The sequence below is a fragment of the Eptesicus fuscus genome, chromosome 3, assembly GCF_027574615.1.
Source record: "Eptesicus fuscus isolate TK198812 chromosome 3, DD_ASM_mEF_20220401, whole genome shotgun sequence".
Classification (NCBI taxonomy): domain Eukaryota; kingdom Metazoa; phylum Chordata; class Mammalia; order Chiroptera; family Vespertilionidae; genus Eptesicus; species Eptesicus fuscus.
In genome coordinates, this window is record NC_072475.1 from 78,382,970 (window position 1) to 78,455,058 (window position 72,089).

The 72,089-nt window shown below is 42.4% G+C and overlaps 1 protein-coding gene across 1 annotated transcript; it reads right to left on the reverse strand.

The window, feature by feature from the left end:
- Positions 1 to 15,777: 15,777 nt before the first annotated feature.
- NXPE3 (neurexophilin and PC-esterase domain family member 3) lies at positions 15,778 to 60,356 on the reverse strand. The gene is made up of 5 exons (XM_008160675.3): positions 60,069 to 60,356; positions 35,953 to 36,707; positions 31,436 to 31,509; positions 19,381 to 19,587; positions 15,778 to 17,174 (listed from the first exon to the last, which is right to left on the reverse strand). The coding sequence occupies exons 1-5, from the start codon at positions 60,159 to 60,161 to the stop codon at positions 16,624 to 16,626; spliced, it is 1,680 nt and encodes a 559-aa protein (XP_008158897.2). The 5' UTR covers positions 60,162 to 60,356; the 3' UTR covers positions 15,778 to 16,623.
- Positions 60,357 to 72,089: the final 11,733 nt, after the last annotated feature.

Sequence of the window (72,089 nt, forward strand, 5' to 3'; positions counted from 1 at the left end):
ATATGGACTGCGGGATCTATACAGATACAATGAGATGGGAATCTCTAAGACAGGTATTGTAACAGCAAAAGAAACATGACAGAAATCAAGGACTTTGAAAATAACCTTCTATGAAAATTACCAAAAAAAAAGTATATGCAAACAGATAATCTGATAAGAGTAACCAGACTGCTGAAATGCCTGGCTTTTTAAAGAAAGTCATACTTACTTTCTCATAAAGAAATGCTGTTGCAGAGAAGGGACTGGGGTGATCTTGATTTCAGGAAAGCACAATTGAAGGGAAAATAAATAGAAACAAAACTGAGTTTTTAGGTTGTATATTTCAAGATTCTCAAGTATATATGTCTGTGTGTTCATTTATTTAAGTTATTTGTTGAAGAACAACATTTGATTTTAAGAAAAGATAAAAAGGCAATATCCAGCAATCATCAATTAAATTCTATTGATCATAAAAATTAAACTAATCATAGATTCATTCAGCAAATATTGATTGAGCAGCTACAATGTTCTGCACTCTATCCCAGGTATTGGGTAAGACAGGCATCCCCCGAACAAAAAGGCAGGCTGTGTCCTTGTGAAGCTTATATTCTACTGGGAAAGATAGTCATTAATCAAATAGCTATGATATAATTTCAAGTGGTGATAATATGCTATGAAGAAAAACAAAGCAAGGCAAAGGGAGAGAGCCCAGATGCTATTTTAGCTAGAGAAGTCCTGGAAAACCTCCATACTATCTTCCAAAATTTATGTGACAGCAATGCCATTTGAGCCCTGAGAATTCCTGCTTCCTATCTTATTTGAACTCTGAGCAAGCTTTCCCAGTCCCACAGGTACAACCCTGACCCATATAGCGACTCCTGATTCCTATCTACTGCTCTGACCTTGTTTCTGAGTTCTAATTCCATGGTGCCAAGAGGATAACCTACAGGTTGAAAACCAAACTTGCCATATTCTCCCTTTGCTCCTCTACCCCCACCAACACACAATCTTCATTTTTCTAGAAATTTCTAGAGGACTTAAAGATTTGACTCTTCCTGCTCCTTTATTCCACTGTACAAAAGTCCTAAAAGTTCCTTCTCCAAAATGCTTCCCACCTTCCCCATAGCCCTCATTCCCATTACCATCGCAAGAGCAGCTGGAAGTTTCAGAGAGCCATGACATTCATCTTTTCTCTTGCTTGACCACAACTGGACCCTCCGACCTCCCACATCAAAGTTAAATTCTCATGTCTGCTTTTCACATCCTCTAAAATACGTCTGCATCAAATCTCACTGTTAGCCCCTGAACTGTGACCCTCCCACAAAGTTCCTAAGTTAAAACCCTAACTCCCAGTACCTCAGAATGTGTCTGCATTTGGAGACAGGGCCTTTACAGAGGTAAGTAAATTAAAACGAGGCCATTAGGATGTGCCGCAATGCAATCTGACTGGTGTCCTTACAAGAGAGACACCGGGGATGCACGTGCAGAGAAAAGGCCGTACGTGGACATGGGAGAAGGCAGCCATCTGCAAGCCAAGGAGAGAGGCTTCAGGAGAAACCAGCCCTGCTGGCATTTTGATCTTGGACTTCCAACCTCCAGAGCTGTGAGGAAATAAACTTCTGTTACTTAAGCCACCCACTCTGTGTTGTTGTGTTATGGCAGCCCTACCAAATGAATGCCCTATCAGATCATACTTCTACCTCCTACTCAACATGAAGTCCTCATGAATTCTGGAAAACAGCACACTAATTCTTGTCCCAAACATTTATCCAAGATGGAATTATTGCCTGTAATACATATATAGTCTTCATCCTTTGCATAAAAGCATAGGGCTTTGAAGTCAAACAAACCCAGCTCCATTCATTTAATAGCCATGTGACTTTAATTAACTTCTCTAAGACTGTTTTCTCACCCATAAAATGGGTGCATGAACTCATTCAGTGAGAATGTGGGTTAAGCCCGGCCAGCGTGGCTCAGTGGTCGAGCATTGACCTATGAACCAGGAGGTCATGGTTCAGTTACGGTTCAATCCTGGTCAGGGCACATGCCTGGGCTGTGGGCTCAATCCCCAGTGTAGGATGTGCAGGAGGCAGCCGATCAATGATTCTCTCTCATCATTAATGTTTCTATCTCTCTATCCCTCTCCCTGTGGGTTAAATGATATTCCTAGAATAACTCCTGGTACACAGTATACACTCAATGATGGTAGTTATAATTATTATCCATTTATCAAAGTGCCCTTTGATATTTGATTGCTAAGCATTCTAGCCTCTTTGGACCACCAGCCCAACTTGAAGAGGATGCAGAGGAAGGGTAGTGTCATGTTGATGCCACCTGAGAATAAGCCATGGGAATCCATTCAGGGTTTTTGAACTGAGTAAAGGCATGAACAAAACCTTGCTTTAGGAAGGAAAGTGGCAGCTGTGTGTAGGTGATCTGCAATAGTCAAGATGACAGGTCATGAGGACTGAACTAGAGCAGGGTCTTATGGGAATAGAAAGGGGGAAGTGTTTAGAGAAATGTTACAAATATACCCTGTATAATCCATAGGATTGGCAACAGACTGAACACAGAAAGAGAGAAGAGTGTAACTGCAAGGCCTTCAGATCCATAGCGTGGTAGCACCATGGGCAGAAATATAAAAGCCAGCTGACGGAGACGGGGAGGCACTGTGATTGGTTTTAACCTTCACATTCCATTCGCCATGCTGCTCTTGCCACAGCACGGCACCCCATTATCTGCAGGCTGACCAGGGCAGCCTCTGGTAAAACCTCAAGAAGGCATTTCAAAACTAATTCGCATCGAGACACAAACAGTAACCTTTCCCAAAGGCTTGCAATTTAAGAGAGGCCCCCCAAGATGAACCACCGTGAAATCTGGGTAGCTGACAAACAGGTGGAGAGAGCCTGTCCTTTAACGTTATCACCGCACATTCCACCTCCTGTCTGTTGCAAACATTTCATCTGGCTACAATCTGGCACCATCCCCAGATTTTAACATTAGTGCTGTGTTTAAGAACCTCTTCCCATCCTAACGCTCGGTGCTGTTCCACACCACAGATAAACAAACAAAACCCGTTTTCACTGGCTGTTTAAAATATGTTAACACATCAGCAGAGGACAGCAGGGCTGAGAAGGTCCATGAAATATCAGCAAGTGCCATCCTTCAGAACGTCCCAGTTCCTCTCTGATGCCACTAGAGATGCCAAGGGTAAATGCAGCCCTGTCTTCTACTCCTGATTAAACCCACCTCCTTTACCCTTGACAGAGGTATAACACAGAAAGGTCTTACAGTCTTCACAATAGTTTTTCACAGATTAGAAAATAAATAATTCTTTCACCTTCTTCCCCCTTCTTGGTTACCTCGGTTATTTGTTCAACCAAAACTCCCCTAGTGACCAGGTGCTTCCACTGCAGAGGCGAGGAAGACGTGGAGGGAAGGAAGAGAAGGGTGACCATCTGAACTCAGACAGCTCTACTCAAGGTGTTCTCGGCTCAGTTCGTCTTCATTCACATCTGTGGACCACCTGTGTGGCTCTGACCCTTTTAAACCTCCGGCAAGCCTCTCTAGGTTTCTTTTAACTGTGGGATTGCATGGCAAGCGGTCCACATTTTCAAAAGGACCTGATCCATATATTCTATCTTCATTACCTCCGTGATCCTCAAAGGACTTATTCCCAGCCATGCACTTGTTTATAAGTGTGCACTCTATAGTATGTGGACACATGAGGGAGGGAGGGGTGTCTCCAGGAGATTAACTTGTTTTAATAGTCATGGCGCTGAATCATTCCGCCGACTGTTTACTTCAGATCACTTTCTGTCATATTTTCATGGTGTACACACTTTTTCACTGCAATCTGTGAAACACTCTACAAAATGAGTTAATAAATCATGGTGCAGCTGCCATAGAAAATGATATGGAAGTTCCTGAAAATACTAAACATAGAATTACTATCTGATCCAGCAGTTCCACTCCCAGGTATACACCTAAAAGAACTGGAAGCAGGGACTCAAACAGATACTGTACACCCATGTCAATAGCAGCGCTACTCAGAATAGCCAAAAGGTGAAAGCAATCCAAATGTCCATCAAGGGATTAAAGGATAAACAAAATGGGGGGTGTCCATAGACAATGGGATATTATTCAGCCTTAAAAAGGAAGAAATTTCCGTCACATGCGTCTGCAAGGATGGACCTTGAGGATGTTATATGAGTGAAATAAACCAGTCACAAAAGGACAAATATGGTATGATTCCACGTATATGAAGTACCTAGAATCATCAGATTCATAGAGATAGAAAGTAGAAGGTGATTGCTCAGGGCAGGGGGAGGGAGGAGTGGGGGATGACTGTTTCATGGGTATGGAGTTTCAGTTTGAGAAGATGAAAAAATGTCTGCAGATGACTAGTAGTAACAGTCGCATAACAATGTGGATGTACTTCATGCCACTGAACTGTACACTTAAAAATGATTTAGATGACACATTTTTATATGCATATTTTATCACAATTTCTTAAAATATTCAACACATAGGAGAAAATGTTTCTGAAAAAATACATGAAAAAAAATCATCCCTCTTTTGGAAGCAAGTATTTTAAAAATCCATGACAACAATGGAGACATAAAGCAAGACACTAAGACACAGGCCAGAGAAAAAGCTTTTCGGCCTCAACCGAATAAGTTATGTGTGGAGCACTTACAGCTGTGTCTCAACCTGGCTCTCGTCCCACCCACAAAGGAGACTTTCAGACATTTTTTCCCCCAATTCCGCCCTGATGAAATTTTAAAAACACAGATACCCTATATGTGTTAATGCACTGTAGTCCTTCAGGCAGCCACAAACCATTGTAATATCTAAGATATTTCCCCCCAAGAACCAATGTTACCCTCAGGGACAACAGCACCCTCTTGGACAAGGCATGATTTACAGGATTATCCACTCTGGTACCACGACAAATAGTAAATTTGGCTGAGATAATCAGAGGACTGGGGATGCACACATACTGGTAATAATCAATGATAAAATGTGTCCAAAAGTCTTATACCAATATTAAAAATATCTACACACTGCTAAACATCTAAGCAAAAAGTGAGAAATTTATTTTTAATGTCTTCAAATATCTGGAAACTGCCATTGTATGAATATAACATTTACATGATTAACAACATTTTTGGAAGTTTTTGGTGTCGTGTATCATAGCATTACCATTACTGTTTAACATAACCTTAACAGAATTTATTTTCCTATATCAACGATTTTTTAAACATTTTCTTTTTTTGTTAATCCTTACCCAATGATATTTTTCCATTGATTTTTAGAGATAGTGGAAAGGAGGGGGAGAGACAGAGAGAGAAACATCTATGTGAGAGAGACACACCAATTGGTTGCCTCCTGCACGCTCCCCAACCAGGGCTGGGGATCCAACCTGCAACTGAGGTACATGCCCTTGACCAGAATCAAACCCAGGACCCTTCAGTCCACAAACCAGCGCTCTACCCACTGAGCCAAATCAGCTCATAGCACTTTTCAACGGCAATTTTTGACCTTTTTCATCTCACGGCACACGTAAACTGATTACTAAAATCCTAGGGCACACCAAAAAATATGTTTTGCTGATCTGACCAAAACAAGGTACAATCTTTATTCATTTACACGAGATAACTATTGTTGTGTTGGCTACTGTCATTTTTTTTTTAATTTGACAATCTAAGGGAAAAGAGGTCAGTGCCCTGACTAAATAGTCAGGTATTGCATGTTTTAAAATTTTTTGCAGCCATACCAGTGTGGTTCAGTGGTTAAAGTGGTGGCCCGTGCAACAAACTGTCTCAGGTTAGATTCCAGGTCAAGGAATCCGGGTTGCAGGTTTGATCCCTGGTCCGGGTCAGGGGTGCATGGTCGGCAACCAATCAATGTGTGTCTCTCACGTTGATGTTTCTCTCTCTCTCTCTCTCCCCCCCCTTCTTTCCCTGGCCTTTCAACTCTCTCTAAAAAAAAAAAAAAAATCAATGGAGCCCTAGTTGGTTTGTCTCAGTGGATAGAGAATAAGCCTGGGGACTGAAGGGTCCCGAGTTTGATTCCTGTCAAGAGCGCATGCCCGGGTTGCAGGCTTGATCCCCAGGAGGGGGCATGCAGGAGGCAGCCGATCAATGATTCTCTCTCATCATTAATGTTTCTATCTCTCCCTCTCCCTTCCTCTCTGAAGTCAATAAAAATATATATTTCAAAAAATCAATGGAAAAAAATATACTAGGGTGAGGATTAACAAAAAATTTTCGCAATACACCAGTTGAAAATCACTACCTTACATGGTCAAATGACATGCAGATTTCATAGAAAAAGTACATAATTTTCTTACTAACTAGAACTTAAGAAGCCTTATAATTTTGCAATTCAAAGGGTGGATCTTAGGTCAACATCAACATCACGTGGGAATCTGCTGACAGTGCAGAATTACAAGCTCCACCCCAGACCTACTGAAACATCTGTAGTTCAACAAGATCTGCAGGTAATTCTGATGCACATTTAAGTTTGAGAAGCACGGCCTTAAAAAAACAAATATCTAAGTTATTCCTTAATTCTTCAGAGAATTTTATTTTTTAATCATCCAAGTAGATTTATTGCTCTACTAATGGGCCTATGGAAAAGGCAAACTAGAAAAGAATGGTGTAAAATAAAACCTTTTTTAAAAACACCAGATATAAAACACACAAATTTCTATGGGGGGTGGGGTGGGAAGGACTACCTCTGAAAGAAGTTAATTCATATAATTAACTCACTCTGCAATAGCAGGGAGGATAGAGCAGCGAATGGTTTGCCAAGTGCTCACAGCTCCTCTCTTCAGAAGCAGCAACAGGGCCCTTCACAGAGGTGAGGCTAGGAATGCTCTTCCAAGCCTTAGCCTTCCAGCACAGAAGGAAATGTTCTGAGAGGGAGCAAGGTGAACAAGCAGTAGGGTTCCCCTTTATTTATAATCCCAGCTACTGTGTCCAAAACTGGCTTAATAAGAGGCTGCGTCTCCCCAAACATTAGCCCAACCACTCCCATCAATTCCACCATATAGCCTCTTTTTGGGGAATGAAAATTTTCCTGCAGTCTTCTTAAAATACAAAGGTTTATGTGGGTATCACCTAAAACTTTATCGATTACATCTGAACAGGGAGTAGGTGGTAACCAGGTGAGAGCTAGGGAAAGGGAGACCCTAGGGCAGTGGTCGGCAAACTCATTAGTCAACAGAGCCAAATATCAACAGTACAACGACTGAAATTTCTTTTTAGAGCCAAATTTTTTAAACTTAAACTTCTTCTAACACCACTTCAAAATAGACTCGCCCAGGCCATGGTATTTTGTGGAAGAGCCACACTCAAGGGGCCAAAGAGCCTCAGTTTGCGGACTATGGCCCTAGGGCAAATGCGCGGGCTGCATGCCTAAGGAGTTTAGAGCCCTGGATAAAGGCTGAGCTCTCCTCATTGCACCTCTGCTAACATCCCAGTGTCCTGGTGGCGAGGGCACTGGCTTCGGAGACAAGCCCTCTCATTCAAATTCAAGCTCTGCCACTTACTATCTGGGGGACCTTGAACCAACTGACCAATCCCTCTAAGCCTCCAATTCCTCACCTATACTAGTAAAATAAGGCTAATTATGTCTACTTCAGATGCTATTACGAGGGCTAAATGAGATCTTGCTGGTCAACTCCCAAAATAAGTGTTTAATAAATGTAAATTCCCCATCCACTAACTTCCCCAATGAGCATAAAATATTTTCATCCACTAAGTCTGGAAGGAAACTGTTTTACCTCACAGATGGTCCCAAATTAAAGGAACAGGAAGTGCTTTCATCAGAAACCACACACGCTAGCTTTAATGGCACCTTCACAAAAACTGTAGGGGTCATGAGGCTCTCTGAGTCCTTTCAAGATTACATAACCCTGAAACTGTCAGTCAGCAGAGAGTTGAATTCCCCTCTAAGATATATTTTTCATGTGTCCTCTCATGGAAAGTAGTGGAAATTCAAATTGGTTTAAAATATACTAAATCACCAAAAAAAAAAAAAAAATCGTAGTTCACAAGAAATCACAGTAAAATGCCTAGAAGTGATTGAGAAGCTCTAAGAATCATAGAAATTTTATAACCATCCCACTGCCCATTTTGACATGACTATATCAGCCAAGGCCCAGGTAACATCTGGAAATATCTACCTTACCCTTGAGAGTTCAGCATTAGGCCAAGAAAGCCAAAAGGTGACGTTCTGCCTCCTGATCTTCCTGTTAACCTGGGGGAGTAGGGGTGGGGGGAGGGGGGGTCAAAGACAGATGGATCAGTATCAGCTATGAGCCAAAAGGAACTGGTTTTCTCAGGAGCAATTCATTGTGGATCTCAGAACAATTCTAAAATCTTTCCCCTTGGTAGCTCTCCGTGGCTCTTTAACCTCTGAGAGGGTTTCTTTTATGTTCTGAGAGCAGGATGGATTTCAGGACAAAGTAGAACGAGAGAGGTTTGCCGCCATGTCCTCAGAAAAAGTCTGTATCTGGCCAACTAAATTATGCTGCCCATGGTCATCACTTCCACCAGATGTTTAACATAACGTGTGCCGTGCTCTGATTTCTTATGCTTAACGCACCGCAGGCGGACTCTTCTATTGGCTCAGGGCTCCTCGCCTGAACCCTGCCCACCTGTGTCTTTAGTCTACACAAGATGTTATAATGGAGAGAGATGGTGGATCGTTCACTGTACTCTGAAGCCACATAAAAAGATGTCAGTGTTTTCAGCGTATTTAGATGATCTGTGTGGCCAATCCACTACTCTATCAGGGATTATTGAGGGCAGTGAATAAACTTTGGGAAAAGTTCTCTCCTTTTATTGTCTAAAAATGTACCATCCAAGAGAAGAAGAAAAAAAAATTCCACCTGACTCGATAATGTATTTCTTCAGATGCCAGATTTAAATTGGGGGAATATATATTACCAAGAGCTTAAAATTTACATATTAAATGTCATCCTCTTTGGGGCACCCCCACCCCACAACAGCCAGTTTCTTAATCCATCCCACCTAAAAATGTGCTTTTATGTGCATAAAATCCCTTAACATACTTTATACATATTTTTATAAATCTGGGGGCCCACCAAGTCATTAAGTTTCAGATCTTCCTCGTTCTCAATGAGGTCTTGTAATATTTGTCTTTAATTTTACCGAAGTAATATAAGAATTAATGAAAACACGATATAAAACATTTCCATCTAGCCCAGCCGGTGTGGCTCAGTGGTTGAGCATCGAACTTGAACCAGGAGGTCACAGTTCGATTCCCATTTTTGGGCTCGATCCCCAGTATGGGGTGTGCAGGAGGCAGCCAATCAATGACTTTGTCTCATCATTGATGTTTCTATCTCTCTCCTCTCTCTCCCTTCCTCTCTGAAATCAATAAAAATATTTTAAAAATAAAACATTTCCACCTACTCAGGTATATTTTCCCAGAAAGAAATAATGTTATGCCTACCCTTGGTGAGAAAGTATATCTCTAAACCCACACTCAAACTTGGGAGACTCCTGCCTTGGGGTATCACTGTTCTTTCTCACTGACTAGATAAACTGTTACATCAGATTTATGCTACTTTCATCACTCTCCCATCCATCTCCTCCATCAGCATCTCAGTCCTTCCCGAGCCTTCAAGGCAAACAGAAATGATTCATAACCATTAGCAAATTATAAACACATCCCAGATTTTCTCTCCCCCAAAACACTGCCCCCCAATATTTTCCCCCAAAACAAAGATGATTATCCAAATATCAGAAAGTGATTCCAAAGGAAAGACTGAATATGGGAAAAGGAAAAAAAAAAAAAAAAAAGGCTTAGCATTTAAGATTCTTTTCATACTAAATATCAAATAATAAAAATATACCTTTGAAGAGTCAAGCCATACAAATACGTAAAGGCAAATCAATTGTTTCCAGCTGTAATCAGCGATAATAACCCAAGTACGTGAGAGCATGAGAAAGACGACCAGTTAGTTTCCTTTTGAGGTTACATGATAAGCAGCAGCAGTTAAGCAGCCTTTTTCTCTAAGAACTGGGCTTCCGACCTCATGGCAGGAGGCCAGTCCCTCTCCTGGTCCCCTTTATAGGGCTCTAGAGAGGGGTAGGGGTCGTGTGGGAGGTGGGGGCGGGGGTGGAGGCGGGGAAGCTCAGGAGCTGTTCTCTAAAACACAGAATACGGTCAAACCCTCCTTTGAAAGGAGCTGCGTGGGCACGGAGGAGGGGCGAGGGGGCGGGGAGGGGGCAGCGGGCTGGGGTGGTGGATTTTTTCTGCAAACTGGAAATTCCCACCCCGAAAAGGCACCGGCTCCCGTCCCGGACATTCCCCTCGAGGGCGGGCTCCAAGACCTGGACTGGAACCACGCAGAGGAATCAGAAACAAATCTATCAAAACGTTTTTCTGGGGGACGCCTTTTAAAAATACCTCAATGAATTCACTGTCAGGCATCAGCGTTGCCTCATTAGATTCGCCTTCTCTTATTCCAATTTTTCTGTATGGCCCCCTGAGTGTGTGTGTGTGTGTGTGTGTGTGTGTGTGTGTGTGTGTGTGTTGGGGGGGGGGGCGGTAACTTTCTACAACACAGCTTTTTAAACATGGCAATCAAAAAGTATGGCTATCATGTGCCTTCACTGACAAATTGAAGGACAAGGAATCTGCGACAAGTAAAGCGGTGGTCCTGTAACATGAACATCACGTTATTTTTTGGGGGGCGGGGGGGGGGGGCAGCAGAGTGGGTGAATTTAAAGAGAATGAACCACAGCACAAAACTGAAAGGATTTCTTCTATGACATTTGGTTTCACTGTGGCTTCTTTTCCTCCTGGGACACTTTCTACTGTAATCTCTGTGCAGCTTTCTCCCCAGCTCCCATCCCCACCTGCTCCCCCACCCCCACCCCCACTGTGGCACAATCCAGCTGTATAATTAGACAGGAAATACCTGGTCCTTCTTAAAAGAAGCCTAACTTTCTCTCATTTAAGGCAGAATACCTAAAAGCAAAATATAATGCACTTAAGCTCACACTTTTTTAAAGTTAATTTGTAAGTGGACTTTGAAGAAAAGGTTAGACTGAAGTTGGTGAGGTGCATCTGGTGCTTCTACCTTCTGTATCCTATAAAGTTCTGTCCTCAAAACCATCTTTTTGTCCACCCCCTGCCCCACTGCCCCAGGATTCCTAGGTGCCCCTGGCACTCAGGGACTATGGTCTCATTTCCAAAGAGAAAAAGAGCACCTTGGAGGGCTTACGTATTGCACACTGAGGGTCAGGCATTCTAAGTGCACTGAGAGGGTACTAAGAAGGTACTGCAGACATAACCACTTGGAGAATAATGCTTAACACGAGAATAAATGTAGTTAAAGTGGCATAAGTAACTAATGTCAAAAAGCTGAATCTACCAAGACCCACAAAGATAATGTTGAGCACCTGTGTTCTTTATTAGGGGGGAGGGAGGAGCCTGTTTTTGTTGTTTGCTTTGGATGTTTATTTCCCTGTACCTCTCTCAGTAATAGCTATTTCCTTCAATAGGGCCCAGAAACAGACTAATCTCGGGCATATAATATATGAATACGTAAAGGCTCACTAGATGTACTCTTGTCAAGAACCCAAATGTATCAATCTGAATTTTGATACAGTACCTGAAGGCAGGAACTGTCAGTCAATTGGTTTTTAATAAGATGATGGTTGTTTAGAATGGTAAAATGGATCATATTGGAACACCAAAGGTCTTTTTTTATATTTGCTAAAGAAGCGTTACTCTTAACCTTTTGCACTCGGATGTCGAGTGTGACTCGACATGGTTAGCATTAGAATAAAGGAATCGAGAAAAAAGCAAGCGAGTGCAAAGGGTTAATAGGATGACATCTTTAAAATATAATTTGCATAGAAGGGTCTTATGGATTTTCCCTTTCACAAGTAGCACCAAGTCAATCATCTGAATTCTAGAATATGAGGAGATCCACTAAATGATAGTCATGCTGTTTGGTTCCAAAATAAAAATCCATATTTTAACTCAATTAAATTGTAATAAACCACTGTTTTAATATTTTATTAGAAGCCTCAATGTCCAATCATAATGGCCAACTTATATAAATAATAACATCATTAGCTGAACTTTTGGTAAGACTTTTATAATTAAATTATGAAGATTATTTAACATAGAAAAATATTTGTATGTTAAAAAAAACAAAAATTACATATTCTGTGATTACTGCTATGTGGTTAAAAAAAAACCTGTAAGAAAATATACCTGAGTGCGGGGAGGGGGTGGGCGCAATGGGGGAATAAAGACACATTTAATACCTGAATCAATAAACAAACAAAAAAATTTCACCCTCCCAAAAAAAGAAAATATACCAAAATGGTAATGGTCATTGCATTCAGACCATAGAATTATGGGTTCTATCTGTAGATTTTCTTCTAGATTTTAAAAATTATGATGAAAACAGTCATGGGATATAAAGTACACCATAGGGAATATAGCCAGTAATAGTGTAACAACTATATGTGGTGTCAGATGGGTACTGGACTTATTGAAATGATCACTTTGTGAATTATATAAATGTCTCATCACTATGTTGTATACCCGAAACTAATATAATACTGTATGTCAACTGTAATTGAAAAACAAAAAATTAATTTTTAAAAAAGATGTTTCCCTTTATAATGGAAAATATGTATTTAAAACCAACTATATTATTTGGCTGGCATGTTAATATTCACAACTATGTGGTACTGGCCTAAAAAAGCTTTTCAGAAGAAATTAAAATATATGTAATTTGTTCTGAAAAAGATTTAGATAATATTTCAAATTCTACACTTACACATTTTTTTAAACTTCCACACCAAAGACTAGAAAGACAAATTAGAAGAGGGACTGAGAATACTTCAAAACTGTGTCATCAAATCTTTAGGACTTTATGTCAATAAGTAAAAAATAACAGAAACTGGACAAGATCACAAGAAATCATTTGCACAACAAGTAGCATCACTCCAAAGCCCTAGAGAGACTGTGTCCTCTCTCTCCTTGAAATTCTCCTAGGAAGATGATGACTTAGCCATCTCTAGCAATCCTTGAGAAAATGCTCAAAACTTCTTTCATGAAAAAGAAAACTTCTCTTTACCAAAGTCCAACAAGTTGTAGTTGAAAAGGGTTATGGACTCTCACATGCCTTAGTTCAAATCCCAAATTCCAGTTCCTCATCTCTAAAATTAAGTTAATACTTCCCACACTATTAGATCATGATCAGAATTGTTATGGGGAAAGCCCCTTAAACAATAGATAAGGAACATTATTTCCTTGTTCTATCTTCCCTCTTCCCTCTTCCCTCAGTCAGTGTTTCTCAAAGTGTAGCATACCACCACTGCATCGGAATCACTGGGCACTTGTCACCAAGGTCGATTCCATAATTCCCAGGAGACATAGCCTCTAATTCTACATTTTTATCAAGTATTCCATGTGATCCTTAGACATTCTAAAACTTAAATACCATTAAAATTAAGCTACCCTATACCGTGGCTCTACGCGGCGAGGTCTGGGGTCCCGCAGGCGCGGCGGATCTGGGTCTCAAACAATTTCATGCGCTGGGCCTCTAGTTTTAATATATTTAACTACTTGGTCCTCTTCAAACTCAGAAAATAATTTTAAAAGTCTTTTCCATAGATATGTATTTTATAAACTTGAAGGTGGCCCTCATGGCTAGGAAAGGAAGATCTTAGACTTTATGTTTTAAGTGTTAAAAAATTAATTTGACCCAATCTTCTAAGAGTACTTTTTTCCATGCTTTATGCACCTGTCTTCAGCTCTAAAGCCTCTGCAGTTTTTTCCCATGTCCATTTAGGACAACTAGAACTGAACTATAATCTGTTGTGGCTCAGAAAGAGAAGAGTATTTACTAAATGGCCCCAAATTAACTTAAACTCATTTAAATTTAGTCAAGTAACATTTACTTAAAGATAGCCAGTAAAAATAGCAGCTTTTGACTTCCAAGCATACGAGAATTATATATATCTTATGCCCAAATCAAGAAAAACCTGTCATAGGATTCAATATCTAACCTTAATTTCTAATTAGATTTTCATTTCTAATTTTGGCATCCAATTGAAAATTATATAGTAGGCAGTTAAGACAGGCATGAGCAGAGCTGGTCAGGTATAGAAGGTTACCAGGGCAGAAAGCCTGGGTACCCAGCAATGGGCAAAACTGGGAGGACTAATATTATAGGGTGGGATTTTGTCCCCAAAGTTACCTTTCCTACCCTTGCATATGGCTGGTCATGGGGTGTAGACCCCCTGACCTTTCATATTTCTGGCCATGTGGTTCAGACCCTCCCCAATCTCTCCTTCCTGGCACATGGCTAGTCATGTGGTAGACACCTTAGAGGAGGAACAAGGCAGGGCCAGAGAACAGCCTCATAGGCCTCCCGTACAAACCCTTGCACGACTACTTCCTGAAGCATTAGGCCCTCAAGACAATGAGGTTCTGACCTGCATCAAATAATCTTAGGACAAGGCCTTGGGTTTGTTGACCACAGAGACAGAGTTTCTGTGAAACTAGATATAACATGTAGGCCTCAGTTGAGTTTCAGCTCCAGGCCCAGAAAAGCAGCAAAGCCAGGCAGGGGTGACACCATGGCTGACATCAGGACCAGCTGCAATGACTAATGACCCCCCTGCACTGGCGCCAACCATACTTGAAAGGACACATCTGGAAAGCTGATATATATTTTATTGAGATCCTCCATTGAAACCTCCAGATAAAAACCCATAAGACAAAGAATTCAAATCCTATCTAATAAAGAGGGAATATGCTCATTGACCCTCATGCTGTCGCAAAATGGCAGCACCCACAGCCAATAAGGAGGGAATATGCTAATTAACTACCCCACCCTCAAAGATGGCAGCACCCACAGTCAATAAGGAGGGAATATGCTAATTGACTGCCACACCCTTAAAGATGGCAGCGCCCACAGCCACAAGATGTTGGTGCCCAGTCCCCTCAGCCCTGCTGGGGCGGCACGCCGCACGCCTGCCTCCAGAGTCCTCCAGTCCCCTCAGCCCCCCAGCCATCCAGGGCTGGCCCGAGGCACAGGCAAGCCTTAGATGGCGGTTGCTCAGCCACCCAGGGCCAGCCCGAGGCACAGGTAACCAGGGCCGGCCGAGGCTTGCACTGCCGGCAGTGGCAGCAGCAGAGGTGTGATGGGGCGTCACCTTCCTCTAATCGCCGGGTTGTCTCCTGCCCCTGAGGACTGTGAGAGGGGGCAGGCAGGCTGGGCTGAGAAACCCCACTCCAGTGCATTAATTTTCATGCACCGGGCCTCTAGTTATATTATAAATACCCAGATGTGCCTTGGCAGAAGAAAGGTTCCCTCTCCTTTCCTCTCCCCCCACTCTACAGCATGCCTGTGCCTTTCCCTACCCCCTTCTTTCCCCAGGTGGGCTCTCTTGGGAGGACACCTGAGCCTTTCCCTCTCTCCTTCCCCCAGGCATATTTTATTTGCCTTTTTTTCCTCCTAAATTCCAAGGGCCCATCTTTTCTTTTGTCTCTGTACCTTGTTTACTGAGTCCACATAGTCCAGCTGGCTCACTTCTTCTATGACTCACTTATTCAACCCCTGTTACTTTCTAAATAAATTTTTGTTGTATCTGCGTTCCTTGGGTCTGACTTCTTTCCTTAGCCAAACTCAAGGACCAAAGTCTAACATCTGGTACAAATAACAACCAAAAAAAAAAAAAAAAATCCACTTGAAATAGATGGAAATACTTTTCACAACTTTATAATAAACAATAGCACTCTATACATAAAAGTCAATTCTTAAAACCCTCAAATTTCAAAACATAAAAATTCGTTTCTGTTTACAGACTTCACCTTTCCAGTTCCAAAAGCAGTTATTTTAGCATAAGTATTCATAATGTAAAGTTTAGCTGAATTAAATAAGTAACAATCACCTCATGCAAATATCAACTGAACACAAAGATTTTATGCATACTGTTTTCATAGCTCCCCTTCGATTCTTTTCTAAATAAAAACAGGACATTGTAAATATTTCACTAAAAATTCTGAGCAAGGACACTGGTCATTTCAAGTAATTCAGAAAAAGTAGATTATCAAGAGAAACTCTGAGACACGGGAGTCCTCAGTGTGTTACAGGAGCCACTGATTATAAGCGTGGTTAGTTCGCCCTGCTGAAGATGGACCAACTGTGCCGTTCGTGCTGATGTGCTCAATCTCTTTTGCCAGATAAGCTACAAATACTCCACTGTTCCTTCCATTTAGATCAGAACATTTTTCACACTTTTTAGCACAGTAATCTCCTCTCCCAGGAGAACCTAGTTAAAACACACTTATTTGCATCTTTGGTTAAAAGAGCAAACAGTGTGTGGATGCTGTTAATGGTTCTCTGTAACTAAGTCAAGACTGGAAAATATCCTATACATAGATATAATGTAACCTGTGTTTTCTAAGCTCTTCATAAGTCATTATATAAAGACCAGCTTTTAATTTATTTATTTTTTTTACACATCAATGATGGCCATATCTCCACAGGGACATCCACCAACTTTCTGTAATGCAGGTGATGGAAAAGGTCACTGAAAGTAATTCCTCCAGTCCTCTTCAGGCAGGCTAGGTCTCCACGGGGCACACAAAGGACAAGAACATGTCTAGTTGGTTCTTCACAATAACTTCATCCGGATGTAGCTTGTGGGGTAGATAATGGGCTAGGGTCATCTCCCAGGCATCAACGAGATATACTCCAATCCCTGAGAACATCTTCCGAAGGACGGTGTCCAGCTGAAAGTTGTACCAGTCACTGCTGAAAAGGCTCGTCTCAGGCCCCAGCTCTTGGACGTTGGCTGTCCGGATAACTACCACGGTCTTAGGGCTTCGATCCAAGAGCTGGACCACTGCTCGACGGATGTTCCTGAGCCGCCGGATATACACTTCCAAGGGGAAGGTGCTGAAATGAGACCACACAGCTATGGCCACCACGGTGTTCTTCCCTCCCACAATACCATTCAGCTCATTGGCCACATAATGGAGCTCACTACTGAAGACAGTGGTGAAGCGGATGGGTGGACCGTGGCAGCGGTACTTGAGCAGGATGCTGTGCTTTTGGTCCACCGCAAGGAAGGGACCCACGTTCTTGGGACTACCCAAGTTAAACTCCACTAAATCTGAAATGAGGAAAACTCAGATTCATAAAAATGTTCAAACCAAGCATGTATATTTTTATTATTCTTTACTTGGTGGCTTCAGAACAGTTTTTAAAGTAAAAGTACAACAAAAAGGTACAAGACAAATGTAAAGGGAATGCCTAGTTCACTGCACTTAGGCCCTCTTTACCTCAATGGACCTTGATTCTAACATAGTTATTACCATTTAAATCACTCCATAAACAGGATATTACAAATACTATCAGTGATAGATTCTACGCCTATGTCTATAACTCAAAAGCAAAATAATCAGTTTACCTCTATTAGGTCAAGAAATCTACCTCTTTGCACTGATTATTGAATATCTAAAAATCAACTTAACATTTACACATTATTGTCCTAACAGATAAATATTTCTTCCAGAGCAAGGGCTATAATTTCTGCTTTTTAAAGAACACATAATAGTAATCAAATACCTTTTTTTGTTATTGTGTAACCAAATACCTCTTACTGCTATTGGCCAAAGAAAGAAGGTATTCCACCCTACAGATGGACAATCATGTTAATATCTTAGAGAACTTCTATCTCTGTTATAAGAATAACAAAAACTATGACACAAGTTGAAATTCCCTTCTCTTCCTCCCCTGGAGCTAAGTTGTGTTTCAAAGTCCAGCTCCTCTGAGATCTTCTGAAGAGCCCAGGTATCACTGATTCATTGTTACTCCTAAAAAACTATGTAACTAATCACTTAATATGCCCATGAAGAAAAAAGGCCTGTCTCATATTCCTAAATATTCTTATAAGTGCCTTATAGAAACTTCTGGCAACCCAATTCAATTAACATTTCCTAAGTAGCTATTCAGTGAGCCACTACAGGGCTAGAAGCCAGCAATGCTCAGAAGAATTCATAGGCCTCGTCCTCAAGGAGTTTCCAATCAATCTGAAGAAGTAACATCAAACTAAAATCCTATATAATAAAAGCCTAATATGCTAAGTGTCCAGTCGACCAGTCAGTTGTTCAACCAATCAAAGTGTAATATGCTAATGATATGCTAAGGCCACTCAACCTCTCACTATGAAGTGCACTGATCACCAGGGGGCAGAGACAGTTGACTGGTCAACCAGTCGCTATGACACGCACTGACCACCAGGGGGCAGATGCTCCGACCAGAAGGTTAGCTTGCTGCTGGGGTACAGCTGATTGGGACTGAGTGAGACAGGCTGGACATGCCCTGGAGCCCTCCTGTGGTCCCTCCCTGGCTAGCCAACCTCCCGTGTCCCTCCCCGGCCCCGATTGTGTACCAGTGAGGTCCCTCGGCCTGGCCTGTGCCCTCTTGCAATCCAGGAACCCTCAGGGGAAGTCAGAGAGCTGGTTTTGGCCCAATTCTGCAGGCCAGGTCAAGGGACCCCACTGGTGCATGAATTTGTGCACCGGGCCTCTAGTTGCACTATATTACTCTTGAGAGTTAAAGTAAAGGCTTCATTCTCTCCACCCTACAGTCCCAGGCTCCTCTTCTAGATTCTTCTACCTAATTCACCACTATTTAGTATTTTACCCCATTTAAATTGAATAAAAACTCAATCTACCATTCTTTCTTTAGATTAAGATCAAGCACCATTACAAAGCTTTATCACGTGAAAATCTCTGCAAAGGGTATGATAGAAAATAATCAAGACAATGTGATCACTGCTGCGAAAGCAAATACCAAACTACATCATTAGAATTAAGAATCAAGCAACATATGGAAGGCCCTGCACGGTCAACATCAAACCATCATGCCATACAAATTACTTCCTTTCTCTTGATTTTTAATTTATGCTTTATCGACTAAAACTCAGATATGTCTGTTTCAATAAAAAAAAATACAAGCAAAACAAAAACTGGAATTAACTTTTCACTCTTTGGGGTCACATCCACTTCCTCCTTTCCTTCTAAAAATTAAATCTGAAGCCCCTTTGAGAAGCAAATGTCTTGTCCAGGGTCACACAGCTAATCAGTGGTATAAACTTCAACAAGATTCCAGTACTTCCATCAATACATCACAACACCAATATAGATAAAAAACGATCACACAGCTTTCCAGGGTTAGAATATCTCTTTAGTCTGACAAGATATAACTTTTTTTTTTTTACTTGATGTCTTTCTTCAGGTACCCAAGTGAGTCCGCATGAAAGCTGATTTCATGCATGTCTAAAAGAGTTATGAAACAGAAAGCAAAGTACCAACCTGGAACAAATGTAGTTAGGTATTCAAACCACTGCCTGATTGTTGAGTCACCAAATAAATACACCACTTTTCTTTGTAAGCATTCAGTAATGTTGTCAGGGTCATTAAACTGGCGTATCTTAAAGTTTCTAGGCTTCCACTGATCTTTGTAATAATGCCCCGAAGGAAAAGTTCCTGAGCCTTGAGATAGTTGTAGGTTGTTAGATTCTGAAAAGAAAAATAAGAAAATAAGATAGATATTCTGAGATTCTCCTCCAATAAACTATAATGTTCTAGCAACACAATTATGCCCCAATATTTATTAGCCTGATACCATATGGGTAACATTTCCTGCCATCACATCTCAAAGAAATCCCAGACTTCCCCTTATTACAAATTGTTCTCCTTTGTACAGAAATAGGAAGATCTGAAATGGGTGTGAGGGTGTTGGTGTACAGAAGGGGAAAGGAGATTTTTCTTTTTTTGAGCATTCTCTCTGATTGTGCATGTTTTTATCAAAGCCAAAAATAAAGGCAGGCAAAAAAACAAGGAAATGTATAGATACAAGCATTGTCCAGCATATCCCAGGATGGGAGAAGAGCTTCTCATCCAAATGCCTATGAGGCAAGTAACAATTTAAATTCACGTTCTATGTATGCATAGTAATAGTCCACTGTTTCTCAGTCCATTCATAGGAAAGTTTTAACCCATGGGTCCTACAATCAAATATTAACTCGGGAACCACCGGAGAACCATGCCAATGACATACAGTCTAAATAATTATTCCCCACAATACAAAAGGTTCAGGAGGTCCTTATGCACAATGAACAATATTAAAAGTACACTAGCAGTGAGTATTTATGGTTGTAGCCCAGCTACACATGATAACGCAGTGCCAAGACACCTTTCAGAGTAAGAGTCAACATCCTTCTGCCCTAACATCTCCTTTGGAAAGTGCCACTGTGGAAACAAGCTTTCCTTGCTTCAAAACAGACAGTAGCTATTAATATTGCTTACAAGTTTACTTTGCGCCAGACACTGTTGTAGGCAACTAAATGTATTATCTCACAAGATGCTCATGGTAAGCCACCTTTCAGAACAGTTAAGCAACATGACCTAGGCGCCAGAGCAGGCAAGTAGCAAAGCCAGGAACAGATGATCCAAGCAGGTGAGCCCCAGAGCCCCATGTTCTTAACCACTGTACTACATCGCCTCTCAAAATTAGATGTCTGTAGCCCTGGCTGGGTAGCTCAGCTGTTTGAAATGCCATCCTAAAAGGTTGCAGGTTCAATTCCCGGTCAGGGCACATATCTAGATTGAAGGTTCCATCCTCAGTCACGGTATGTACATAAGGCAACTGGTCAATGTTTCTCTCTCTCTCGCTCTCTGTCTCTCTTTTCCTCGCTCTCTAAAGTCAATGAAACATATTTTCCGGTGAGGATTTTTTAAAAAGTAGATGTTTGTAGATGTCAGCCATTTTCTTTTTAGCCTTTTTCTGAAGTTGTTCACATACTCATTTCTAACACTTATTCAAATCCACAATCTTTAAAAAATCACCAATCATTTTATAACACTTCCTTACATACCCCAAGATTCAAACATTGATCATAATCTAAAAATTCTATAGTCTCACCTATTAAACCACAATTCAAAGTCCAAATGCTTATATGACTCAAAAATGTTAGTCCCCTACTTATGACTACTTTCACCTGATTACTTGTTATTATTCATATTACTAAAAATTATTTTGGTTTTATTCACTTCAAGAAAGATGCCCTGTTTGACAGATACTGCCTATTTAATCTTTTTTCTAAGGCATCTGCTAATTTTTTTGAGAGTGGAAAGGAGAGAGACACAGATAGAGAGAGAAACATAGATGTGAGAGAGAAACATTGATTGGTTGCCTCCTGCACACACTCCAACCAGGGAAAAAACCACAACCTGGGTATGTGCCCTGACCAAGACTCAAACCTGGCACCTTTTGGTATATAGGACAATAACCCAACCAACTGAGCCACACTGACCAGGGCAATTTAAATTTTTTAATCCTCACCCGAGGACACATTACCATTAATTTTAGAGAAAGAGAAACATCAATGTGAGAAACATCCATCAGTTGCCTCCCATAGGTACCCTACTAGGGACTCAAACCCACAACCTTTTGGTGTACGGGAGGACGTTCCAACCAACTGAGCCACACCTTCTAGGGCTGCATCTGCTAATTTTTTGCAGGTTCAGGGCCTAAGTAAAAAGTAAATAGGTTTTTTAAAAGTTTTATTTGGTAAGTGTCATTATCAAAAACAAATAACAACAAAAGAATATATTCTACCTCCCATTTATTTGTTATCAGAATTGAGGGGAACAAAACTGCCAGTATGCAGGAGAGGTCTGTGAGTCATGTGCTGTGGAAGTTTGTGTATCAGAACTGAGTTCTCACTCAGTACGATCCATAACAACACAGACAGTAGTAGAAGGGAGAGTGACTAGATACGGCTTAGACCGAGCTCCATCCAGATGGTTCTGCTCACACAGGAAATCTATAATTTCCTGACCCATTTGTTACCCTAAGATTCTTCAAACTGTGGGACTTTGAATGAATGAAAAAGCATAGCAATTGCCAGACCTTGGTAGGTACATAGATATTTATTAAATAAATGAGAGGATGGATGAATGAATGAGGAGAATGAAGGGATAAAGATGAATCAAGTTGACGGCTAAAGAAGAAAACCTCTTCATTGAAATATGTATTTGGCTTATTCAAAAACAAGTTCTCAACATGTACCAAGTGTGGCTTTACCATGTTACCACACCTTACTCAAAGCACACATTATCAGCAGGTCAAGGCTACACAGGCCAGAGAGCACCAGAACAGACACCTGGGGCCCATGAAAACATTTACTAGGATGGAAATTAAAAGTGCTTTTGGCCCAGCTGGTGAACAAAGACAGCAGTGGTTCAATTCCTAGTCAGGGCACATGCCCAGGTTTCAGGCTCAATTCCCAGTAGGGAGCGTGCAGGAGACAGCGATCTCCCGATCTCTCTCTCTCTCTCTCTCTCTCTCTCTCTCTCTCTCTCTCTCTCATCAATGTTTCTATCTCCCTATACCTCTCCCTTCCTCTAAAATCAATAAAAACATTTTTTATAAAGTGATTTTGAAGTTATAATTTTTACCAAGGTTAACTCAGTAGACTCGACTATTCAAATACTTGGTATAAAGAAAAGTGCAAATCACACAGAAAACAATTACCATTTCTATTCAAATGTTATTATATTTACGACCAGAGTTAAGACAAGCAAAGCAAATCAATTACTGGGCCTGACCTTAATTCTTTAAACTTGCAGCTCTAGATAACAGAATGTATTAAGTGAAATGTATGTACCTACATTGCCCTCTTATGGTCAGCTGGGACAAAAACATTTCCTAGCAGGATTTTAATAAGCAGTCAAAAGTTATTTACAAAGTCAGCATTTCTTAGAATTTAAAATGCATTTTCACTTAAGATAACTGAGATATGAAAGCCTAATAAATCAATAATATAACCTCTGGTGTACTATACATGTGGGATAAAAATAATTTAAAAAATAAAACTGAGCTTACACAGAGGTGGCTGTAAAGGCAGATATAAAGATCTTTATGCAAAACAGAAGGGATGGTTATGACTATTCACACGTAAGGTCCCTGCTACTCTAAATGCCTTGGCTTCTCTCTAAAGATCACGGCTTAAATTTTCTTCAAAGGGTGTCATCCCATGTCATTCATTAGCCATAATGAGGGCCATGTGGGCCACAAATGGGACAAAATGAGAGATAGAAAAATAGAGAGAGAAATTTATCTAGAAAGAGCCAGAGAGAGACACAGTGCAAATTAAAGATGGGGTATATTTATGTGTGCATACATCCCTTAGTTTTCTGGCCTGTAATTATCTATAGAAGAAAGAACAGTAAAGGCATGCCACAGGGGAGTGCATGGTTCATAACAGGAAAGAAAGCCAAGACAAAGAAGAAACAGAGTCAAATACCTGATAACTCTTTGCCCAGGGAACACAATGAGCACGGGAATGCTTGGGTGCCATCTCAGGGAGGTACGGAATGAGGACTGTGTGTCAAGCTGTGTAGGTACAATCAGTCAAGTGCAGGGGATATGAGAAGGTCCTAGCTACACAGTAGTTATAATAGCTTGAATTTGAATTTACCCTTGAATCCCCCTATAAAACCTTGGGAATTTGTGGGGCGTTTTTCTTTATATTTTAGTCCCCTAAAGGCTAATAAGCATTTATGGAGGAAAGCTAAAAATACTGTACAGAAATAAATACCTATAAATACAGAGAATGTTGAAAGGGACCTCAGAGAATAGCTAGTCCAAATATCTCTTAAAGGTGAAAAAAGCAAAGGACGGAAGGCAGAGACCACATAGAGACTGGTAGGAAGGTCAGAGGCATGAAAGGGCTGGCCAGGCTCCCACAGACAATAGCTGAAGTTACAAAGGGATATCTCACCTGTGGGGATTCCAATGAGAACTCTGGAGTCTAAACCCCAAGCTTGGCCCCACAGCCCAGAGCTCCAGAACTGAGAAAGGTGCCCACACAACATCTGTCTATGAAAAGAAGCAGGGTTGCTATCTGCCAGGGAGAGGCTGCTGACTGACCCTCATCAAGGGCCAAAGCACAAAATTTCGTGTACAGCCACTCACCTTGAGCTCAGGCAGAGAGAGGGTAAAGTGGACTAGAGCTGTGTGAGCAGAAGCAAGGGTAGGGGGCTCTGGGATTAGAGCTCAGAAGGCAGCAATTCAGTTTCCTGTGCTTAGTCATTCCCTCATACTGCAGACCCTTCCATCCAATAGGGTGGGGAGCAGGCCTAAGTTGTCAGTCGGACATCCCCGAAGGGCTCCGAGACTGTGAAAGGGCACAGGCCAGGCTGATGGACCTCCTCCTCCCCCAACCCCCACTGAGTGCACCAATGAAGTGCACCAGGCCTCTAGTATAATACTAAAGGGAATGATCCAATAAAAGAATATAACCTGGTAAACACATATACATCCAATATAGGAGCACCTAAAATATAAAAGAACCTCTAGAGGACTTTAAGGGAGAGATCAAGAGCAATACAGTCCTGGTGGGGAAATTTAACACCCCACTGACTTCAATGGAGAGATCTTACAGACAAAATTTAACAAGGAAACAGTGACTCTAAATGACACACTGGATCAGATGGATATAATTAACATTTATAGAACATTTCACCCCAAAGCTGCAGAAAATAGATTCTTCTCAAGTGCATATAGGTCATTCTCAAAGACAGACTACATGTTAGGACACCAAAAAAGTCTCTACAAGTTCAAGAAGAATGAAATCAATATCGAACATCTCAGATCACAAAGGAATAAAATTAGAAATCAACTACAGTAAAAACACTCAAAAACATTAAAACACATGGAGGCTAAATAGCATGTTATTAAACAATGAATAAGTTACCAATGAGATAAACAAATAAAAAACTTCCTAGAAACAAATGAAAATGAACACACAACACAAAATCTCTGGGACACAGCAAAGGCAGCCCTAAGAGGGAAGTTAATAGCATTATAGGCTTATCTTAAAAAACAAGAAAAATTAATAATGAACTATTCAACCCTACAACTTAAGTAATTAGGAGGAGAACACCAAGAAAAGCCCAGAGTAAGTAGGAGGAAGAAAATAATAAAGATTCAAGCAGAAGTAAATGGCATGGAGGCTGAAAAAACAATACAAAATACAATGAAACCAAAGCTGGTTCTTTGAAAAGATAAACAGGATTGATGAACCCTTAGCCAGACTCATCAATAAACGAAGAGAGAGGACTCAAATAAATAAAATCAGAAATGAAAGTGGTGAAGTAACTACTGACACAACAGAAATACAAAGGATTGTAAGAAAATACTGTGAACAACTATATGTCAACAAGCTGGACAATGTGGATGAAATGGACAAATTCCTAGAAAATTACAAACTCCCAAAACTGAATCAGGAAGAATCAGAAAACCAGAATAGGCCAATAACAACTGGTGAAATTGAGGCAGTAATTTTTAAAAATTCCCAGAAAACAAAAGCCCTGGTTCATGGATTAGTAAAATTAAAATGTCCATACTACCCAAAGCAATCTATAGATTCAATGAAATCCCTATTAAAATACCAATGGCATATTTCAAGAACTACAACAAACACTCCAAAATGTACATGGAACCAAAAAAGATCCTGAATAGCTGTAGCAATCTTGAGAAAGAAGAACAAAGTTGGAGGGATCTCAATACCAGATATCAAGTTATACTACAAAGCCACTGCAATCAAAATAGCCTAGTACTGGCACAAGAACAGGCATATAGGTTAATGGAACAGAACAGAGAACCCAAAAATTGACCAAAGACATTACACTCAATTAATATTTGACAAAGGAGGCAAGAACATACAATGAAGTAAAGACAGTCTCTTCAATAAATTGTGTTGGGAAAATTGGACAGATAGATGTAAAAAAATGAAATTAGATCACCAACTTGTACCCTACACAAGAATAAACTAAAAATGGATAAAAGACTTAAATGTAAGTCATGAAAACATTAAAATCCTAGAAGAAACCATAGGCAGCAAAATCTCAGACATCTCTCATAGCAATATGCTTGGGGATACATCTCCTAGGGCAGTGGTCGGCAAACTGCGGCTTGCGAGCCGCGGTTTGCCGCTCTGTTGACTAATGAGTTTGCCGACCACTAGGATAGGGGCTTAATCACAAGGAACAACAGCCTGTAATTATTGGAATCGAGAGTCTAGGACTAGGTCAATGGTCGGCAAACTCATTAGTCAACAGAGCGGCAAACCGCGGCTCGAAAGCCGCAGTTTGCCGACCACTGTCCTAGGGCAAAGGAAACTAAGGAGAAAATAAATAAATGGGACTACATCAAAATAAAAAGCTTCTGCACAGCAAAAGAAACCACCAACAAAACAACAAGAGAGCCCATTGCATGGGAGAACATAGCTGGCAAGATACATCTGATAAAGGGTTAATATCCAAATATAAAAGGGATTAATAAGGGCATGGATCAGTGGGAGTCACTTCAGAATTTGGCCTAGCCAGGTTACAAAAATATATGCAAATGCAAAACTATATGATGTGTGCTCATTATGTATAAGATATATTTCAATAGATAAAGAAAAACAGTAAAGAGCTATAAAGATGTTAACATTTATTCTGCGAATATTAGATCTAGTCTTATCCTAAACTGTCAGTAAACCGCTCAAAAACTGTGAGTTCCAGTTTAGTTGTTGGTGAAGTTAGAAGCCATCAAGATTCCTAAGCCATGAGCCTATGATAGTCTGGGGACCTCAGGCGGTGCTTATAAAAACTCTCAACAGTAATTGGGACACTGGGAAAGCCTGTCAGAAACCAGACACTTGCCCTTGATACGGTCGTCTAGTCTAATTAAAAGGTGTGCTGCTTTGCTTTTACTGGAGTTACACCCATGCATGGGGCTAGCACTGGAATCTCAAATAACCCACCAAACTCTAAATATGCACCTTAGAATAATTTTACCTTGTAGGCAAATCATTTAACTAATACATAAATAACAAAATTTCATAGGGGAAAAGAACCCCTCCAAAATACAGGGTTCATAAGTGAAATAATAAAAGGAGAAAGACTGTGAACTCTTCTAAGGCCAGGACAAAAAAAAACCACACAAGACAAGATGGGCCTGAAATAACTTGTTGTGCCAGGAAGGAAGTCATCAATAAACAAACAAGAAAATGACAAGAGCATGTCAAAAGGACACAGAAGACAAACCGAAAAAGTTCCCGATTGCCAAAATATTTTGAACAACAAAAAGATTTTGAACTGAATTATAACCCAAAGAGTGAAATAATCATGAGTTTATATTGACAAATAAATGGGAAAGAATGAAAAATACCAATTAACAAATGTCTTAAGAATGAGATATATAGCAAGTCATCAACAGAACATCACAGAAATATCTGCCACATGCAAGATCTACTGATGAATACTAAAATCAGTGGGTGGAAGTGTAAGCAGAAACAGAACGTCTATGTAGTCTCTGCATTAGTTTCCTGTGGCTGTTGTACCGAATTATTACAAATTCAGTGGCTTAATACAACATAAAGTTATTCTCTTTCAGTTTTGGGAGGCCAGAAGTTCAAAGTCAGTTACTACTGAGCCAAAACCAAGGTGTTAGCAGAGTCACACTCTCTCTGGAAGATGTAGGGAAGAATTTGTGGCCTTGCCTTTTCTGGAGCTGTATTCTTTAGCTCATGGCCCCTTCTTTCTCCATTCTTAAAGCCAGCAGCATGGCACCTTCAAATCTCTCTCTGCTTCCACCTTCACACTGCCTTCTGTCTTCTGTAGGAAATCTCCCTCTTAAAAGGACACTTGGGATTGCATTTAGGGCTCACTCAGATAATCCAGGTAATCTCTCTTCATCTCAAAACCTTAACTTAATCACATATGCAAAGTTTATTTTGCCATATAAGTTAACATTCGAAAATCTGAAGGACTGGGTTCTGGATATGGGGGAGAGGGTCATTATTCAGCTGACCAGAGTCTCAAAGTATGTCCCCAGAATAAATACAAAGATACAAATAAAAAGTTTTAAAAATAAGTAAATAAAAATAATTAATTTACAGTAAAGACTCCTGGCAGACACCACTTCAACCAAGTGATTAAGATTAACATCATTAGCGATACATATCAGTATCATGTACCCCCTCAAAAAAGGTTAAGGTTGTTAGCAATGCATATTGACATGTAACACCTTAAGAGGAATACCACATCATTTCTGTGCTACTCCTTCCAAAAATGTATAACCTCATTCTAATCATACAAAAACATTAGAAAACCCCAAAGCTATAGATATTCTAAAAAATATCTAACCAATGCTCTTTGAAAGGGTCAAGGTCACGGATTATGAAGGACTGCGGAACTGTCACCAAGGGAGGGCAAGGAAGTGTGGCGACTAAATGAAATGCGGGATCCTACACTGGATTCTGGAACAGAAATAGGACATTAGTAGAAAAACTGATGAAATCCAAGTAAATTCTATAGCTTAGTTAATAATATTGTACTGGTGTTGACTTCTTAGTTTTGGTAAGTGTTCTGTGATTACTTAAGATGTCAGCATAAGTGAAGCTGGGTAAAGGTTATATGAGAACTCTACTATTTCTGCAACTCTTGAGTCTAAAATGATCTAAAAACAAAAAACTTAAAACAGAATAAAGAAACAAAGGGCAGGAGGGAGGATGGAAGGAAGGATACGAGTGCTTTGTTGAGGGTCTTTGGGCACCCCCTGCTGGGGGCACTCATATCAACAGGGTGACTTTCAGTGAAGTTCTGCCAAGCTGGACTTCTTCAATATTATATACAGGGGTGAGCAAAAGTAGGTTTAGAGTTGTTGTGAGTATGCAAAACAATGTATTCTTGTATTCTCATTTATTAATTATTGTATTATTTATTTTACTCGAGGCCTGGTGCACGAAATCCGTGCATGGGGGTGGGGGGGGGTGTCCCTCAGCCCAGACTGCACCCTCTCCAATCTGAGACCCCTTGAGGAATGTCCGACTGCCCGTTTAGGCCCGATCCCTCTCACAATCCAGGACTGCTGGTTTTCAACTGCTCTCCCTTACAGGCCTGGTCTCCCCCGCCCCCAACTGTCCTCCCCTGCAGGCCTTGTCCCCCGCAACTGCTCTCCCTGTAGGCCTGGCCCTCCCAACTGCCCTCCCCTGTAGGCCTGGTACCCCCCCCCCCCAACTGTCCTCCCCTGTAGGCCTGATCTCCCACAACTGCCCTCCTTTGCAGGCCTGGTCCCCCGTAACTGCCCTCCCCTGCTGACCTGGTCTCCCTCAACTGCCCTCCTCTGCTGGCCCGGTCACCCTTAACTGCCCTCCCTGCTTGCCTAATCACCCACAACTTCCCTCCCCTGCAGGCCTAGGTCCCCCACAACTGCCCTCCCTTGCTGGCCTGGTCACCCCCAACTGTCCTCCTCTGCTGGCCTCGTCACCCCTAACTTTCCACAACTGCACTCCCCTGCAGGCCATCTTGTGGCAGCCATATTGTGTCCACATGGGCTAGACATCTGGTGTCTTGGAGTGATGGTCAATTTGCATATCACTCTTTTATTAGATAAGATTATTGTCTTCTTCCTATGATGATTATTGTTATTTCATATCCTTTCTTACAATTTATCTTTTAGGTAATGGTGGCTGATAATTTAACCTACTTTTGCCCACCCCTGTACAGAAACTGCCCTGTTCTTTTCAATTGTGTACAGCACCTGCTCCAAAATGGTTTTCTTAAAGCCAGGCTCTTCTGCTCCTACTGATTCATGGTTGCTTTCTTCTTCTAAAAATCTATCAAAAGCCTCACTAGTTACTGAACCTGCCTTCTCTCCACAACCACTTCCTGGAAGAAACTCAAGACCTGTCAGATGCAAGTATACCACCCAAAGCTCCTCCTACTCACCATCCCAATGGATGGTCAGTGACATCACAAGGAGGGCAAGCCAGACAACAGAGAGAAGAATATATGTGGTAGTGGGACAGGACCTCCTGAGGTATCAAAGATGAGGAAGTGTGAGGAGTGCACTACTCCCTGGAGTGCAGTATATGTATGTGTGTGTGTGTGTGTGTGTGTGTGTGTGTGTACATACATGTACATATATATGTCTTATGTAATAAAAGGGTAATATGCAAATTGACCAAATGGCAGAACGACCAGTCGCTATGACATGCACTGACCACCAGGGGGCAGAACCTCAACACAGGAGCTGCCCCCTGATGGTCAGTATGCTCCCACAGGGAAAGTGATACTTAGCCAGAAGCCCTGAGCCGGGCTCACAGCTGGCAAGAGCAGCGGCGGTGGCAAGAGCCTCTCCCACCTCCATGGCAGCGCTAAGGTGTCCGACTGCCCAATCCCCACAGGGAGCAGGCCTAAGCTGTCAGTCGGACATCCCCAACTGGGATGTTGTGCACCAGCCTTCTAGTATATATATAAGCTTTCAACAGCTAAAAGGATGTTGCTTCAATCTGCACTTGATCTTAACCAAAAGGCCAAGAAGCAATTGCCTGCCATCTGCATAAGCCTCCGTAATAATGTTCATCCTTTCTTTCTACTAAAAGTCACTATAACTAATTATATCTACTCTGTAAAAATATAACACACTTACTCTTCTGAAATTCATTCTTTTAATGTTAATAATACCTGTACCAATGGATCAGAATTACCTGGAAGGTTTGTTAAAATATAGATTGTCGTGCCCACCCCCAGTTTCTGAGGTAGGACCAAAGAATTTGCAGTTCTAGCAAGTCCCCTGGTAATGCTGATGCTGCCAGTCCAGAGACTACACATTGAGAACAAGTTCCTTTCACTAACCTAATGTTTTTGAGTTAAGAAATTTCCATGACAATTGTACACACATTTCTTAAATATATCTGGAGCAGTGCTATCCAGAGCAGTGGCATCCAACAAAATTTTCTGCAATGATGGATATATTCTTTACAAAATGCTATCCAAAATGGTAGCCACTAGCCACATGTGGCTATTGAGCATGTGTGACTCAAGAATTAAAAAAAAAAAAAAAATTCGTGGATATGGACAAGTGTGGTGAGTGTGTGTGGGGTGGGGGGGAGGGAGGTGGAAGAGGGTATAGAGGGGATAAATGGAAAGAAATAAAATTAAGTAAAAAGTTAAATTTAAAAAGAATTCATTTTTAAATTTTAATTAATTTAAATTTAAATAGCCACATATGGCTAATACCTACCATAATGGACAGAACAGTTCTAAAGGCTCCTGAAGAGCCAAAGCCAAAGAAGAGAGGAGTTGGGAAGAAGACAACTTTTACATGAGTATAAATAGCAAAAGCCAAGATCATGCACCTAATCTGATTTAATTTAATCTAACAGCTCTTTCAGCATTTTCTATTGTACTCAGAAGTAACCATGTCACATTAAAGGGGAGGGAAGGGTTTTGTAGCATCAGTGAAACTACAGAGCCTCAATCCATTTAGCAAGAAAAGCAACAAATCGTAGAGCTTATTCCTTTTTACCTTTTATTCTTCTGGGAATTACAGTCACCCAATCAGGTCCGCTGGAGTTGATTGGCATTTTGATATTGACACCACTTAAAGAGGAATAAAAAGAGTACAGACTTAGATTCAGGAATAGTTATTTTCCAATATGTGTCTTTATTTACAAATAAAAAGTGGATGTGATTTCATAGAGGCTCATTAAGATGAAATATTCTCATAAATATTAATCAACACAATTAATAATTAGTAACTAGGTCTCCAGACATAAACAGGTCTTATAATCTGGATAGGAATTCAATAAATTAATTTTTCACTGTTTAGCTCTTAACCCAAACTCCCAAAATGACAAATTCTGGTCTGAATTGCTTACTACCCTCAGACTCGGAGAAGGCTCACACTGACGAGAATATCTATGTTGTCACCACCTAGTTCCTAGTTCTCAGGCTGCAAGCCTGTGCAGCAGTAAGCCACACGCCAGATTCCGTCAGCCTTGCCCAGAACTGAGAGGAGTCCTCTGTAGGCTCTTGGCCCCAGACACGTGCACATGCAGTACTTTGTTCATCGTTACTATGGCTCTTTAGGGTCTGTTCCCCTTACTAAAACGTGAACTCCTTGAAGACACAGATTGTGTCTCCCTCACCTTTTGTTTTCAATACCTACTAACACAGGTCCTGGTCTAGAGTCTGTGCTTAGAAAATATTTGATGGAGGGCTGTGTGGAAAGTGGGAGAGACTGGAGCCCAAGAGAAAAATATTGAAAACCAGGTGAACTCTTCCAGAAACTGGGTCACAATAATTAGGTCTTTTACACTTAAAACAAAAACAAATTAAAAAAATAAAATGCTAAATTTCCAAACTCTTGATATAGGAACTTGCAGTCATGATTTTTTGTTTCATCAAAAGTCAATTCAACAGAGATTTGTTCTTAAATGATTCTTAAACTTTACTATATGCCAGGCACTCCTAGATGCCAGGGATATAACAGTAAACAAACTCCACAGCACCTCCTCCTTTATGGAAATGACATTTAATGGGAGAGAGAGACAAAATTACAATGAAGGAAGTATAGGGGGTTACATTATAGAATAACAAAATTTCATAGCTTAAATAAGTGACACTTAAGAGAGCACACAACTTTTAAAAGGGCACACATCAACTGCGTTCATGAATTTAGAACTTGAAGGGAAGGAAACAAAGAAAACTTTACCTCTGCAATTTTCCTGTAAAAATGTTTAACTCACTCTAGTCATGCAGAAACAATAAAGCAGCAAATCCAAATTAAGGGGAATTCTACAAAATAGTGACATCAAAATTTTTAGCATTGTAAAAAACAAATAAACTGGAGAGCTCTTCTGGATTAAAGGAGATTAAAGAGATAACTAAACACATTGTACGTAAACATTGACTCAATTAGTTAAAATAAAAAAGGTAGCTATGAAGCATATTATTGGGACAACTGCAGAGACTTGGATATGGGCTACATATTAAATGAGAATATTGTATCAATGATAAATGTCCAAAGTATAACTGTGTTATGGTTATATGTTGGAGAAAGTCCATGTTCCTAGGAGATGCATACTCATGTAATTCAGTGCCATGATGTTTTCAACTTACTCTCAAATGGTCTGGGTGGAAAAATTATACATAGACACACACATATAAACGCACATACACAGGAAAAGAGAGAGATAACATTTGTGGTAAAACATTAACAATGGTAAATCTAAGTTAAAGAGATAAGGATGCTCATTGTTATTATTCTTGCAGAGTTTCTAAAGATTTGAAGTCTTTTTGATACAAAGTAAAAAAAAGAATTATAAATCATGCTAAAATAAAGGGAAGCTTTGTATGTGATAATTTCATTTTTTCAAAAGGTTTTCCCTTGTATTAATAGGATCTTCTAAGCAAAGTATTAGATTTTTTTCCAAAACCAATACTTTTTTTTCTTTAAGAGTAAAAAACAAGCATTAGTTCACCTTATTTATCCATCATTTAGGAACCCTAAGACCGAGATTAAGTTTCTTAATCCTTTCTGAATTAAGCAACATTATGAGCCACCAAGAAAAGACGCAAAAATGGATATCAGCTTACCATATTCAGGTCATAAGTTCAAAACAGTATACACAAAGATCTTTCAAGTGATCAATTTCAACTTTTCTCTTTATCTTTCAGTTAGCCTGGTGCAATGTTTCAGAATTTTAACAGAGTAAACAATGCAAAAAATAAAATCGGTATCAGGATTCTGTCAAATATTTGGCTTCCAAAAACTTATGCCACCTCAAATAGTTTTTCCAGCAAAATCCCAAGTAAGTAGAATTTCTTTTTTTTTAATATATTTTTATTGATTTCAGAGAGGAAGGGAGAGGAAGAGAGATAGGAACATCAATGATGAGAAAAAATCATTGATCGCTGTCTCCTGCACACCCACTATTGGGGATTGAGCCCACAACCCAGGCATATGCCCTTGATCGGAATCAAACCCTGAACCCTTCTGTCCGCAGGCTGATGCTCTATCCACTGAGCCAAACAGGCTAGGGCAAGTAGAATTTCTTAATGATTCTATTACAAAATGCCATCAGCCAGCCTCATCCAGGATTTGTAAGAAAGGGCAGGGACAGATATTATTTTCTCCTTCTGGATTCACAGATGTTTTTTTTGTTTTTTGTTTGTTTGTTTGTTTGTTTGTTTTAGTGGTAGGATTTATGTTAGACATATTTTAAATTTGACACTAATTTCATTCTCTAACCTTTCTTTCACCTGGAATCTGAGTAAATTATAAACTGTGCTTTCTCCTCTGTTAGGCCACTAAGTAGACTGACAACACAACTCATAAATGAGCAGTTTTCATTCACAGACAAAAAGTGCACAGAAATAAAATAATTTGTTCATAGTTATCAATAAATAGCATGTCTGAGATCGAATACAGGATTAAAACTAAAGCTAAAGTCCTTTTGCACTTCTCAAAGCCAGTACAATAAATACATTGAGTAGTGCTCCCTCTGCTGACCTTCTAAAAGCATAGCATGAGTCCATCAAATGCGTGGGTAAATTGTTAGGAGCAGAGCGGACTCCAGAAGAATCTGCTATAGACCACATACCTTTTGGTAGGAAATTTTACCACATCAAGTAATGACTGGACATAAAATATAAAATGTTTCAGGGTGCCCAATGTAATCAACAAAAATATCTCTCTACCAAAGAATGTTAAAAAGTATATGTTTCATTAAAAATTAAAAAAAAAAAAAACATTTTGTTTTTTCAAATAATTATAATTTTGACCATGTAGCTTTTTTAACTTTTTATATCTTAGAAATATTATTTTATTTCAGCACTACATGGAATGTTGAAGAAAATAGAAAGTTTAATTCATACTAATGTGCGTTCCATTCTGCACATTAGTCCATATATTGATCATTATACTAAGAGTTTTACACTTACGCTCAAGAATATAAAACTGTTAACTTAAAATATATAGTTTGCTGTGGTATTTCCTGGCTTCCCATGCTCATCATTAAATTAACCCAGCAATGTTGCTATATTCATAGTCTTCTTCCTATTAATAAATGTTTATATGATTTTAACAACTGATATGTCACTTAAAATTATTTTAGTTTGCCGAAACCGGTTTGGCTCAGTGGATAGAGCGTCGGCCTGCGGACTGAAGGGTCCCAGGTTCGATTCCAGTCAAGGGCATGTACCTTGATTGCGGGCACATCCCCAGTGGGGGGTGTACAGGAGGCAGCTGATCGATGTTTCTCTCTCATCGATGTTTCTAACTCTCTATCCCTCTCCCTTCCTCTCTGTTAAAAATCAATAAAATATATTTTTTTAAAAAGAAAAAAAAATTATTTTAGTTTAACTCTGGCCAGTGGCTCAGTTGGAGCATCATCTCATACACTGAAAGGGTGCGGGTTCAATTCCTGGTCAGGACACATATCTAAGTTGCAGGTTCAATCCAGGTAGGGGAGCCTATGGGAGGCAACTGATCAATGTTTCCCTCTCACACTGACCTTTCTCTCTTTCTCTCTCTCTCCCCCTTCCTCTCTCTAAAAATCAATTTATAAAGAACACATATCCTTGGGTGATGATTTTTAAAAAGCTTTAAAAAGTTATTTTAGTTTACTAGACATGAAGCTAAAACACTGGCCTGACTATAAGGCCTCTTATCAGCCCTGTTCTTGGATAATTTGTATATGTCCTGTTAATTAATGATCTTGCTTACAGAGCTATAGAGGTGCTACACAGTTCTAAAATGAATCATAAATATAAGGGTAAAAAATGAAAATTCAAGGGTAAAAGGTCTTTAATTTGAACTGAAATAAACGCTAAGCTTTACTTTTAAAAAACCAATCACAAAGCATAAATCTGTGTTTACTTTCTTATTCACCACCTCTCCTGAACTGGGCCAAGTTTAGAGGGTGTAAGTAGCACATAATCAAAACAAGAAAGCCTCCCAAGGGTGACAATGTCTCCTAAGTGGGACAAAGACAGTGAAAAGAGACTCTGAGATCACCCCCCAGGACAAGAAGCATGTACCTCTGGAAGAAAGCACTCTCTGCAGCGGTCAGGAGGCCCTTCTGGTAGCCACCTTTGAAATGGTTGATTCTGGTGCTGCAAGGGAGCTTCTTGGGTCTGAAGCAGAACCAGGGCTCCCCGGTGTACAGATCTGTAAAGTTACACAGGGGCAGGATCCTAGGAAGACACACGTTGCACTCAGTAGTTTCAGAAATTCTTCCTGAACGAAAGAGACTCTTGAAATAGACCCTGTCTGGTTTCTCTTCCTGGAGGTGCTGAAGAACTCTGATCCCTTCACTGGGGTGGACCAGAGATACGGATACTTGAACTTTGCCTGGCCAGAGCAGAGTAAAGAAGACCTTGTAAAACCCATTCTGGTAGTCCACCACTCTGCCCACAGCCCCTGCCTGCAGCTTAGGGGAGTGGATTCTGGCCTGCAGGTAGTCTCCACCATACTTCTTGGGCTGCCTTTGAAAATCCTGTACATGAACCAGCACCTCTAGCTGGCTTCCCACCTTGAAGAAGTCTGCAGAGTTCAAGATGACAAAGTAGCTGGAAGAAGGGTCACTGCTCTTCGAAAAGGGGACAGGGCCCACGTCAGGTATCTGCCACTGTAAGGCGGTCAGCAAGGAGTCCTCCTCCACGCGCTCCTGGCTGGACAGAGTCTGATGTTCGTAGCCGCAGTAAGGATTCCGGCCAGTTCCTATCACCTGAGAGGAAACCAACTGTCCGCTGCTGTCAATGAATGTGGCGGAGACAGTCTCACGGTCCAAATACTGGAAAGGAAAACACAAAATCAGAAACCATAGCTACAATAAACATCTTATATTCAACCAAATAAACCTCTACTTCAGATTAAATTTTAATATAACTATGGGGGATGACACTGTTTCAAAAAGCAAAGCTCACTAGTTGCACAGGGCTATGTTACTGTAACATAGTGAAATCAAAATGAGGAACAGTCATAGAGGGATCCCCACACTTTTGTGAGATTTACCTCCAGGAGCTCAATCAGGTTCAAAAGTAAATATCGGAGAAAATTCCCCTCTGTGCTTCCAAAAGAAGTGAAAAGGTATCCTTCTGAAATGTACCAGAGCACTCTGTTCTTAACAAGGCCTGACCTCAAGAGAAACTATTTTACCAGAGGCTAACCCACCGGGGTTTTATCAGAGCCTAACCAAACTTGGATAAGGGACATACCCAACTCCAGACCATTCTAACCATTCTGTCCAACTTAAGGAGTGTGGGGAGGGCTAAGAAGCACTGTTAAGTTCACAGTCCAGAGGCACAAGCTCACTAACTGACTGAGACTTAATCACAGGATTCTAAAATGCTTCACCTGTGCCGAAACCGGTTTGGCTCAGTGGATAGAGCGTCGGCCTGCGGACTCAAAGGTCCCGGGTTCGATTCCGGTCAAGGGCATGTACCTTGGTTGCGGGCACATCCCCAGTAGGGGTGTGTAGGAGGCAGCTGGTCGATGTTTCTCTCTCATCGATGTTTCTAACTCTCTATCCCTCTCTCTTCCTCTCTGTAAAAAATCAATAAAATATATTTTAAAAAATAAATAAATAAATAAATAAAATAAAATGCTTCACCTCCCCCACACCTTACCACCACTCCACTAAAAGCCTATTTGTAGGAGTTTCCCCAGTACATCATGTCCAGCTTTCAATAAAAAATTATGAGATATACTAAAAGGCAAAAAAACACAGATTGAAAAGACATATCAAGCATGAGAAACAGATTCAGGTACAGAAGGGATGTTGGAATAATCAGATAAGACACTTAAAGCAACTATGATTCATATGTTAAGGCAAGCATGTCAAACTCGCAGCCCATGGGCCGCATGCCTTGTTTATTTGGCCCATTTAGCCTTTGAGTTTGACATGCTTGTGCTAATGGCTCTAATGGAAAAAGCAGACAACATGCAAAAACAGATAGGCAATGTAAAAAGAAAAATGGAAATTCCAAGAAAGAATCAAAAAGAAATACTAGACACAGCAGAGAGGATTTTTAGGGCAGGCAAAATACTCTGTATGTTATTATTATGATTGATGCATGTCATTATCAGTTGCCCAAACCCACAGAATGTATAATACCAGGAGTGAACTCTAAGGTAAACAATAGATTTTGGATGATTATAATGTATCAATGGAGGTTCATTCTTGGTAAAAAAAAATGATGATAATAATGAAGAAGGCTATGCATGTATGGGGGCAGGGAGCATATGAGAAATATCTGTAATCTTTCTGTTGGGTAAACCCTGCCAGTTGGTTTTTCCTTTTCCTTTTTTGTAATATAAGAGCCTGACTTCAACTTTAATTGACCAGGCATTTTAAAGAGGCATCCACTTCAAAAATGGCTATCTAAACACACACACACACACACACACACACACACGCACGCACACACACACACACACACACACACACACTACACAACTAGATAAAGAGCCAGGCAGCCTTGCCTCTCCCCAGCCTCCAGTCTTTGATTTAGATAACTGACTATTTGGGCCACTTCTTTTCCTCTTTTCACACTTTAAATTCTCACTCTTATGTTTTGAATTCACCAATAAAGAGTGCTAGACCCTAGGTCCCCACCCTTGACACCAATAAAAGTAGAACTCCAGGTCCATAGTCCCTCTCTTTCTATACCCACAACCTCACTGTATGGGGCCAGACATACAATGTACCCCTGTCCCCTGGGACTTATGAATAATAAACCTTGTTCTTTTTTTCCAAGCTTCATGATGGTTATTGCTATGTCCTGAAATCATAAGAACCACAAGGGCCAGTCCAGCCACACACACTGGTTATCAAAAACTGAGACTGGCACAAAACACTTCCTTTCTATTTCATTGCAAGCATAAAACTTCTCTAGGATATAATGTCTTTAAAATAAAAATTAAAAGAAATGCCAGAGCTCAAAAACACTATAAAGGGCTCAGCTGCGGAAAGAATCTCTGAGCTTGAGGCTATGTCCACAGAAACTTCTAAAACTAAAAAGCAAAGAGGAAAAAAGAATAAAAAATGGGAACACAATATTCAAAAGCTGTAGGACAAATCTCCCACACATATACATTGCAAATTTGTTGCATAACCTTTTTAGTACTTAACCCGTGAAACAGCTGAGTTAAATTGCAAGAGGGGGAAAAAAGACAAAAAAACAAAAACAAACAAACAAAAAAACAGTAACAACAAAGCAAAAATTACTCTCTTCAACAGCTAATATTACCTGTTACAAACCAATTAAATAAGGCCTGGGCTCCCCATCCATGCCAAACCACTTCAAATACTTTACAAGATAAAAATAATCCCACACAAGCTAAAACTACTCCCAAAACACAAGAGAAGTTTTAATGATCTTCTTGGACTCTATTATCTTAACTCTCATTTCTTCCACAAAACTTTTACTTATGAAATTCAAAATATAATAATAACTGAACACAATTTTTAATATAGAATGGAATTCTTTGTGGGGCAATACTTCAAAGTTAATGTTTCCTTTTTATTGCAAATGTTTGTCATTATAAATCACTAGAGGCCTAGTACACAAATTCATGTACGAGTGGGGTCCCTCGGCCTGGCCGGCGATCAGAGCCCATCTCAGAGCCCATCGGGGCTGGCTGGTCAGGGGTATAGGGGCCACGGGAGGTTAGCCGGCCAGGGGGAGGGGCCATGGGAGGTTGGCCAGCCAGGGGGAGGGGCCATGGGAGGTTGGCCGGCCAGGGGGAGGGGCTGTGGGAGGTTGGCTGGCTGGGGAGAGGGGCCACAGGAGGTTGAGCAGCCAGGGGCAAGGGCCGCAAGAGGTTGGCCGGCCGGGGGGAGGGGCCATAGGAGGTTCTGATCTGGGCGATCGGGGCCGCTGGCTGGCTGGGGGAAGGGACTGCGGGAGGTTGTCTGTGGGAGCGCACTGACCATTAGGGGACAGTTCCAGCATTGAGCATCTGCCCCCAGGTGGTCAGTGCACATCATAGCAGCAGTCGTTCCAGTCGTTCGGTCGTAATGGTCACTTAGGCTTTTATATATATAGATTCTTACCTTTTGGGCTATATCAAAACAGGTGATGGGCCAGGTTTTACACTTACATGCAGATATTTTCAACTGGAAGGATTTCACTACTTCATGCAAATAGGAATGAAACAAACAAACAAAACAACTGGAGTACCAATACTCATATCAAACAAAATAGACTTTTAAACAAAGGTTTTAAGAGACAAAGGACATTTTATAGTGATAAAGAGATAGACCCAACAAGAGGATCTAACTTTTATAAACATTTATGTACCCAACATAGGAGCACCTAAATATATAAATTAAAAGTTGATGGACAATAATACAGTTATAGTAGGGAACTTTAACACCCCATTGCCATCAACAGATAGATCTTCCAGACAGAAAATAAACAAAGAATCAGTGACTTTAAATTACACATTTGACCAGATGAACTTAATTGTTATTTTTAGAGCTTTTTACCCCAAAGCAGCAGAATATACATTTTTTTCAAGCACAGAGGGAACATTTTCCAGGATAGACTACATATTAGGCCACAAAACAAACGTCAATAAATTTCAGAAGACTGAAATCATATCAAGCATTTCCCCAACCACAATGGTATAAAACTAGAAATCAATTAAAGAAGAAAAATGAAAAACACACCAAGACATGGAGACTAAATTACATTTTACTGAACAATGAGTGAGCTAACAATAAGATCAAGGAAAAAAATCAAAAGATACCTTGAGACAAACGAAAATAAAAACACAACAATCCAAAATCTATGGGTCACAGCTAAGCAATCCTAAGAGAAAAATTTATAGCAATACAAGCCTGCCTCAAAAAACAAGAAAATTTTCAAATAATCTAACCTCACACCTAAAGGAATGAGAAAAAGAACAACAAACAAAGCCCAGTGAACAGAAGTGAAGAAATCTTAAAGATTAGAGCAGAAATAAACAAAATAGTCTTAAAAAATACAAAAGATCAAAGAAAACAAGAGCTGGTCAAACAGATTAACCCTTTGCACTCGCTTGCTTTTTTCTCGATTCCTTTATTCTAATGCTAACCCTGTCGAGTCACGCTCGACATCCAAAGGTTAAAGCTCTTGGGAATCTCACAGGAGGGGTTACCATCTGAATTAGATATTTCAGTAACCCCAGAAGGCATGGGCTGGGCATTCTGACACAAACAGCAAAAGGAGCAAATGCCCCTTGGATTTTGGTCCCAGCGATACAATGGGGCAGAGATCAGATACACCTCCAGAAAGCAGCCATTTGCTTTAAGAACATCACTCCCAATTAAGGGGTGGAGAGAAAAATTATTTTCAAGACCCACTTCAGCTGCTGTCCCAGACTATACCCTGCAGAAATGGCGTGCATATTTGCAACAGCACAGAGCTCTCTCCCACAAGTTCCTTGGGTAATGAGTTACATGCCATTCTAGGATCAATGTATTACAAGACCACTTCAGCCCCTACTGTAGAGCCCCCACAAGAGATGCCCCCATGAATGAAAGAAGGTATTGGCCCCATGCCCAAAAAAAGCATGGAATTTTAAAAGCATAGCTACATGCCCTTTTGCAATCTGCCACCTTACACAAGTGGGCAAAGGTCATTGCCAAGGCAGTTAGGAAAGTCAATTTGGCCGATGCCAGCATGGGGTTCTATCCCTACCAATGCTTGGGAGCTGTTACGTGAGACGTTCCACTGATTACATTGTTTAGAAAGCTACGGCCTGATGCCTTAACACCAGAGCTGAAAAGGGGCCACGTCCACTACTATTCAGCGCTCCTTGAAACATTGAACCAAGGGAGGGGACACTTGAATGTGGGTTGGCTGGCAAATCCCCCCAGGTTGGATACAGTATGTCTTGCCAGTCAGTCAGGAACATGGTCCCCACTGATTCTGCTGGAATCTGAGCATAGACATTGTGTATGACTACAACGGCCTGGCTGTGTTTGCTCCATTGGATGAACCACACCACATATAGGCACATATGGTGGCTCCCATCCATTACTTGTCAAATAATGCACAAGATTTTAGATACTGAGTGGACAGAAAAAGAAAAAAAATCTTTAAAGGCGGGTGCCCCCCTGACTCCCAAAGACGGTATCTGGATATGTGGCACACATATATGGCCTTATCTCCCTTATGGATAGACTGGTCACTGCACATTGGGCTTCCCTACCTTATGAGACTTAACCAGAAATCCCCCAAAACTTATCTGCTTAAAGTCCCAGGGGACTCACAGTCTGTCTTGGAAGGAGTGGCCTGCTTCCATTATCTCACCCTAGTATACCAGTGTTAGTACCAAGTTAGAAATTCAAGCCTTGCCTAAGTTCACAGCAACTGCCTGAAATGATTCCAGACATAGCATTTTCTTGCTGAACCAACCAAGAAACAGGGCAAAGGAAAAATGAGATTTTGCAAAATAGAATGGCTTTACATATTCTCATTGCAGCACAAGGCAGGACCTGTGCGCTCATTAAACAAGAATGTACCTATATACTTTCGTATGAATCTAACATTACTGACTCTTATCCCATATAAAACATGCTATCAATAAGGCTGATCAGATTTCCTTCGCAGACTCATTTAGTTGTTGGCTTGCTTCTCTCCCTGGGAAATGGGATTTGGCTACTTTGAGGATCGTCTTATGCCTAGTAGGCTTACTCTGCTCCTATTGCTGCTTATATTACTACTAGTAGCCCATTTGCAGGAAGAATCCTGCAAGCAGCTACTGCGCCTGCACGCTGCTGCCACCCGCCCCGCTCCACCCCACTCCACCCTGCCCCGCCCCACCCCGCCCAGGCTTTCCCTCTGGCAGCCATCTTGCTTTCCGCTTTTCCTCCTTCTCCCTTCTAAGTTGTCTTCACTCCTCCCTCCCTCAGCGTATACAAATTAACCGCCATCTTTGTTGGGTAATTTGCATACTCGCCCTGATTGGCTGGTGGGCGTGGCTTTGGATGGTGGGCGTGGCTTGGGCGTAGCAAAGGTGCGGTCAATTTGCATATTACTATTTTATTACGTAGGATGGTGCTTTAAGCACGTAGACCACCTCCTGATATCTGGCTCTAGGGACTCAGAGGAAGACAGGCAGTTAAGAATGTGTGGGCCACAAAGATGTCAGAGGTGGAATGACTGATGTTGATGTGAACAAAACTAACTCCATCTGTGTCCCGCATTTCATTTTTTGAGTTTCTTTCTGAGTCCTTTGACCAACCTCACTGTCCTTAGCAAGCTTCCTTGTTGATGATTACTCTGTTTATCCAAGTTCCTTAAAATGCAGCCATAAATATTTTTGCTAGTAATACCCAGTGTCCACAGTTGACATTTGGCTTTGGTTAAAAATTGAATGCCATGACCATCGAGATAAATATCAACCCGGTAACAACATCGATTATAAACAATCATCTATCACAAGACCACCAGGGAGTACGTCCCCTGGTGCTACTGCATTCTTTGTCCTTTGTCTTGTCCATCATTAGCACCCAAGTTAATACTATTTATAAGTACTGTAACAGGGGTCTACTAGCAGAGAATATCTGCACAGACTGCTGAGTCATTTATTGTGCTCCAACCCAATATAAATGACCCTATCATAATCCTGTTATAATATATGGACTTGTCTGCTTCCTTTGTAGGTCTTAAGATACCTTCTCCTTATGATGGCCATCACACCTTTCCCCACCATCACACAGCCCTTGGCTGCCCACCTCCACCCAGCCTCCCAGGCCATCCAGCGTCCTAGCACAATCCAGGGATAACAGAATTACACAAGGAGAAGTAGCTTCCTGTCCTGGACAAACCAAGTTTCTTGTGCCCAATCCTGTCAGCATGGGTGAGTTCATCGAGGTCAGCAGCAGCACATACAGCCTTCTTCCTGATGGTGAAGACACAGCACGGTGCTCATGTCCACACCAATTTCGGAAGTGAGTGAAGGTGAGAAGGGTGAGGATGGAGTCCATATGTGGTAAGTGCCTTTCAGGAGACATCTGGAACCAGAATGTTGGTGTGAGACTAGAAAAACGCAGCTATTCTACAATTTCTGTGAACCCTTACCAAAAAAATAACAAGAGATGCAACTGAGGTTAAACAGTTCATCAAACCACAGATCAGTAGTGTTCCTTCCTAGAGTCTTACAGAATTGTTTTTGTACATCAAGCAGAAAAACTGAGCTTGAAATGAGCACACACAACTGTGGGAGACTATCTTATTGAACCTGGGTTGTCATGTTTTCAGATTTCAGCCGTTTACAAATGAAATGCTTTGCATTCTAAGTGGCCAATAAAAATAAATCCAGAATTTATTTAAGGTACTTGCCTGAATCAGAACCTGTAACTTGAGCATTCAAGCAAACATCAAGTCTTCTCTCTTGGTTCACAGAACTGGCCACGTTCTTAAAAATTGAAAAATATTTGACATACAATATTGAGTGAGTTTAAGGTGTACACATATTGATTTGATCCACTTATATGACGGTATGACTACCACTGTAGTGCAGTGAACTCTTCTGACAGTGGTGTTTGGCTGGAGCCCAGCAGGCCAGGCGGGGCTGCAGTGCCTGCAGAGCTGGCTGGGGACAGGCGATCCACAGCACATGATGGGAAATGACACAGCTTCCAGAAACTTTGGGCAAAGAGGAGAGAATAAGCCTGCGGGCAGATGGAAGACGTGGGAACAAGTGAAGGACAGGAGCATGTTGAGGCATTGCTTCCAGAGAGTCCACTGAGAAGCAGGGCTGCAGTACGGGGCGTGGCCGGCCTGGGGTCTCCGAGAAGGCAGGGTGGCTCCGGGTGTGGGAGAGGCACTTCTTACAGAGAGGGGACCTGGGCTTCTCCCACCCATCCCCACAGTTGGCATATGGCATTGGTTAAAAATGGAATAAATATTATGTTTGTTGCACAAATACTAAAATGCTACCTTTAAACATTCCCAATGCTGTAGATACAACAGAAAAAGTAATTAACCCCCTAACAATGTAACTTCAAACTTTAATTTGTGGAGGAATAATAAAATTATGAGTGAACAATAATTTTTATTAAAAATAATAAAAATATGTGTGAATATTGTGTCTTGCTGGTTCACACTATCTCCACCCCAGGAGGTAACCCACATTCCATGCAGCTCCCTTTCTGTATTGTTCTAGGGTAAGAGTGCCCAGGGATGTCACCCCTGCCCATTTAGGCCTGTCCAAAATCTCCCAGGAGCCCCTGCACCTGCCCATACAAGTTCTCCAGAGCAGCAGTCGCCAACCTTTCGGACCTCAGGGGCCACCAGTGGTCCGCGGACCACCGGTTAGCGACCACTGCGCCAGAGCATGGACCTCGGCCTGCCGTCCACACCACTGCTGGGCGTGCTGTTGTAATGTCTCCCCCTCCTGCTCCAGGGCACAGTGCCTGTCTTTGGCCTGGAGGAGCTCAGCCAGGGACCCCTCTGTGCTCAGGGCCTGGGTTTCCTTCAGATCTTGCTCCCAGTCCCCAGCCTCATCTAGTGGCATGTCCAGGGAGGCCTGGTCCTTATCAAAGGCCCCCCAGGTGATATGCCACTAGGACATTAGGCTGAAGTTGCTCCCAGGAAGTTGGGCAGCCGGATTCGTCGACGGCCCTCGGTGGAGAGGGACGTTCAAGTGGGTCATCTTGCTCTTAAGGTTCTTAAGTGCACCAGGTCACAGGAAGGACCCTGTGAGTGCTGTTCTGCAGGTGCCCTCATCTGGGTGTTGAGTCTATTGAGAGCTCATATGGAAGTGAGCTGAGGTCCAGAGCCCTCTCACTGTAAGTGGCTGCGCTCTGTGGAACAAAACACCAAGGAGGAATCCAAGGGGCAGCCCTTGATTTGAAGGGTCCCAGGCGAACCTGGCACATGAAGCTTTGACTGCAGTTCTGTGGTTGCCCTGGACTGGGTTGAGTACACTGAGTCCCTGGAGGTGGGCAGGGATCCAGGACACTCTCATTGTTGGTCAGCAGCTGCCCTGGGTGGAAATGGAAGTCCAAGGAGGAGATATTGGATTTGGGGCCTGGAAAGCAGTCCAAGGTTGAGACAAGTGGCAGGTGTAGTGCCAAGCTACCCTCTGCTGAGTGTGGTGTAAGGGGCAGGCATTGGGTTGGAAGTCTCACAGTCTGCAGGGTGTCAGAGGTACTCTGCCTACCTGGTCAGGGGCCTCTCCTGTTTGGCAGGGTCCACCGGCACCCCCGTACCCCCACTCCCCGGCCTAATGGGAGTGCCAGGGTAAATAGCCTAGCCAGGCTGGCCGCAGAACGGGATGAAGCTCAGACTTGGACCAGAGAGGAGCAGGAAGGTGGGCGCCAACACGAAGGTGTAGCACAGGGAGTGAGCAAGTGGTATGCCATCCAGGGAGGCAAATGACAAGGGGGAGATCGAGGCGACCAGCAGGAGGACCTGCAGCGGGCATGCCATCTCTCTGCTCATTATGGCCTTGAGCCTCTACCTGGGGCTTTTATAGCCATGACACCCTGAATCAGGGCCTGCTCCACATCCCCTCACGCCCCCATGCCCAGGTGCCAGGCAGCTTACACAGGGACCAGTGCCAAGCTTTGCCCGCTGCAGCACCTGAATCCCTCTCTCTCAATGTAGTCCATTTCACAAGTGGAGCATGGGGTAGGAAGGACCCAGAGCAAGCAAGGGAGAGGCTCTTGGTTATGTGGTGTGGGTCCTTAGTCCGGGGGTTTCCATGGTGATACTACAGGCTCCCTGGATCCTGGTGCTACAGCTGCTCCCTTTGCTACGCCATGTCAGCATGGACAGGCTGCAGGTGGCCTAGGTCAAGGACAGAGGAGGGGAAGACTCCAAGAGGAGGGGTCATCGTATTGAAGGTCTAGAGAGTGGGCTGCTCATCTGAGAGGATGGAAGTGCTGTACCTAGACAGCAGCCCATCCGCCCTCTTAGGCAGTTGTCTGCCTCCTCCCCAACACTGTGGTCATCATTGAAGATTTTAGTCCCACTCGCTACTGGCACCACTACATCCCTGTCATCATTTTCAATGACTTTCACATCCACAAATGCGCACGTGATGGCCACACCCCCTCAGGTGTTGCCTGGAGATGGGAAGCCACAGGAGGGCGATGGAGCAGAAAGATGGCAACAGGGCCCTCCCTAGTCACAGATAATCCAGACTTCTTTACATGAGAGAGAACCGCCCAGTCACTGCTACACTGGCGTTCTGTGCTATGCAGACCCAATGACTCGAGGGAAGGGATCTACTGGACCTGCATCTCCCCATCAGCTTCTGCAGTGCCAGGCATGGGGTTCCTCACCTGCACAGAGTCACAACTTCTAAAGGCTACAGCAACTTTTTCATTCCCCAACTGTTCCACCTCCTTCGCTCCCCTGGGCCTAGGCATGTGCTCTTCCTCATCCTGGAGTGTTGGCCACCTGGCTAGTCCTACCCATCATTGAACTCTCAGTCATTTTCTTTGGGGTGTCCTCCTGAGCCCCGACTAGCTCAGACTCCTCCTGACTTCTTCACTGTCCCATCACAATTGTGATCACATATGTATGTGTGGGACCGTCTGATGCCTGGCTTCTTTCCTCATGACACTGAGCCACCTGAAGGCAAGCAGCCCTGTTTAGATTCCCCTCAGTACGTCTCCCCCACCCTGGCCTCAGCACAGTCCCAGCCACAGAAGGTGCTCATACCTGAAGAGGTGTGGTCTCATGAGTCTTCATGTTTCTGCTTCTGTGGTGTCAAGGCCTCAGTCACAAGGTCCTTGCATAGATTTCCCACCCAGGCCTTTTCTCACTAAACTAGTCATTTCTGGCAGGTGACCACTGCAACCCAGAAACTGGGCATGATGAGAGAGCCAGCTCCGGGGGCTGTGGGGAGAACCCCATGGAGAGCACATAAAAGGCTCGGCTCCCTGCCTCCTCGCCCATCACAGCCCCTAACCAGATACACAAGTACTCCAGATTCTCTTTGCCCAGGTCCTTGCTAGCTTGAGGATATTCTTCCACTTTCCATTCATGGAGGTGGCTGATGAAAGAGGTTCTAGGACAATCCACAAGCCAGTACAGTGTCTAGCAGGAAATACACAGCAACTGCATCCCACCTTCCTGTCTTCTGGATGGAGATACCCTTCTCTCCTCAAGAAGACAGAGGATAAATCCTGTGGGGCTGGATCCCTGGGGCAAGTGAAGTTACTAGGGGTGATCAGGGGAGATGCTAAGAGCCTGAGGGCCAGTGGGGAGGATAGCCTGTAGAGGAAGAAGTTCCTGAATGAGACAAACTGTGGGCACAGTCTGAAGAGATGCAGACCTAGGAACACCAGGAGGGGTCTGAGCTCCGCCCCAGTTGGCTTGACCATAGCTAGGCAGTGGGTAGGGGAGACATCAGGGGTTGGTGAGTGGTCTGTAGGTGCTACTAGTGAGGTGGACCCTCGGAGAGAGTTTGGGGGTCACTGGGCAGCACTGGAAGGGTTGAGGTTACAGCCCTAGGGTTCCATTGGGACTGACCAAAAGGCAGAAGAGGCATGGGTGGGGGAATCATGGGCCTTCTTATACCTGGTCCAGTAAAAACTCCTGCTGATCTTTCAAGGCCCAGTGCAAGTAGCCTCCTCTCTGCTCTCCCAAGCATGTCAGTCAGCTGGGCCTTGCAGGGCCAAGTCACGCACTCCCTCCACTACTGCCACTCCCTGGCCATATGAGGAGAGCATGGTCATCATCTCCATTGTCTACCAAACTTCCATGTGGTGGCATTACCATAACCTACACTTTTCACCAACCCTTTTACCCTCCCAACTCCCCATTGGGAAGAGTTTGTCAGGTTTTCCATTTTTTATCAACCCATTTCACCCTTCAAACCAATCAGGAAGAAGGCACTGTGAAATATTCTCCCAACCCTCATCATCCTCCCAACAACTCTCAGAGAGTTATATCATAATCTCCATTTTTCATCAAGGGACAGCAAATCACAACTTCATTATACCACAATCTAATTCAACCTGCCAACCACACACTGAGCAGGTATACTATCGTCTCAGTTATACCTCAACCACTTCTTCCACAGAAGCATATGCAAGCTCAACGTGCTATCAACTCAATTTACCATCCAGGTCCCCCATGAGGAGCCACTGTAATCTTCTCATTTTCCATCAATTCAATTCACTCTCATAATAATCTGTGGGAAACAGATTGTCATAATCTCCATCTTCAGTGGACTGGTTTCACCTTCCTCATCACCCACGAGGAAGGCAGAGCATAATCTCAATTTAAATCAATACTATCCCTCCTCTCAGAGCATCATTTCCATCTTACATCCATTTTCTTCATTTCCAGCTACTAATGGGGAAGGTGCTATCACAGTCTCCATTTCCCAAGTGAGAAAAAGCAGGCGCTCAGAAGATGCACTCCCAGACACAGGCACCCAGCTGGTAAGTGGAGGCTGCAGAACAAAAACTTAGCATCGGACTCTGGCATCAGTGCTCTACAGCCTGCCGGTGACATGAATGTTCCATAGCAACCTTAAAAAACGTATATAGATGTGCTACCAAAAATGCCTAAAAATATCTGGAAAGGAAATTGGAAATTATCTGAGCAAAACCCAGCATTTGGGAATGGGAGCAGAGATGGGAAGAAACGATTTTAAAGGCCTCAAGGCAAAGTGAGGAGCATGCGGAGGAGGGAGCTTCCAAGGGATTTCATCCGGATGCAGGTTCTGATGGGAGAGGCTCATACTTGGATCCCAGCTCATCTGTTGAAGGTGGTTAGCTATGTCCCCCATCCACCCCAAACCCTGAGGTTTACCCAAGAAAGGCACCTTCCTCAGGAGCCACACTGCTCAAGGGTGGCCATGTTCTTACAAGACCATTCTTTGAAAATTTTGGCATGATCAGCACTCCCTGCATTATAAGTATCCTTTTTGGTCAAACTGATATTCACTGCTGCACAGAAATCTCAGATATTATCTCACTTAACAGTCTAAGCTTGAAATGGGCAACTGAGGATTTAAGGGACCCAGGATTTAAGGGACCCAGGGAAACTTCCTCAACACGCCCAGCAGTTGTCCACAAGCTTCAGACATCATCTCTCCTGAGTCTGTGGATTCACTTCGTCGTCTCATGTCAGGGGACCCAGTGGCTCTCTGCTTCCTGCTCAGACCTGTAATTGCTTTTTGCAGGCACTGTTTCCCCATAGTGCTTTTTTGAGGACAAGACCGACCTTTCTGGCTCAGTGAGAAAGGCTTCTACCTACCCCCCTACCCTCCTACCAGACCAACCTCAATGGCACCCAGAAGCTCTGGAGGCCCCTTCACCCCCTTCCATCTTGATCAAGGTCTTCCCTGCCATCCGCCAACCTCCATAACTTGTTCCTCCACTGGTCAATGCCACTGTGTCACCAACCCCATTTTCCTCGGCCTGTCTAGACCCCGCACTGGATATACTGTGGCAGAAAACAGAATGGGCCATTTTCTGTGAAATACCAAATAACTCCAGGAATCCAACAGTAGATGTAGGGAAGCATAACTCAAGGTAAGCATGATCAAATAGGCTAAGACAATGGGGCAGCTCAGAGATATCTGTGCCGGAGTGGGTGAAGGTGTCCTGAGGAATGGCAGATCTTTGACCAAGAGCCAGGCCAGCTGATCTTTGTGCCCCCACCCCACCAGCCAAGACTAGCAATGAGGAGGGTCTTCCTTCAAGTGGGCCAAGGGAAGCTGGGGCTGGAGAAACAGTGAGAATACAATAGCTGGGGACGTGTGGGGTCCTGGGAGCTATACTACACCATACCCCACCCCACACCGCAAGCACTGTGCAAGGAGGAGGAGTTATATCCTCACGCCAAGAGCAGGTTGATATAGTAAAGGACTTGCTATCCATAAAAAGTAATTTTTTAAAAATATCTTGGCTGATTGGAGAATGTAGCTGAAGGACAGATTAGTGAGCTGGACAATCACACTGAGAAATACTTCTAGAACCCAATACACAAGGATAAAGAGATAGGAAGTAAAAAAGACAAATTAAAGTGGCTCCAGCATCCACACACTAGGCATGCTGCATGGGACTGGGTAGCACAAAGGGGCAGGACCCAAAGGAACAGGATTCTCTGAGATTCCCAAGCCCAGATAGGCAGGCTGAAAGGGCCTGCCAACTGAGCAGTGCTAATTGAAACAGAGCAAAGGGAACAGGAACAAGCTCTCACATGGGGCCAGAAGCCCTCCCTTAAGGAGCTTTGTTAGCTTTTGAAAGGCTCCATCACTCACCTCATTCAGGACGCTCTTCAGAGAGACCTTCCTGCATAGCCCTGGACCCTTTCCCTACTCTCTTTCTTTAAGGCAGTTGTCACTGCCTGAGATTATATGATTTATTGGTTTGGCTCACTTGTTTGTGCCCCATGGCTTATCATGTTCACAGTTGCATGCCCAGCACTAGAGTAGTCCCAGCACAAACTAGAAGCCCAATAGATACTTTTTTAATAAACAAACAGAGGATACATATTCATCTAAAACAAAAAAGCCATTAGAGACAAAAGCCGTACTACCTACAAGTTAGCAACACTGAATATGGCAAGGGAGCAATATTTCCAAGTGCTGAGGGAAAAGATCATGAGCTAGAATTTTATACCCAGCCAAATGATCATTCAAGAGTAACTGAGAGATAAATCTATTTCCTGACATACAAGGATTTCAAAAGTTTATATTCATGGTTTCTACAAGAACTGTTAAAGGATACACTCAGAAGAAGAAAACTGAATCTGGGATACAAGAAAAAATGGTGAACGAAGAAACTACTAACGTTTACAGTTAAGTTTAAGGGCACATTAGTAAGCTGCATGGTTTTAGTAATAATGATTTTTTTAAACAACGATCTGTAACTTTAATAACCATGATTTTAATTTTAATAATGATAATGGTTTTAAATGATATCAACATGGATGGGGTATGTGAGCTAAGGTCACTGGGCACAACCTCTCTTTAGCACAGAAAAAGCCTAACAGCAGTGTATTTTACTTAACATCCCCTACAGTGGCAAGTGCTCATCCTCAGATTTCTACACATGCTGTAATGCAGACTAGGGACCTTGGTAATCTCCAGCAGCACAAATGGAGAGCTCTGGAGGAAGGTGCGTGAGCTGAAAAAGCACCAAACCAGGTGTTGGAGATTGATTGTGTCCTCCAATAAGATATGTTGATATGCTAACCTTTAGGATCTCAGAAAGTGACCGTAACTGGAGAGAGGGACCTTGCAGATGTAATTAGTTAAGATGAGGTCATACTATAATAGGTTGGCTCCTAAATCCAGTATCAATGGTGGCCTTATAAGAAGAGGAAAGAACGCCTAGGGCTACCAGAAATGCAAGAGGCAGGACGGATCCTCCGGTAGAGCCTCCAGAGGGAGCACAGCCCTGCAGACACCTTAAAAAGAACTTATACAACTCAGTAACAACAAAATCCAATTCAAAAATGAACAGAGCCCTAAGAGCTGGCTGATGGAGTAGCTGCAAATCAGGAGATCCATGATGTGCTCTCCCAGGGCTGGACCTAAATGGACACAGACCTCAGGTCCTGCCCTTCATCTCTTTCCCATTACACATTACCACACAATCTAGCTGCTGCCCCATGGAGCATAAGCACACAGATCCACAGAATTAGACAGTGATGGAGTAAGACCACTGTAAAACATGGGTAACAAACTGAATACCATATACTAATGAAGGATTGTGACAAAGATGAACCAAAAGCTGAAAATAAGATGGTAAACACACTAAACAAGATAATAGAGGATATTCACAACATAAAGCAAAACCAACAATTCATAAAAATAAAGAGATATTAGATATTAAAACTAGAACAGTGTAAATGACAACTACTATAGATGGATGGAGCTAAAGGATGATTTGTGAGGTGGAAGGTGAGATGCGAGAGGTCCACTGAAAACTGGAAAGAGAGGTCAGCAACATGGCAAATAGAAGTGCTGACATATGGATGACGACAAGTCTCTCAATGAGAGAAAAAGAGAAAAAAATATAAGTATTTGAGGAGACAATGAGTAATGAATTTACCAATATTACAGAAAGATGAAAGACCTCAGAATAAAGGGTTGAAAGTGTACCAAACAGGAATGGTAAGAAAAACTCCATACCAAGGCTCATTATAATGAGACAAAGAAATATGCAAAAAGCTCACAGAAAGAAAGAACAGTTTGCCTATAACAGAGTAACAATCAGATTGACATCAGACTTTCAGCAGAATTGATGGGTTCAAGAAGAAAATAAAATAATGGTTTATAGTAGTGAAGGAAAATAAGCTTGAACCTAGGATTTTATATATGTCTAAGTTGCTGTTCAAGTGAGATAGCAAAGTAGATATTGGTGTATGCATACAGAGCCTTAGCACACAAAGACTCATATTGAAAACAATCTTGGAGGAAGTACTCAAATATGAAGAGAGTCAAATCAAGGACGTTACAACAAGGAATATAGGAATAAGGGTGCTTTGCCAACAAATTCAGAACCATATTAAAGAGAAGTGTGTGTGTGTGTGTGTGTGTGTGTGTGTGTGTGTGTGTGTGTGTCCAGATTTAAAAATCTAGACATATCCACTTGGTGGGAGGAATTGACAATTAAAAAAATGGAAAAGGAACTAAATAGACATTTTTCCAAAGTAGACATCGAAATGGCCAACAGGTACATGAAAAGATGCTCAAAATCACTAATCCTCAGAGAAATGCAAATCAATTACCATAATGAAATAACACCTCACACTTGTTAGAACAGCTAACTCAAGAAGATAGGTGTATTGGTGAGGATGTGGATAAAAGGGAACCCTTGTACACAATTGGTGGGAATGTAAATGAGCTCCTATGGAAAACAGTATGGAGGTCCCTCAAGAAATCAAAATAGAACTACTACCATATGATCCAGCAATCCCACTTCTGGGTATCTATCCAAAAGAAATGAAAAAACGTATCAAAAAGATATCTGCACACACGTTTATTATAGCATTACTCAAAACAGCTAAGATATGGAAACAACCTAGTATCTAGTGATGAATAAAGAAAACGTGGCGCATGTGTGTGTGTGTGTGTGTGTGTGTGTGTGTAATGGAATATTATTAGGTCATAAGAGAGAAGGAAATCCTGCAGTTTGTGACAACATGGATGAACCTGGATTTTGAAGGCACTAGCTAAGTGAGATGAATCAAAGACAAATAATGTATGACATCACTTATATTTGGAATCTAAAAAAGATGAACTAATAAAAATGGGCTAGAGGGTGGGGGAATTTGGGAGATGTTGACCAACTAGTAGATCAGTAAAACCTAGAGATCTAATGCATAGTGATTACAGTCAATAATACTGTGTTATAACTGCAAAGTTGCTAAGAGACAAGTGTAGAGAGCACCTGGGAAGGCACATGAGCATTTCTTTAATTGTTGTCAGCTGAATCCAGTGGCATTGGCAGGGCCACTTTCTGGAAACACACCTTGCCAGAGGCAGGAGTGTTGTCAGCTTGACCTTCAGCCCAGGCACCAGGGGGTGGGTTTCGTTATCTAAATCCATCCAAGCACTAGGAATGAATATGACTCAGTCCCACCCAAGAATGCACATAATTTCCTTTGTCTTGACCTTTAGTAAAACTTCCTGGGTTTTGCTGTATAAAATAAACAAGCTGTATTGGCTCTGGGTCCCTGTCTCTCCATCAGACAACAGTGGTCCCACCCAGCCCCAGCTTTTTCCTTACATCTCTGTGTCTGTCTCTTTCATTCATTTTCTCAATCCCCAGCAGCCCCTACTCAAGAACTGGACCACTCTCTAGCCACGCTGGACGTGGCAAAGAGAGAAATATTTACAGACAAGATCTTAATTGTTTATACCATAGAAAAGAAATAATTTTGTGATATGACAGATGTGTTAGCTAACATTATGGTGGTAATCATACCGTAATATATCAATATATCAAATCAACACACTGTACACCTTAAACTTACACATTTATATGTCAACTAGAGGCCCGGTGCACAAAATTCGTACACAGGGGTGTGTGTCCCTCAGCCCAGCCTGCACCCTCTCCAATCTGGGACCCCTCAAGAGATGTCCGACTGCCCATTTAGGCCTGATCCTACTTGGATCGGGCCTAAATGGGCAGTCGGACATCCCTTTCACAATCCAGGACTGCTGGCTCCCAACTGATCGCCTGCCTGCCTTCCTGATTGCCCCTAACCGCTTCCACCTGCCAGCCTGATCACCCCCTAACCACTCCCCTGCTAGCCTGATTGATGCCTAACTGCTCCCCTGCCAACCTGTTTGCCCCTAACTGCCCTCCCCTGCAAGCCTGGTCACCCCTAACTGCCCTCCCCTGCAGGCCTGGTTCCCCCCAACTGCCCTCCCTGCAGGCCAGGTCCTTCCCAACTTCCCTCCCCTGCTGGCCTGATAGCCCACAACTGCCCTCCCTTGCAAGCCTGGTCCATCCCAACTGCCCTCCCCTGCTGGCCATCTTGTGGTGGCCATCTTGTGTCCACATGGGGGCAGCCATCTTGTGTGTTGGAGTGATGGTCAATTTGCATATTACTTTTTTATTAGATAGGATAGAGGCCTGGGGCATGGGTGGGGGCCAGCTGGATTGCCCTGAAGGGTTTCCTGGATCAGGGTGGGGGTTCCCTTGGGGCGTGGGATGGCCTGGGTGAGGGGCCTGTGGTGATTTGCAGGCCGGCCATGCCCCCCAACCACCCAAGCAGAGGCCCTGATATCTGGGATTAATTTATCTTCTATAATTGAAACTTTGTAGCCTTGAGTGGAGGCCTGGGCTGGCCAGGATGTGCAGAAAGCTTGGCTTCCTCCATCACCGGGGGCAACCCAAGCCTCCTGTTCACTCCGTGGCCACAGCCATCTAGGTTGGGTTAATTTGCATACTCACTCCTTATTGGCTGGTGGGCGTGGCTTGTTGGCGTAGCAGAGTGATGGTTAATTTGCATATTACTCTTTTATTAGATCAGATTATATCTAAATTTAAAAAAAGAAAAGTAAATTTTGCCTTACCTACTACCTAGGAAATATTCCAGCCTCCCTTTTGTTTTTAGTTGTTGTGAGGATATAATCATTGATGTAAACCATTAAGGACCAAACCGTACACAATGTATTCACAACATACTCCCTCTCCTTCCTACCCTGTTTCTCTCTTCCTTTCCCATTCTCACTCTTATTCCTTCGGTATCTCCACTGACCCATGCAGTCATCCAGGAATCTCCAGACACTTGGTGCTAAGCCACCTGAATTTTACTCACAAATAAAAAGGAATGCAAAAAGGTCAATTTGCTTAATTTTCCTAAAAGACAACTCTATCCTATGCCAGTGATAAGGGCAACTTCAGGGCCTGCAATCTTTTTAGATGCAGAGCCAAGAGGAAACACCAATGGTCCCTCCTGGAGCCACTGTAAGCTGTGGATTAGGTTGCCTGTCCCACATCTATTTCACTCCTTGCCTACTGAAAAACGGCACTGCTTGTTTGCTGACATGTAGCTCTTACTGATCAAGGGATAATCCCAAATGACTGTTTCAGGAATGGGCATGACACAAGTTGAGAATATCAAGATGTTGTTCAAGGTTTCTCATGGATGCATGCAGCCTAATCCATACACCACCAGTGCTCTGCAAATGAAAAGATGCAAGTAATCTCTTAAGAAGGGTTTTGAGGGAATAAACTGTTTCTTAAAATGGGGATATACAAGATAGCTGCCACCTCTTGTTACAGCTGCATCCTACAATCCAACTACAAGAGATAAAAGTCACAGATAAAACTAACAGACAAAGGAGGGCACAGCTGAGAAACTTACGGAGAAACAGCCTAAACCAGTGGTTCTCAACTTTTCTAATGCCACGACCCTTTAATACAGTTCCTCATGTTGTGGTGTCCCCCAACCATAAAATTATTTTTGTTGCTACTTCATAACTGTAATTTTGCTACTGTTAATGAATCATAATGTAAATATCTGTGTTTTCCGATGGTCTTAGGCTCTACAGCAGCGGTTCTCAACCTGTGGGTCGTGACCCACAGGTTGAGAACCGCTAGCAGGGTCACCTAAGACCATCGGAAAACACAGATATTTACATTATGATGCATAACAGTCATGACCCACAGGTTGAGAACCGCTAGCAGGGTCACCTAAGACCATCGGAAAACACAGATATTTACATTATGATGCATAACAGTAGCAAAATTACAGTTATGAAGTAGCAACAAAAATAATTTTATGGTTGGGGACACCACAACATGAGGAACTGTATTAAAGGGTCGCGGCATTAGAAAGGTTGAGAACCACTGGCCTAAACTACGCACAACTATGCCCAATCTACCTCCTGACTTCCATTCTAAATGAATAACATTTTTCAATATTATACTAGTACTGTTTCTATAATCAGAAATATATATATATACTTAAAATATGAATGAGTAAGGGGAAAAAACACAAATAAAGTACTGGCCATGCTCAATGAGAGCTTATCCCAGAAATACTAGACAATTCTCCCTATAACCTTTTGCTGGATATTGGTACATAACGTCCTCCTCATATTATGTGATATTTTTAATTAAAATTGAGTCTGAGGCCCTAGCCAGTTTGACTCAGTGAATAGAGCATCAGCCTATGTACTGATTCTGGTCAAGGGTATATGCCTGGGTTTGATTCCGGTTTGATTCCGGTCAAGGGTATATGCCTGGGTTGTGGGCTCGATTCCCAGTGTGGGGCGTGCAGGAGGCAGCCAATCAATGAGTTTCTCGCATCATTAATGTTTCTACCTGTCTCTGTCTCTCCCTTCCTCTCTGAAATCAATAAAAATATATTTTAAAATTGAGTCTGTGCTTTTTATAAAATGCTCAGATACGCTAACACAAGAAGAATAAGGATCAGAAACATAGAATAGAAAGAGGATTAAGGGAGGAGAGACTGCCAAATTTCAGAGCCTTTCCCTCTCCCCTCCACCAAGCTACTTTATAAAAAATATACACTAATAAAAGAGAAATATGCAAATTGACTGTACCTCTGCAAAGCCCACCAGCCAATCAGGAGTGGGTATGCAAATCAACCCAACAAATATGGTGGGTTAATTTGCATACACAAGCACGGAATGGCAGGACGAGGCAGGACGCCTGCTATGAGGGGGAGGGTGGGGGCAGAGGGAGCTACAGGAGTGGCGCTCAGGCTGGAGTGGAGAAGACTGAAGGCTCCAGCCAGAGCGAACACTGAAGGCTCCGGCCAGAGCAAAGACAGAAGACTCTGGCCGGAGCGAAGGCCTGGGTCCCGGGTGCCAAAGGAAAACCAGTGCTGGCAGCCAGGGGAAGGAAGGCCTATTGCACGAATCTTCGTGCAACGGGCCTCTAGTCAATTATAATCACAGTAATATATTGAACAGTTTAAAAGTCATGTCAATATTCTCAACCTGGACAAGATGACCTCTTAGGCAAGGGAAAATGTTTTACCTCATTCCACTAAATGAGCTACTTATTATTTTTGGTGTCAGAATTGTCCTAATCATTTACTACAGCTGCCTCCCTTCTCCATTGTTGTTCAGTTTGTGCAGACAATTAAGAGCTGATAATGTTAGCTGACATGAGGTTCAGAAGTTTCCAATGACTAGCATAGGACTACTAGGGGAATTTGATAACATTCCTTGCTGACTCTAACACTAATGATGTGAAACTTTGGCCTACCCTATCAAGTTTTTCTTTCTCCCTTTTCCTACGTCTTTACCTACCCTAGAACTACACAACTCTCTTGTTTCTCTACTCTGATACCCAGGCTGTTGAATGTGGTAAAAGAAAACACACACTCGCAAAACCAATGATAATAACAACACACACAATGCACCATGCCCTCATCCCACACAGAGCTGTACGATCCATTTGTGCTCTAAATCCCATCCTCTCCTCCTCCCCTTGGTCTATTAATCCTTCTCCTTCCAGTTTCTCTATTATCTCCTTCCCCTCAAAATTAAGTCCCTCAGACTTCTACCTCTAGTCAAGATAGAGAAAGAGAGAGATTTGCCTCTCCATCTGAGACAATTTTTTTTAAAAAGAATATGTATAAAAAAATCGTTTTCCACACATTGGACATCAGACAACAAAAGACAATACTTGAAAGGAAATGAAGAAGGTGATCATTGTAATCGCCATTTGCTTACAGCCTTGAGAGCAGTTCTAAGCTGCAGCACAAGGTGGGGAACCCAGGAGCAGCCTGGTAAACTACTGGTACTTCAACTGAGGCGATGGAGCTGAGAGTCTTAAAAGACCACGCTGATCAGAATCCACAGGACAGTTGCACAGAGAGGGAACTCAAGAGATCTCCAGAGAGTCCCACTCAAGTACTCAGCAGAGTTCTTAAGGGCCTGTGGTAATTGTAACGGGAACCCAAGTTTGACTGCCTGCCGCCACAAAAACCAAACTCATGAGACAGATGCTGCTGAAAAAGGAAGTGATTTTATTCAAGTGCCAGTCACCTGAGGAAATGGAACTCTTTATCACAAAATCCATCTCAACATCTCAGTGCAGGCAGAGGGTTTTATAAGGAGGGAAAGGCAAAACAGAACAAATAAATCAAGGGGAGGGATTGAAAAGTTCTCTATGTGCAGGCCAGCACAGTCCATTCCAATAAGGACCTCGAATCTGGTCAAGTGATGGTCTAGTGTGTGACATCCTGGTCTGCGTCATCCTGGTCCTACATCATCCTAGTTCTATGGCTGAAGGTCAGCAAATCTCCTAGAACTGGCACAACTGAAGGTCAGAGTCTGCATCTTCAACTAAAAGGTCCCCTCCTTGCAAAGACTTTCCTCCATCACCCTAACCCTACTCTAGATTAGTAGCCTGCTTTCCTTTCTTTATAGCATTTTTCACAATTTCTAATTATCCTTTATTTTTATTATATGATTATAATTACTTAGTACTATTCTTTTCTCACATGCGTACTTAGAACATGAGTTCCTCAAGTGAAGAAATCAAGTCTGTTGTCTTTACCACTATACCCTTGGTGACTAGCACAGTTTACAGCTGTTGTGGGCTCTCAAATACTTACTAAATTAATGTAAACAAGAACTGTGACCAGGATAAGTTTCCTGATGATCAACATTTCCCAAGGTAGTTAGCCCCCAAATCCCAGGATTTGGTTCCCCTTAGTTATAAAAGAGGATACTGAGCACTCACCTCTACCTGAGTAACATTGATGACCAGCACCACCACCGTCAACACTGCAAGCAGACAGCAGAAAAACCGGAGTTTATAAAAACTGATCCACATTATCTGGCTGTGTCTTGATCACCCATGGCTAACACCATGCTACCTTCACTTCTCAAAACTCCATGTCTTTATTTTTCTGAGCTGCAGGTGAGCTTTCAGATTCATTTGCTTCTTCTCTGCTAGCATCCTTCAGAGTTCTGAGTGTAAAGGAGAAGCTGGGATTCAGGTAAGCAGCACATTTTCATTCAGAGGACTTCTGCAAACAGGGAAGATCAGAAAACAGGGTAAGAGGAAAGATACCACGTTTCCTGTTCTTTAACCTTGAGAAAGCCCAAAGTCACGCGGGGAAAGAAACCAGACAGGGACAGTAACATCTATTCCATATCCAAACAATTTACTGAAACCCAACCCCAGTCTTCTGTGTAAATACAATGATATTGGTCCTACTACCTACTTAGGTTTTAACTTTTAAGAGAGCAAAGATGAATGTCTTTAAACTCTTAGAAATTGCAAAGTTAAAGTAACTGTTAAATTTCTACAGAAGTCTAAGTAAAAAAAAAAAAATCACTTCAATTCCATTATAGTGCAAGACATATAATATTATTGGAGTAATTATATTTAAAAAAGCATTAAGAGGAAACATTTGTGACTTTATGTGGAGTTCTGGAATACTGTGCAAGGCCCCTGATATACTCTAAAAAAACAAGAGTGCTGCCCCTCTGTATGGAGAAATCAAGAAACACCCTTAGGGTCTCCAGCTCCCCAACACATATGTGGTCCCTATGTTCCTTCATTTGAGTAACAAGCAACAGAAGTAAAGACACCTGCCCTGAAGATACAGGAGAGGAAAGCTAAGCTTGCAGAGTGACAGGACATCCAAATCCTCATCACATCTGTTAGAGGCAGAGGACTTCGGAGTCTGCCGCTCCTGTTTGTCCATGTAATGAATGCAAAATGCTCTCCCCAGCTGCTATTTTGATATAGGTAAGAAGATAGAGTGCTAGCATTTTATTCCCAGTCAGGCTCCCCATGGAGGGCAGGGTGGAGAGGTAAAGGAGAAAAAGGTGAACCATCAGGGTGCAGATCTCGGAATACCTCAGCTGCACCATCACTCCCTGCAGCTTTGTGTTGGAACTGGTAAGGCCCCTATTTCCTCACTCACCTGCTCCCCCTGTGTAACTCATTCCCGTACCACAAGGACCATAACAACCCTTCCTCACCCCAGCTTCATAAAGGAGACAAGGCTAAGCTATGGCAACATACTCTCCATCCTCAAAATTCCCACAGCACTTACTATTTTCACTTCTCAGCTGACCTTTCTATTTTTATGTATTTCTTGTCTCCCCAATTAGACTATACCATTTATGGCTATATTTTAAAAAAGAAACAAAAAGAATATATTTTAAAAACTTAATAATAACAGTATATAATACTCTTTGACTCTCTCACAGTACTTACTAGTAGCTCTTTCCATGATATAAGTTGATTCAACATTCCACACAACAAATAATTATGGAGGCCTACTCTGTATTGCACATTGTGCTAAGTACCAGAAATTCCCCTGGAAAAGCTTATACTCATATGAGGCAAGAGGTAGTTCCCCTCCTAAATGAAAGAGGAATAAATCCAGCACTCATAGCGACTTCCAGATGGATGCCAAATACTGTGAAAGGCTGCACTTAACCATTTCATAATACCCCAACACTGCCTCACTCCAAGTCGGATTCATTCCTGGGATGCAAGGTTTGTACAATATCTGAAAATAAAGTAATGTGAAACAGGACATAAACAAAATGAAGAATAAAAATTATATGATCATATCAATCTAAATGCAGAAAAAGCACTTTTAAAAGTGCAGAACTCATTTATGATAAAAACTCTCAGCAAAATGGGACTGGAGGGAACATACCTCAATATAATAAAGGTCATTTATAAAAAACAGCTAACATCATATTCAATGGGGAAAACTAGAAGTGTTACCCTTAAGATCAGGAATAAGACAGGAATGCCCACTTTCACCACTCTTATTCAACATAGTACTGGAAGACCTACCCAAAGCAATCAGACAAGAAGAAGAAATAAAAGGCATCCAAATTGGAAAGAAAGAAGTAAAACTGTCATTATATGCAGATGACTCATAATACTGTAAATAGAAAACTCTAAATGCCCCACCAAAATACTACTGGAACTGATAAATGAATTCAGTAAAGTAAGAGGATACAAAAATAAATATTCAGAAATCAGATGCATTTTTATACACCAACTAGAGGCCCAGTGCATAAATTCGTGCACAGGTGTGGTCCGGCCAGCCCACCCTGATCAGGGCCGATTGGGCCGGGCCAGCTGGGGGGAGGGGCCATGGGAGGTTGGCCAGCCGGCCCCTCCCCTGATGGGGTGGGGGGCTGATCAGGGGTGGGGAGGGGCCAGCAAGGAGAGGGGACTGGAGAAGACCCACTGAGCTGGGGCTGAGCATGGGCCCCAGGCTTCTCATGGAGGACAGCCTCAGCAAGGAAACAGAAGCCACCAGAAGGCTCTGCAAACAGGCCCTGAGGTCTCTTAGGCCAGGCAGACTCAGAGCTAGTGTCTCTGTGTGTACATTGGACACAGCCCAGCACTCGCCTTTGTCTGTTGCTCAAATCCATTGCATTGAAAACTTGTTCCCTTCTTCTCTTTGGGCCCTTACAACAAATACAGGCCAATTGGGAGACGCGGGCCCCAGTGGCAGAGCCAGGCCTCACAATCACCCGGAATTTAGGCCTAAGACAACTGGGTAGCAATCTCCACAGAACAGAACATACTGTTTTAGAGTCTTAATTCTCCCCTAAAATGTGCCCAGCTGCTCCTCTTTAGCATCAATAGACTGAACTAAGAACCAAAAACCCAGTTTCCTTTGAGGTGAGATCCACCGGGAATCCGGCTGGTGGCAAGGCCCCTCACAGGCAGCTGCCTTCCCCGCAAGCTCAGTGTGCTCTGAGCTGGTCCATTTCTGGTGGTGCCGGGTCCTGGGCTGCTGGTCCAGCTGGTCGGGGTGGCAGGTCCACAGGGTTTCTCTCTGCCACCTTCCTGGCCTCCTCTCCGGCCTGGCGTGCCAGGCGGCTGTCACTAGAGCCGGGACTCAGAGAACAAAGGAGCTGGCCCACGCCGAGAGGGACCTGCAGGTGGCCAGGCCACGCCCTCCACCCCGCTTCTCAGTCTCACTCATGTGGATGGGTCCAAAGCCCGCTGCCCGAGACTGGCACCACGTAGGGAGGGTCATGGTGAGGAGGGGGGCACCCTGACCTGCCAGCCTTGGTGACAATCATCTCAGTGCCCAGCTGACTGAATTCATCCCACAGAGCCTTCATCTCAAGCTGCACGCTCACACTGGCCACCTGCGCCTTGGTGGCGGCTGCGCAACTGGCCCCGGGGCCCTCGGGCTCGGCAGTGCTGGTGGCGGCCCCTGCAGCCGGCACGTCATAGCAATGGGTCGTTCCGCCGTAATGGTCACTGGGCTTTTATTATATAGATAATGAGCTATTAGAAAGAGAAACTTTAAAAAATTCCCAGTTACAACTGCACAAAAAATAAAATAACACAACTAAGAGTAAATTTAACCAAGTAGGTAAAAGACCTATACTAGAAAAATTATAAGACATTGAAGAAGTTACAAATAAATGGAAGCAAATACCGTGTTCATGGATAAAAATATTAACATAGTTAAAATGCCCCATACCACCCAAAGCAATCTACAGATTCAACACAATTCCCATCAAACTACCAATGGCATTTTTCACAGAACTAGAATAAATAATCTAAAAATGTATATGAAACCACAAATGATCAAGAATAGCCACAGCAATCTTGAGAAAGAAGAACGAAGTTGGAGGTATCAAAGAACAAAGTTGTAGGTAAACGCAGTATTCACCTCCTCCCACAACCACATCAAAACTACAACTAAACTACAGAATAACCATCATTCAGAACAACCTAAAATCAAGCTGAATGGAAGTTCTACAACTACAAAATTAAAGAAGCCACATAAAATCTGGTAGGAGGGGCGGAGACATGGATGGGCTGGTCCCACACCCAAGTGTGGTGGATAAAAATCAGGGAAGATATGTCAACCGTGTATATTCCCCTTGAGGAGCATGGGGTCCCAGTCCCACACCAGGCCCCCCAGCTCAAGGTTTCAGTGGCAGGAAGAGAAGTCCCCATAACTTCTGGCTGTAAAAACCAGTGTAGATTGAGGAGGGAGGCTGAGGCTGCTGGAGCCCCAGGTAGTTCCTCTTAAAAGGGCTCGTGCATGGACTTGCTCAGACTTACTCCCTCTGAGCTCCAGCGCAGGGGCAGCAACTTGAGAGGTACCAGAGACATACTGAGAGGAAGTGAATTGTTTGACATCAGGGTGAGAGCTGGAGGGACAGCTTTCTCCGAGACAGAAATGCTGGCAAAAGCCATTATTCCTTTGATGAGCCCTTCCCCCACAGAGCCAGCATTTGGGCGCCATGAGTATTTGAGAGCCCATCAATCTAGCTCCCACTGTTTGCCCCACGCTGGTGATTCCTGGAGACACTGCCCCACCCAACTTTTGAGCCCATTCTAGCTGTTTCCAGTGGCTTTACCATAGGAATGGCCTGTCTTGGCTCAGGCTTCAGATTTTCCTAAAATTATCTCAAACTAGCAGCCATCTGGTCTTAATGAGCCCCATACCTCTCACTAAGTAGCCCCAGGCCAGACACTAGCAGCAGCCAGCCTTGGTTTACAGCATGGCCTTATCTGGGCACCTCCAATCCCAGCACAAGAAGCAGCCATCTGCAGATCTCTTTGTAGGTTATGCCTTTGTAACACGGGTGATGGCTGACCTTAGCCTGCACCTCCCGGGAGGTCTCAGAGCCAGCACATCCGGTGGATTGCTTCAGACCACATCAAAGCACCACCAACCAATCACCTGTACAAGTGACACACTCAAAGGGTGGACTCAATGGGTACCAGAGCCCTGCTGAATTAAGTCCTGCTCTGTGTGGTAAACCCCTGCACAGCTGATCCACCAAGGTGGTTAAAGGTCAGGGGTCAGTGGTCACAGCCAGTCCTTGCAGCTGATCAGCCTGAGTAAATCCCTCCCATTGACATGCCAACAGCAATCTAGACTCAATTATAACAGAAGGATATACAACCCACGCGGTGTGTACACCTCAAGTGCCCAGCTGGGGTGGTTAGGGAGGCTGTACTACTGGAGCTACAGGACACCTACTATATTAGGGCACAATATGAAGCCTAGGAGGCATAGCAGCTTAATACACAGAAACAAACACAGGGAGGCAGTCAAACTGAGGAGACAAAGAAACATGTCTCAAATGAAAGAACAGGACAAAACTCCAGAAAAAGAACTAAACAAAATGGAGACAACCCACCAGATGCAGAGTTCAAAACACTAGTTATAAGGCTGCTCGAGGAACTTAGTGAGGACCACAACAGCCTAAAAAAGAACCAATCAGAAATAAAAGATGCACTAAGTGAAATAAAGAATAATTTAAAGGGAACCAACAGTAAAGCAAATGAAGCTGAGAATCAAACCATCAATTTGGAATATAAGGAAGCAAAAAGCACCCAATCAGAACAGCAAAAAGAAAAAAGAGCCCTAACGGGTTTGGGTCACTGGATAGAGCATTGGTCTATGAACTGAAGGGTCCCGGGTTCGATTCTGATAAAAGGCATGTGCCTCAGTTGCAAACTCAATCCCTGGCAACCAGGAGGCAACCAATTGATGTATCTCTCTCACATCAATGTTTCTCTTTCTCTGTCTCTCCCCCTCCTTTCCACTCTTCCTAAAAATCAATGGGAAAATATCCTCAGGTGAGGATTAACAACAACAACAACAAGAATCCAAGAAAATGAGAATAGTGTAAGGAACCTCTGGGACAACTTCAAGTGTACCAACGTTCGTAAAATGGAATGTGAAGGGCTGGAAGGAAAAGAGACAGAGTGAGAAATTGAAAACTTATTTGAAAAACTAAGGACAGAAAACTTCCCTAACTTGGTGAAGGAAATAGACATATAAGTCCAGGAAGCACAGAGATTCTCAAACAAGATGAACCCTAAAGATTTGTATTCTTTCCTGACCTATGTTGTCTTTTTCTGACCCTAATCCCCTTTTCCTGCAGAATCAATCTGAGGGAGGAGATACAAGAAGCAATAAACACTGACCAGTTTTGGCTTTGCCAGGCTGGCCAAGCAGCCTGCCCAGAGAGCACGAGGAAGGATGTGTAAGATGGGACCTGTGGTCCTAATAAGTGAGAAAGGCCACTTTACCCCACCTTGGAGTCACATAACTGACTCCTAGGGTCTAATAGGATTGCTCTTTTTTATCCTCTTGCTGTCAGCTCCAAGGAATTATGTCCCTACTGTAAAGCCAAAGCCATTTTAGGGGCCAGGAGCATGAGCCACAGCAGGAAGGCTGTGGAACCCATGGCCACTGGACACAGTCCTGCATTCTAAACAGCCCTGTACAGAGATGGCATGTGGTTGGCCATACATCCCCTCTCCCCCCGACCCATGCTATCGGTTTTGTGTCCTGGCTGGGAATGGGGGTTCTTCCCAGGGTGAGTCTCTAAACACAGGATAATGTGAGCAGCCTACGCCCCTTGAAAGGTTTCTTCATTTCTTTCTTGTTGGCTAACTTAGCACCAGCTCTTGGGCAAGGATGTGAGTTCCTTTTCAGGGCTTTGGTTTTCATTCTGTTTGGCTATTCCCTTAGGAGGCTGCTTCTCTGGATTCCTTTCCAAAGGAATACCATCAGGAAGGGAATGTTCAGCCAGCCTAACAAATAACAAAGCAGCATAGCTACTTAGCACCCACTCATTCAAGAAGGGACATCAGTTATCAAGTTCAACTCTCAACTACTCTTACAATAAGCCCTTAAGTGGCTGTTCATAGCTGATTCCACAGAATCTATGGGCAAATACCAGGCCAGGGTCAACAGACACTCAACAAAGGACGAAAATGACATGATGGGGCAGGGAAATGTGACTCTAATCAGGTATTTTACACTTGTCACAGTCTTGAATGTATAAAGACTTTCAGGTGAGGCACCCTCATGATCAGCTTTAAATAGTTCTTCCAACCCTCAGTGAAGTAATAAGATGAAGAGAAATCCATTTCTTTTTGCCAGATTCTGGCTTTGGCTTTGAGCCTTTCTCACAGAGCCTGGAATAATTCTAAAGCCACTGGCCTACTTCCTCAACTGTCCTCCTGAAGTCCTTTAATACTCATAGTCCCAGCTCCCCACTGAAGTATTTTAATGATTGTCCTTTGACCTTCACAGCTCCTGTAGCCTCTTTACTGCTTTGACATTCAGATTATCTGCTGTCTCAGTGGTGACTAGTCTTTCTTCCTGGGACTCTAGATACTTTTTCCTGATGGAAAATATTTCCTTGTTCTTAAGAAAAATACTAACCTTGAGCTCATTGAAGTAATCTTACCTTTTTAAATCAGACTTTGCGGTGTAAGGATTTGGAGAATTTTGCATTTCCTAGCCCAGTGGTCGGCAAACTGCGGCTCGCAAGCCACATGCGGCTCTTTGGCCCCTTGAGTGTGGCTCTTCCACAAAATACCACAGCCTGGGCGAGTCTATTTTGAAGAAGTGGCATTAGAAGAAGTTTAAGTTTAAAAAATTTGGCTCTCAAAATAAATTTCAATCGTTGAACTGTTGATATTTGGCTCTGTTGACTAATGAGTTTGCCAACCACTGTCCTAGCCCCATTTAGAAAGCACTCTTGATTGTATGAATTTTTCAACTCTGAGCAGCCCAGGGGAAAAGTAAACAAAAAGTGTGGGTGAAGGTCAAACTTTCTCATCAGTTTCTCCAAAAACTGGAAGCCTGCTGCTAAGGACACGAACGAGTATTGGGTTTTATTCAGTTTGTTATCTGACCAGGGTCTGCCTAATGGATGGCACAGGTCCTGGCATGAGGGAACTTATTCTGTATCATACAACTACAATTCTTTGTTGTTCTGCGTAGGTGATGGAAACAAACACTAATCCTACCTAATAATAGACAAATATGCAAATTGACCATACCTCCGACACACCCACAAGCCACACCCACAAGCCACGCCCACCATCCAATCAGAGCGAGTATGCAAATTAACCCAAACCAAGATGGCTACAGCCACAGAGAGCAAGGTTTCCTAGGTAACAGAGGAAGCCAAGCTTTCCGCCTGCCCTTGCCAGGCCTAAGCCTCCACTCAAGCTACAAAGTTTCAATTATAGAAAGTAAACAAATTCAAACAAATGGCGGCAGGATGGAGCTTGAGAGAACAGGCCAGGGTTGCCGCTGGCAACAGGGGAAGCAAAGCTTTCCACACACCCTGGCCGGGCCCACCCGCTTAAGGCAACAAAGTTTCAATTATAACCCCAACAGAAATGGCTGCCGGCCTCAGAGGGAGCCCCAGGTTTAGCTCTGCTCCAGGCTACAAAGTTTCAATTGTAGAAGGAAAATAAATTCCAGATACCAGGGCCTCCGCTTGGGTTGCCAGGGGGCGTGGCCGGCCTGCAAACCACCACAGGCCCCTCGCTCAGGCCGCCCCACACCCCAAGGGAACCCCCAACTGATCCGGGACACCCTTCACAGAAAACCAGCTGGCCCCCACCCCTGTACCAGGCCTCTATCCTATCTAATAAAAGAGTAATATGCAGATTGATCATCACTGCAACACACAATATAACTGCCCCCATGTGGTAAAGATCCTGCCCCCATGTGGACACAAGATGGCCACCACAAGATGGCCAGCAGGAGAGGGCAGTTGGGAGGCACCTGGCCTGCAAGGGAGGGCAGTTGAGAAGGACCAGGCCTGCAAGGGAGGGCAGTTGGAGGTGATCAACCCTGCAGGAGAGGGCAGTTAGGGGTGACCAGGCCGGCAGAGGAGGGAAGTTGGGGGCAAACAGGCTGGCAGCAGAGTGGTTAGGGGGTGATAGGCTGGCAGGCAGAAGTGGTTAGGGGCAATCAGGAAGGCAGGCAGGCAAGCAGTTGGGAGCCAGCAGTCCTGGATTGTGAGAGGGATGTCCGACTGCCCGTTTAGGCCCGATCCCACGGGATCGGGCCTAAACGGGCAGTCGGACATCCCTCGAGGGGTCCCATATTGGAGAGGGTACAGGCTGGGCTGAGGGACAACCCCCCTCCGTGCACAAATTTCGTGCACCGGACCTCTAGTTTCTAATAAAATTGTTACACTGCAAAAGAAAAAAAAAAGAAAGATGAACCCTAAGAGGCCCACACCAAGACAGATCATAATTAAAATGCAATAAGTTAAGGACAAAGAGAGACTCTTAAAAGCAGCAAGAGAAAAGTAGTTAAGTTACCTACCAGGGAGGTCTCATAAGACTGTCATCTGATTTCTCAACAGAAACTTTGCAGGCCAGAAGGGAGTGGCAAGAAATATCCAAAGAGATAAAAAGCAAGGTCCTACAACCAAGATTACTCTATCCTGCAAAGCTATCATTTAGAATTGATGGACATATAAAGAGCTTCCCAGACAAGAAAAAGCTAAAGGAGTTTATCACCACCAAACCAGTATTACATGAAATGTTGAAGTGTCTTCTTCAAGAAGATAAAAAATGTGAATAATACAATGGCAATAAATATATTATCTATATATTTATTGATAAATAAATAACTGAACTACAAACAAAATGAACAAGGAACAGAATCATAGATAGAGAACTTTATGTTGGTAGCCAGATGGAAAGTGGGGGGGGAGATTAACCAAAGAACTTATATGCATATATGCATAACCCATGAACACAGACAATAGTATGAGGAAGACTAGGGGTAAGGGGAGTACAGGAGTAGGGTAGAAGTGGTCAATGGGGGAAAAAAGAGGACATCTGTAATACTTTGAACAATAAAGATAATTTTTTTAAAAAACAGCATGATACTGGCATAGAAACAAAAACATAGATCAATGGAACAGAACAGAGAGCCCAGAAATAAACCCATGACTTTATGGTCAATTAATAAATGACAAAGGAGGCAAAAACATACAATGGGATAAAGACAGTCTATTCAATAAATGATAATGGGGAAACTGGACAGATACATGCAAAAAAAAAAAATGAAACTAGACCACCCTCTTACACTATATACAAAAATAAATTCGAAGTGAATTAAAGACTCAAAGCCATACAACTCCTAGAAGAAAACATAAGCAATAATAACTTGAACATTTCTCTTAGCAATCTGTTTTCTGACATATCTCCTCAGGCAAGGGAAACAAAAAAATAAATAAACAAATAGGACATCAAACCAAAAAGTTCTTACACAGCAAAGAAAACTATCAACAAAAAGAAAAGACAACCTATTGAATGGAAGAAGATATTCACCAATGATACATATAAGGGTTAATATCCAAAATTTATAAAGAACTCATACAACTAAATACAAAATAACAAATCTAATTAAAAAATGGGCAAGGACCTAAAAAGATACTTCGCCAAAGAGGACATACAGATGGCCAACAGACATTTGAAAAGAAGCTCATTGTTACTAATCACCAGAGAAATGAAAATTAAAACCACAATGAGATATCACCTTACACCTGTCAGAATGGCTATCCTCAATATATTAACAAACAAGTGTTGATGAGGATGTAGAGAAAATGGAACCCTCCTGAACTGTTGGCAGAAATGTAGACTGGTGCAGCCACTATGAACAAAAGTCAGAAAGGTCCTCATAAAGTTTAAACTGGAACTGCTTTATGATCCAGCAATGCCATTTCTGAGTATATTTCTGAAGAAACCCAAAACACTAAGTTGAAAGAATATATGCACCCCTAAGTTCATTGCAGCATTATTTACAAAGATCAAGATATGGAAGCATCAAGCACCCATCAATAGATAAGCAGATAAAAAAGCTGTGGTACATATATACAATAGACTATTACTTGACCATAAAAAGAAAGAAAGGAAGGAAGGAAGGAAAGAAGGAAGTAAGGAAGCAAGCAAGCTAGCTTATCATTTGCATCGGTATCAATGGACATAGAGGGTATTATGCTCAGATAAATAAGTCAGTAAGAGAAAAACAAATACCATATGATTTCACTTATATATGGAATCTAAAGGACAAAATAAACAAAAAAACAAAATAGAAACAGATTCACTGATACAGAAAACAAACTGATGGTTGCCAGAGGGGAGGGGACTTGGGGGAATAAGTGAAAAAGGTGAAGAGATTAAGAAGTACGAATTGGCAGTTACAAAATAATCACAGCAATGTAGAGTACTGCATAGGAAATATAGTCAATAATATTACAATGACTAAGCAGCTACTATAAATATCAGGGGAAACCCTTTGTAAAGTATATAACTGTTTAACCACTATGCTGTACAGCTGAAACTAATATAAAATAATAATGAATGTAAACTATAATTGAAAAATAAAATTTAAGTTAATAAATAAATACATAGGTTTCAAAGTGAAAAAAATATGTCACAGGTTTCCATGATTTTCTTACAAATGTTAAAAGTAGGCATTTTAACAAAAAAGCTATTTGCAAAGAGAGCAGAAAAATATCATTTAGTATCTCAAATTGCCTTAGAATTAAGAGCAAGAATGCTAAGTGGGAATGATTCTAGAATGAAGTTTCCTAGATCAACCAAAAAATAAAAATATATAATAAACATAACTTACCTTCTTTGGAAATTTCCAGTTCCCAAGAAAAGATGCTTATTAGAACTAAAAATTAAAATTGACATCTAAATTTCTTTCCAATGTGAAGTCCTGATCTTAAGCAATCGTAACAGCAGCCCTTATCTTGTCACATACTGATTTTTTTTTTCATTTTTATACCATTTTTCTTGCTTCAACAGAGATAAGCACATGATGTAGAGGTTAAAGGTATTAAAATTAAGTCAAGAAAAACATATTTGAAATCAAGAGTACAATTTTATAGCAGAGGTGTACATAGACTTCAGTACAACATAGTGAGAGGAGTGGAGATGGGAACATTTCCTTTC

Excerpts from the sequence above, each read along its gene's own strand:
- NXPE3 (XM_008160675.3), bottom strand. The coding sequence starts at position 60,161 with ATGTGGATCAGTTTTTATAAACTCCGGTTTTTCTGCTGTCTGCTTGCA. Across the intron at positions 36,708-60,068 it reads TCAATGTTACTCAGGTAGAG|TATTTGGACCGTGAGACTGT; the intron begins GTGAGTGCTCAG and ends TTTCCTTTCCAG. Across the intron at positions 17,175-19,380 it reads CCTAACTACATTTGTTCCAG|ATTTAGTGGAGTTTAACTTG; the intron begins GTTGGTACTTTG and ends TCCTCATTTCAG.